Genomic DNA, 72,089 nt, shown 5'->3' with positions numbered 1-72,089 from the left:
AATCCAAGGCCTTTCGGTTCAGTGCCTTTCAAGGCTAGTAACCTGTTTTCCAAACCAAAAAATGAGGGTCCATTTCCTCTAAAAAATGGGTGGCGACTCCAACTCTTTCAAGCCGGCCATGAGCTTTCTGGAGCTCACAGCTGGCGACTCCACTGGGGACATTTTCAATGAACTTTTATGTGAGACATTTTGGCTCAAGTTCGCGCTTAGTTGTTGTGCATTGTAAAGCCTAATTTGTTTTTTATTGGTTGGCGATTGAAAATTGCACCTCAAGAAGGTTGGGCATGATAGACTTTCCCAGCACAATTCAAGACCACATTTTAACATTCTTTGGCGCAAGTGACCTCCTCCTTGCATGCCCAAAACCATCACTAGACTAAATTGCACCTGGAACATAACCCAGAAGCCCAAAATTGCCACTAAATCTGACTTCACTGCAACTCAGATCACCATCATCGCAACCTAGAAGCCCAAAATTGCAACTCAGCTTGACTTCATCACAATTCAGATCACTCTCATCGCAACCCAGAAGCCCAAAATTACAACTCAATTTGACTTCATCGCAACTCAGATCACCCTCATCACAACCCAGAAGCCCAAAATTGCAACTTAGCCTAACTTCATCGCAACTCAGATCACCCTCATCACAACCCAGAAGCCCAAAATCATAACTTAGCTTGATTTCATCGCAACTTAGATCACTCTCATTGCAAGCTAGAAGCCCAAAATCGCAATTCAATTTGACTTCATCGCAACTCAGATCACCCTCATCGCAACTTAGAAGCCCAAAATTGCAACTCAGCATGATTTTATCGCAACTCAGAGCACCCTCATTGCAACCCAAAAGCCCAAAATCACAACTCAGCCTAACTTCATCACAACTCAAATCACCCTCATCGCAACCTAGAAGCCCAAAATCGCAACTCAGCCTAACTTCATCACAATTTAGATCACCCTCATCGCAACCTAGAAGCCCAAAATTGCAACTCAGCCTGACTTCATCATAACTCAGATCAACCTCATCACAACTTAATTCAACCTCATCGCACCTCCTTCCCGCTCATCGCACCTAAATTGCACCCCTCTACCCTTCTCGTGCCCATTTATCGCATTGCACCCTCTGTCGTAGTGTGCTAAGTGTCTACCACGACTAGCCTTCAGCATAGCAAAAAAATCATATAGTTCCCGTCTACCAGGCCCCTTTTTTTCTTTTTTTTCCTTTTTTGTTTTTTTTTTTGTTTTTGTTTTTTTCTTTGTTTTCTTTTGGGGTTTTTTCCCTCCCCTTCTTTTCCTTTGGCAATCTCTCAAAAATTGTAATTTTTGCTTTCTCTCTAACTGAATGTTATTATCTTAGCTTTGGGTAGCGGTAATTGCATTTGTTCCTTGTTTCTTTCCTTCTCTTTGATTTAGTCATAAAGCATTAAGAGAACTTGGCTTCTATTAGGTCCCCAAATGTGGCCACCTGGAAACTTATAAGATTGTTTGAAAACTTAAACATGTGGTTGCATTCTCCCCTTGTTTTTTATTTTGTTGCTTTCCTATTCAGTTTTCTTGCACACTTGAATACTCACAATCACAACACTCTCATGTAAATAAAATTAGAATCTCATTTCACATGTTAGAGGAACGGTAGTAGGTGTGTGCCCTTAGATTTTGGTCCTTAAAGGCTCCAACAAAACCTTCAAACTAGCCACTAACCAAAGAAACCCATTTATCCATGGGTGGAGGTTTGAAAGCTAACAACCTTGCTGGAATGAGTTTAGAACTCCCCCAGCAACTTCATGCATTGCACCTAGAGTTCCCATACATAGGAACCTTAGATGTAAGTAGGATAGAAGGACCTTAGCATAATTAGGACTAGGATACTAAGAGTGTTACACTAAGTGGTTTTCATCCTTGGAAGTAAGATCAAAATAAACCTTAAATCCCTTAAAAGAAAAAGCTTAATCTAAAAAAACATCAAAGTACCCTTTAAGCTATCAATGTTACACCCCGGTCAAAGTTTAAAAACTCAATCAAATCAGAAATCAAGATCAAAATCCATTAAGTTATCCAAATCGAAAGATCCCATTTTTCCACTCAAGGTTGTTGTTCTCAAGGCTAAGTAGATGCATTCCCTTATGCCCATTTCAAGGCTAAGTAAATGCATAACTCTAAGAGTTTAACTCTTGAAAAGTAGCATCAAAAGACCATTTTGACATTCCTTATTTTCTAGGAGTATTTAGTAGGTATGCATATTGAATGATACTTCATCTCTCAGTTGGTGCACTTTGCCCTTGCCCTGTGGCTTTTGAATTCTAGGATGTCTAGTAGGTATGTGTATGGTAAAGGGCCTAACGTCCCTTTGACTAATACCAAAAGATATTCTGCATAACCTTTGTCTTGAGGTATCTAGTAAGTACAAATATGACTAAAGGACTAATCATCCTTTAATCAGTACTAAACGATACTTCATTGGTGTTCATGTTCCTTTATTTAAAAACTAAGGGTGTTACAATAATGGCCTACTAATCCTCTTCTTCATTTTTTGATAGAAAATGGATCAAGCTTTTTTTAAATATCCAAGATGTTGTGCACCCCTTAAAGATCGGATTCTTACAAAAGCAGATGACATTAGAGCCATTGGAGGGGCACCCCATTGGGAAAATGTTATGAACTTATCACTGGTGCAGTTGGAATGGCCAATGCTTAAGGCAGCTTTTGAATGTTGGGATCCAAAAAAAATAGTCTTCTCATTGGAGAAATTGAGATGTGTCCGACATTAGAAGAGGTATCTTATCTCTTACGAATGCCCATCGAAGATGAGATTGCCTTCCCAATTGCCATGCAGGGGTACAAAGCCGACCTGCGCCAATTCTTAGCATGCAAAAAGCCCCAACTACACATAGCAGATGAAGAATCCATTACAGTCCAGTTTCTTCTAAATCGCAACACCCAAGTCTTCAAATCAGATAAGCAAGAGAAAAATAGGGAATGACAGAAAAATGCCTTGTTCATGGCCATCGTAGGACATCTCCTTTTCCTAGTTGACCGCAAAAGGATTCATGCAAGATTAGTCATAGTGCTGCATCAAATCAAAGAAGCATCCTTAGTGACCTTGGTTCCCATGATCTTAGTAGAAATTCTAAGGAGTTTAACCATGTTGCAGACACATAGAGCATGGTTGTTCCATGGATCCCTCCAGATCTTGCAGTTGTGGTTGATACAACACCTACCACATTTGGTCATCCACATCAGAAAGTTTTTATCTCAACCCACATACAAGGTAAAAGAAATATTGAGCACTAATCCACAAGCAACAACCTTGACAGAGAAACAAAACTTGGCGTTATTACAAAGGGTCGTGGAAGGAAAGGTTAATTGGAACATTAGGATGTCTATCTAAGAAGGGTGCAATCAACCTCACTTATTCACAGAAGGAAGACAGAGCATGGTTCTAGTAGGCTTATATGAATCTGCACCATATGTCCTAGTATGAGTCCTAAGGCAACTAGGTTTCTTAAAGTTCATTCCAACCATTGATGACATCAAAGGGGACATAGTTGATTTTATCAAGTATTGTGGAAAATGGAAAGGAGGTTCAAAGAGTACTAGGCTTCCAGTAAAAGGGAATTCTTTACCCTGTTGCCAACCTTCAAGCCGATGTGTGATCATGCATACAAGGATTGGGTGTGCAGTTAAGGTTTCCCGTCACCCCTAGCGCCACCGCCCAAACTCCCCACCCCAATAAAGCCTCTATCCAAAGGTATCATATCAAAGGAAATCCTCAAGTGCCCTTTAGATGATCCATACTTGAAAATAACACTAGAACTTCATGACCACAACAGGATAAATAAGGAGTAGGAAGTAAGGATCGAGAGGCACAATGATTTTATTAGGAAGCAGATGAGATAGCACATCAAGCAAAAGCAGAAAATGGAAATAGAAGAGTCAGGTTTAAGGAAGGAAATTATGGAATTAAAAGAGAGATTGGAAAGTCAAAGGAAAAAGTTGAGTGAAGCCCAAGCAAGTCATTTTGAAACAATGGAGAAATTATCAAATAGAAGAGTTGGATTTAAGGAAAGAAATTATGAAATTAAAAGAGAAGTTGGAAAGTCAAAGGAAAAAGTTGAGTGAAGCCCAAGCAAGTCAATTTGAAACAATAGAGAAATTATCAAAGGCACTTCAAGAGAAGCAAAAGTTGTAAGTCGAAACCAAGGAAATTCGCCGCCAGCTCCATTAAGCTAGGGATGAGGGTACTAGTGCCAACATCATATACGAAGAGTTAGTCAACCGCATAGAAACATACACAATGCAAGAGGCAAATAGAATGTCGATACTCAAAAGCACTTTAACTTTCTATGGCATTGACATTCCTCCCAACTGATCAAGATTGTTGTATTTCCTTTTCTTTTGAAAGTAGATGTAGTGAAGGAACAATTGTTTTGGGCCATTATTATCTCACTTAAATATTGCATCATCGAGTCTGCAAAATCAAAATTCACCAAACGAAGCAAAATCATCAAATTCATTGAATCAACTCATCAAGTATCAAATTTGGCAAATTAACTAATCAAATAACAAAGATCAAAATCAAAGTGTCAAAGTTGTCAAGTCAACTCATCAAATAACAAAAATTAAAATCAAAGCTAAGTTGTCAAATCAATTCATCCAATATCAAAGATTAAAATCAAAGAATCAAAAATCAAAATCAAGTTCTCCAAGTCAATTCATCAAATATAAAAAATCAAGATCAAAGCATAAAAACCAAAATTAAAGTTTATAAAATTCATCAAATCAACTCATCAAATAGAACCAAAATTAACAAATTCATTAAAATAAAAAATCAAGAATAAAAAAAAATAAAAAAACAAAAAAAAATCAAATCATCTCATCAATTATTGAAAATTGACTTCTTTGTCTTCTATCATGCAATTAGTGAATAACTTTTGGCTTACTCCAGGCCAACACGAGGACCAATAGAATTGTAACCCGATTCTTCACCCGCACCATGGCAACCGAAGACACAACCTTGGAGGGCTCAGGGCATGAAGACATGACTAATGTGGAGACTGCAACATCCACTACTATTTCATACAACAAATTTCTCTGTCTTCAAGAAAAGCTTATAGAAATGTCTGCTTGGGTGGATTCACTCTCAGAAAGAAATTCTACCTACCCCCAAACCACTACCCAAGCTCAAACCTTTGCCATCCCCACTACTACTAGGAATCCTACCCCGTTCATGTTCACCATAGGTACCACATCGCTGACTCCAAGGCCACAACCTACCATCTTCACCAAACAACCCATAGCTTCAATAGTCAACCAGGTCGATTAATTTGAAGAAGAAGACCCCCGTGTCTCCCAATCTATCCTCCCAAACAAGCCAGCCTCAATTGCGAGCGATCCTATGAAGGAGGAAATGGAGAAAATGAAGGAAAAAATCCAGAAGCTAAAAGGGGTTCATAACCTGGGAACTACGGACTTTAAAGAGTTGTGCTTATACCCTGACGCAATACTCCTAGAGAAGTTTAAATTGCCTAAACTAGAAAAGTATGCCCACAAACCCACCTTAAGATCTTCTGTAGAGATATGTTCCAATATGGGTCAGATGAGAGGCTCCTTATCCAGGTGTTCCAAAAGAGGTTGACAGGAGATGCACAAACTTGGTTCGCCATGTTGGACCTTGCAAAAGAGAAGTCCTGGAAGCAAGTTTCTAAAGACTTTTTGGACATTACTCCTTTAACATGGAATTAGTTCCTGATCGATCCGACTTAGAAGCCCTGTCATAGAAGGAGGGAGAAAATTTTCTTGAGTATGCATACCGGTGAAGGGAAATGGCCTCAAAACTGAGGTATCTGATGCCTAAAGAGGAAATGGTAATGATGCTCATAAAAACATTAGGCAAGCCATATTATTCAATGTTGATTGCCCAACCTCTTAAGGATTTTAATGAGGTTGTTAGGGGGGCCACCGGGATCAAGGAAGCCATAAGGCAAGGAAGAATTAATCCCTCAATTGAGGGAGTTGGCTCATCCCAAACCTTTGTCAGAAAACCCCCATCAAGAAGAAGTTAGAAAATGAAGTGCATGCTATTTCCCCATCCCCTCACCAACAAGTTCGGCCTAATTTTGTTGCAACTACTTGTTCTAGTAGTCCCTGACCACCATTTTACTTACCTACACCATCACCGCCAGCACTTGTCACACTCTAACCATTTCATCCAGTACCAGCTCCACAACCATACCGGCCACCCACTCCCTAGCAACCACCGATGGTAGTTGACCAAAACCCTCATATCCAGAAAGAGAATAGGATAGAGTTTACCCCCTGCCATACCCTCACTCTCAGTTATTGCCCGCATCGGTGAAAGAAGGGTACTTGAGTTTGTTGACATGGAAGCCACTACCGGAACCTAAGCCAAGAGGGTACGATGAGAATGCCCACTGTGCTTACCACCAAGGCCCAAGACAAGTGACCAATAAGTGTTGGCAACTTAAGTATGCAGTTCAGAGGTTAAGCCAAGAGGGTACTTGAGTTTGTTGACATGGAAGCCACTACCGGAACCTAAGCCAAGAGGGTACGATGAGAATGCCCACTACGCTTACCACCAAGGCTCAGGACATGTGACAAATAAGTGATAGCAACTTAAGTATGCAGTTCAGAGGCTTATTGATGATGGACACATCACCTTTTAAGTGGAGCAACCGAAATAGCAACCAATGGGGATCACTAGAAATCCCATGCCATAACATGGAGTAGGACCAAGCAATAGCATTCATTACATCAAAGAATATAAGTTCATTGACCCTACTGTGTTGATTGTGTCGATAGGGACCCTACCTATGGTACTAGTGTCATGAATTCACCCACCTTTTGACACCATTTGCACTATCAGACATCCCTTTTATATCCTATTCCCTTCTACACAGTCTACCAATACCCTTTTCACGCCTTCCACTACACCTACTGACGATCTACCTCAAAAACCCATTGTCATTCCCTACCCAGAACTCTGTGGAGAAAATTCATTCAAGGTCCCACAGAAGTATTACATTGAGCCAGTAGTGGCATAGGTAGAGTGAACTGACCCAGAATGTGGAGCCTTATTAAGATTTGGAAGACTTTTTCCCTAAGACAGGTGACTGGGGTAGTGGACAGAGGGAAGGCTAAGATAGGGGAGGAGCCAAATGAAGAGAGCAAGAACAAAGAGAAGGATGATTTCCTAAAGGCCATTGAAAAGTCTCGATACAATGTAGTGGATCAGCTAGGAAAAGTACTTGCACATATTTCAATAATTGGGTTGTTATTGTCTTCAGAACATCATAGGAACTAGGTTATGGAAGTTTTCAAGAGGACTCTTGTCCTCCCAAGTATAGAACCATAAAGGATAGCATAGATGGTCGACATGATTTTGCCTCCTCAAGTCATAACTTTTTTAGATGATGAGATCCCAATAGATGGTGTTACTCATAGTCTTCCATTGTATATTACAGTGACTTGTAGAGGAATGAGGGTCCCTACTATCCTGGTGGATAATGGATCCGGTTTGAATGCTTGCACTCTCGAAACACTACATGCACTTGGAATGGGTATACATGATGTGAAGAAGAGACCTATTATGGTAAGGGCCTTTGATAATTCAGTTAGGCCAAATTTGGGAGATGGAACACTTAATGTGACTGTTGGAAATGTTACTTATTAGATACAGTTCCATGTTCTAGACATTCAAGCATCTTTTACCCTGTTGCTAGGGAGACCTTGGCTTCATTCAGACAGAGCCATGCCATCTTCCCTCCACCAAAGATTAAAGCTGGTTCATGATAATGAACTTATCACAATCCTTGGGGACAGTCAGATTGCACCAACTACAGAATCATCGGTTCAACACCTAGAGGAAGGTCTAGGTTTCTTCTCCTATCAATTTGAAGAAGTGCATTCCATTGAGAAGGTTCAAGAGGAAAGGAAAGCTCAAGGGAGAATAGCACCACCCCTCTACATGATGGATCATATGGAGTTCAACCCTAACAAAGGGTTAGGTATTAAGCAACAAGGGAGATTGAACCCTGTTAAGGCTAAGGGATCTCTCCCTCGATTTGGAGTGGGCTATAAACCCGATGAACATGACTTGTTTGGCCCATGAGGCGGGAAGAAGAAAGGTGTACCTCTTTCAACACCACTCCATTTTGTCAAGCCCAATAACCTAGCAACCATGCTTGAGCCAACACCAACCCCTCAAGTCAGCCCTCAACCCTGAAACACCCCTTGACATCCCAGACATTTCACTGCTTTTTCTTGAAGCCAAGAAGATCGGAAGGACATCGGCTCATCATCAAAGGGCCAGGAGGAAAATGATGTTGAGGTAATCTACAAGCTCTATTGTCCCATCGATTGGGGCAAGGTGGAAATCCCTATCGGACTAGAGGAAATTGATGAGCTCGAGGATCGTACCATTTGGGAATCCTTGGATGGATATGTATGTGCAATAGGAGGTAAATTCATGGAAGACTCTTCCCAATCAATTGTCCCTTTTCAAGAGCATGTTTATAACTGGATGTCTTCTCCAACTACCTTGGGCTTAGAGGCCCCTTAACTTAAGGTTTGTTAAGCTAAAATTCTCGGACTAGGGGGTCAATGCTTTCTATCCTGTGTCTCAATCCCAAAAGCAGTTTTTCTGCTCCATTGATCCAAATGGAATGAAAATCCTTTTGTTGAACAATGAATGGCCTGATCCCCCTCAAAAGGGTATGTAGGCAGCCTTGGCTCACAGCTTGGGCCCAGTCATTTTTTTGGAAAAATCTCCTTTTTGTCTAGTTCTAGTTCCCATGTTTATTCCTCCTTTTGATCTTACAGGAACCCAGACCCATCTCACAAGCCTATGGCTTCGACCTTGAGTTAGACTTTGCTCTCATGGGGATAGAGGAGGAACCACCTGAGGAGGAGATCCCTCAAAGTATCCTTGATCAGATTAAACAACAAGAGAAGAGAAGAGAAGACCAGAAGCTGGCTTTGAAGAAGTTAATCTTGGAATTGATGATGACCCAAAGTTCATAAAAATTGGGAGCCATTTAATCCCAAAGCAGAAACTTGTCAAAATAGAATTGTTGAAAGAATTTAGGGATGTGTTTGCATGGCCCTACAAAGACATGCCAGGATTGGATACAGACTTGGTGGTACATAAGATTCCCATATATTCCACCCAATGCAAAGCCAGTAAAGAAAAAGCTTAGGAAGCTCCATTCAAAGTGGTTGGTGGGTGCCGAACCCAACCAAAGATAAATAGTCTTGCTCTGGGTTAATAATTTGCAGATAAGTGATGAGCAAGGTCATTCTCCACAGGGATTGGGTGGATTTATTTCCAAGTAGATGGATTAAGGGGGGTTTGTAAAGCTAAGGAAAACAAGAAAATAGCAGAAAATAACAGAAAACAAAAGATTAAATCGATGGGAGAAAACTTCTGGTTGAAGGGACAAAGTTCAGCTTTGATTTGTAGCATTGATCCTTGATGCAAAGATAGATTCATATGTTTATGAATAAATTGGTTATAGCTATTAACAAGCTCTAACAACCAGCCTCTACTCTTATTATTCGACAACCAAAACAAACTCTTTGATTGCTTCCCTAATTAATAGGCAGTCATAAACAAGCTCTTAGGATTTAACCTATTAATAGCATTAAGAGGGGAGAGACCCAATTCTGGTCAGCGATCTCACAAGCTCGGACCGTTTAAACCAAATCATACATTTTCCTAACATAGATCAAAAACTTTTTTGCAATCACTTTATGTTAGTTGCCACCATGATCAAACCTGCCAATCATATACGAATCTGGAGGTTCAATCGGCCATAGATTATTTTCATTGAATGAGCAAGGGGCCCTTCTTGCTTAATCAACCAAAATAATCCTCACAGTTAATCGCAGAAAACATATGAATACCCATAAAGAATGAACTGAAATAAAAATCAATTAGATCTCACAATGTTTACAGAATCAAAGCTTCTCTAACCCTTCAACCAGAAATAAAAACTTATAGACACTTCATGATGAAATCGCAGCTTCCAGATGAGAAAAGGGGGGCAAACTCTTGCTTCTTCCTCCTTAGTTGCTGATTTCTCTCTCTAAAGATTGAAGCTCTCTTGGAGGAAATTGATGCCTTGGGTGCTGGTCCGCCCCCCCTTTATATAGATTTGGGGAGAGGGCTGCTCTCCAACTCCCTTAAGGAGATTATCCTCAAACTGGAAAGTCTTAGTCTAATTTGAACTTATCCTACCTAACTCTTATCTCCTATCTTTTTAGGATTACAATTTGAGAATTTAAATTTGATAAAACTCTTTTATTGAGATTACATTCAACTTCTATTCTAATGGGGCTTTTGGATCTTGAATTCGAACTAGCATTCTTTAACAATTCGGGCTTGCTTCAAGACTCTTTTGCGAAATGGGCTTCAACTTGTGAAATAGGCCTTATTACGAATTTACTCCGACTTTGGGCCCAAATTCGTCTTTGATGTGGACTGATTCTGCCAAAATACAAAACATAAAAGTTGTGAGCCTTTTTTTTATCTTTCCAGTGCTTATTGAATTGTCCAAATCGGAGTCTGGAATTGAGAGTTATGCCCAGATCACTGATCGGTGCCGAAACTGTGCAAAATCATCTGATTAGCCTTGTTTTCTTCCAATCGCCTCTTGCTTGCCCTGAATCGAAATACAAGAGTAATGAGTCCAATTAGGTACCAATTAAGTGTAAAATACTGAATATTGAGGGATAAAAATATGACAAATTTTATTCTCATCAGTGGTCTTTGAAAATTCAAGAAGAGGTTAACAAGCAATTTGAAGCAGGATTTCTAGAAGTTGCAACCTACCTTGAATGGTTTGCCAACATTGTGCTAGTGCCTAAAAAGTATGGAAAGGTTAGAATATGCGTGGATTTCTGGGATTTAAATAGAGCTAGTCCCAAGAATGATTTTCCTTTACCCAATATTGGCATTCTTGTTGATGACACGACCGGTCATGAAATGTTCTCTTTCATGGATGGATTCTCAGGATATAACTAGATCAAAATGGTAGAAGAGGACAAAGAAAAGACGAATTTTATAACACCATGGGGAACCTTTTGCTACAAGGTCATGCCATTTAGACTTAAGAATGCTAGGGAAACTTATCAAAGAGCAATGATAGAACTTTTTCATGACATGATACAAAGAGAATTGGAGGTATACGTGGATGACATGATTGCCAAGTCCAAAAAGGCAGAGAATCATTTAAAGGACCTCCAGAAGTTCTTTGAAAGACTTAGGAAATTCTACCTTGGGTTAAATCCCCAAAAATGCATATTTGGGGCATCATCAGGGAAGCTATTGGGCTTTATTGTTAGTCAAAAAGGGATTGTGATTGACCCTACTAAGGTCAAAGCCATTGTTGATATGCCTCCTCCCCAAACAGAAAAGAAAGTCAGAAGGTTTTTGGGAAGATTGTAGTATATCTGTAAATTCATAGCGCAACTCACACCAATATGCGAGCCAATTTTCAAGTTGCTAAGGAAGAATACCCTGGTGAAATGGAATGAAGGCTGTCAAGAAGTATTTGACAAAATTAAGGAGTACCTATCCAATCCTCTAGTATTAGCTCCCCTTAGGCCTGGGGAACCCTTGCTTATGTATTTGTCAGTATAGGAAGATTCCATTGGATGTATACTAGGGCAACATGATGAGACAAGTAAAAAAGAAAGAGCTATTTACTACCTAAGTCAGGAATTCTGTGACTATGAGACAAGCTACACCATGCTAGAAAAAACATGTCTAGCCCTTGTTTGGGCTTGTCAGAAGTTACATCATTACCTGTTAGCTCATTCAGTGTTGCTCATTTCTAGAATGGACCCCATCAAGTATTTGTTTGAGAGACCAGTGGTTACTAGTCGAGTCTCCCATTGGATCATGCTCATTTCTGAATATGACATCAAGTATGTGACCTAAAAGGCAATCAAAGGGAAAGCCATTGTAGACCATTTAGCTGATAACCCCTCCTCAGAGTATGATGCAATCCTAACAAGTTTCCCAAATGAAACCATTTGAGAAATACAAGTGGCAAAAAGGTGGAAGGCATACTTTGATGGAGCATCAAACCAAAGTAGATAGAGATCATGAATGATCCTTGTGGACCCCCGAGGCACTCACTTTCCTTTATCTATATGTCTAGACTTTCCCAACACTAATAATACATGTGAATGGGAAGCACGCCTAAGATCAGTCAGAATGGCACTAGATTGGGGCATCGATGAATTGAAAATTTATGGGGACTTTTTCATGGTCATTAGTCAAGCAAAGGGTGATTGGGAAGTATGGGACGAGCGACTAGAATTGTATCATAACTGTCTCAAGGAGTTGATCAAGAAGTTTAAGTGCATTTCCTTCAATTACCTGCCTAGAGAAGACAACTACTTTGTGGATTCTTTAGTCTTCCTTGGATCAGTCATGTGTTTACCTCCCGATATGGCGGTAGAACCAATTGATTTAACTTGGGATAGTGAGCCTACCTACATGAGTAGCATACTAGCAATCACAATAGAAAATTAAGAGTCAGATGGTAAACTATGGTTCTATGAGAAGAATTACAACTAGAGACTAGTAGGGAATTTTGTCATATCAGGAGGGGCATTGAATCAAAAGTTCCCAGGATTACCTTGGTTGAGATGTTTAGATGAAGAAGAGGCACAAAGAAAGATGGAAGAGGTACATAGTGGCATATGTGGTCCTCACATGAATGGACATATGTTGGCCAAAAAGTTGCTCCGAATGGGATTTTATTGAGTAACAATGGATGAGGATTGCTGTCGACAAGTGTAGAGATGTCATGCTTGTCAAGTCTTCGATCGAAAGATAAATGCAGCTCCCTCAGAGCTATATTGTTTCATTACACCTTGGCCTTTCTCAATATGGGGAATTGACATGGTCGCTCCATTGCAACCTGCAACAAATGGGCATAAGTTAATCTTGGTCACCATTGATTACTTCACTAAGTGGGTAGAAGCAATGTTCATAGCCCGCCCAACAATGACCAAGACACTTCAATTCAGCAAGAGCAAGATCATTGTCCGATGTGGAGCACCTTGTGAGATCATTTTAGATAATGGAATGATTTTTATTAGAAAGGAAGTCACTGGACTTTGCAATTATTTCAAGATTAAGCAGTTGTGTTCATCCCCTTATTGAAGGGATAGGAAATCCATCATATGGACCCCCAAGATTGCGGAATAAAGGGGGAAAATTTCAAAAATTTTTCTTTCCCTTCAACTGGGAATCGAATTCTCTATTTAGAAAATCTTATTTTCAAGGATCATTCTTGAACCACAAACTGAACCAGATCTGAACCAAAATGAGGAGAGAGAGATAATACCTGATATAGAGAAATAGTATCTCTCAATGGAGGTGTTCACGCCCAAGGTAGAAACCAAAATCTACTCCCACTGAAGATGGCGCAGTGCAAGGTGGAGCAGAATCAGTAGTGTCCTTCCTAAGAACTTGATTCTTCCCAAGAATCACCTGGACGGATTGTGAATATAACTCCTACCAATTTTTTCTCTAAAATATTGGAATCAAGATCCAATTTAGATTTCTCCCAAGCTATGGAGATCGAACTACTATAGGCGGCGGCTGCAGGAAGGAGGCGGCTAGAAAGAATTTGAAGGGTGCAGAATTCTCTCCTCTGTGATTTCAGCTCTGAAGACAAGACTCGAGTCTGTTGGATGTTCTGTCTAAAGGCTGCCGCCCCCTCTTCCTTTTATAGACTTAAAGGGATCAGCTCCTAATCCCATTAGGAATTGCTAACCCAAATCATATATGGATTAGAAGTCCCTTTAAGATAAGGGATAATCCTTATCGTATCTGTAGATTAGATAAGCCAGCTCCTAATCTAATTAGGAAGTTTCCAAATCTAAATCTCATTTAGATCTTGGACTCTCTGAGTGGATAGGGTGTGGGCCCAATCCTATCAGCTGATCTTATCTTAGAATTCGCCCCTTAAAGACTAATCAAATTAGCCTAGTTCGAAATGGGCTTAAGGTCCATTTAGGGTTATGTATTCATCAAGCTTTCCAAACTATTGCCCAGTTGGGCTTCCTTGTATGCCATGGGACCCAAACATTGATCTACACATCAGCCACATGGGTTCAGCCCAGCCTTTGTTACAAGGCCTGGCCGAATACACTGTTATGGACAGTGCACCCCTTGAAAACCCACCAGATGGGCTCTATGGGCACAACACTTACCCTAAGTGGTCCCTGGGACAAGCCATCTTGTAACACCCAGGGACTATGGGCAGATGCAAGATTAGCCCATCAGGTATTATTCTCAATGACCTTACACTAAACCTCTCAGCCCATAATGTGTTAGACAGTTTTGTATGCCCTTAGCTTCAATCAAAATTGATGTACGTTATGAGTTTATTGTAAATGAATAAAAGTACATATTTGATTCATGTTCCCTTGGTATGTTTCTGTGTATTACCCTTAAATTGGACACTTATTGAGACTCGTGTTAGTTTTGAATGTTCACAACCAATGGGTCAGTCTGGGGAGACTTATCCTGACAAGGCTAACACTGTGGTGCACCAAGTCGGTTGGGGTGGCTTGTCTCAGCTACCGGGGTGAGACCCTAGGCACATACAGTGTGGGATTAATTGAATCTTTGAACTGGACCAGATTTCCAGTATTGCCCTAGACCTTGGAGATTGATTGGCAAAACTGGAAAGTTACACCCGACCCCTAGACTCGATTATGATACTGCACTAGGTGTCGGATCGGGCTGTCTTTGATGTACCAATCAGTGAGATCCTTAGCGGGGGTCAAAACCTGGGTATGTTGGGACAATCCGAGAATTCATCTGAGTGGGTGATCATAGTGACAGGATCAGCCCCTTTGTCGGACAAAGGTAAAGATCAGGGATGCACTCTCACTATTGGAAACCAAGACTGCCGGCAGCCGATTTCAACCATTGAAATTTGTTTTGCAAAATATATTTTATATGAGATATAAAAGTATATATATTATGGTTTCTAAAATGTTTGCAAAAGGGTTTTAATTCCCGGGATCCATATAAGTGGAGAGTGCAACACTATTCCTTGCAACTGAGGGAGAGGTCCTCTCTTGTCGGGCAGTGTATGATCATTATGGGCTGAGAGGTTAAGTGTAAGACCATTGAGGATAATACCTGATGGGCTAATCTTGCATCTGCCCACAATCCCTGGGTGTTACAAGGTGGCTTGGCCCAGGGACCACTTAGGGTAAGTGTTGGGCCCATAGAGCCCATTTGATGGGTTTCAGGGGGTGCACTGTCTTTAACAGTGTATTCGACCCGGCCTTGTAATAAAGGCTGGGCCGAACCCATGTGGCTGATGTGTAGATCAATGGCTTGGGTCCCACGCCATACAAGGAAGCCCAACTGGGCAGCAGTTAGGAAGGTTAAGTGAGCACATAAGCTTAATGGGCCTAAAGCCCATTTCGAACTAGGCTATTAATTTAGTTAATTAAAGGGGCAAATTCTGAGATGGATTAGCAGTTAGGATAGGGTCTTAATCCTATCCACTCAGAGAGTCCAGATCTGAATGTGATTTAGATATAGAAACCTCCTAATAAGATTAGGATAAAGCTAATCTAATATGCAGATAAGATAAGGGTTTATCCTTATCATTAGAAGAGAAGGTTGATCCAAATATGATTTTGATAAGCACCTCCTAATGGGATTAGGAGCTGATCTTTTCAAATTAACAAAAGGAAGGAGGGGGCGGCAGCCTTGAGAGAGACCAAGAAACACATCAGATCCTGTTTAGTGCTGAAATCAAGAAGAGAGAATTCTGCACCCTGCGAATACTCTCTTGCCGCCTCCCTGCTCTTGCCGCCCTGTTTGCCAATTCGATCTCCAGCTGTGGGAGAAGTCAAGATTGGATCTTGACATCAATTCTTTGAGAAATGATTGAAAAGGGAGCTGTGCTCACGTTCCATCCTGCTGTTTCTTGCGAAGGACAGAGTTCTTGGGGAAGAACACTACTGATTCTGCTCCATCCTGCACTGCGCCATCTTCAGTGGGAGTAGTCTTTGGATCCTTCCTTGGGCGTGAACACCTTCGTTGGTAGATATTGCTTCTCTGTATCAGGTATCATTCTCTCCCATTCCTTTTGGTTCAGATCTGGTTCAGTTTAAGGTTCAAGATTTATCTTTGAAAATATGATTTTCTAAATAGGGAATGTTATTCCCAGTTGAAGGGAGAGAAAAAATTTTGAAATTCGCCCCTTATTCCGCAATCTTTGGAAGTCCATGTGATGGATCTCTCAACCCTTCAGTGGTATCAGAGCCACAGGTTCAAATCTTGAACCATTCTGTTTCAGATCTGAACCTGCACAATTAGGGAGAAGGCGTTCTCACCAATTTGTGCAGATTTGGTTTTGGGAAATTTGTTCCCAGATCAGATGGGCAAATAATCTGAAATTAAATTCAAACAAATCTGATTATTATTTAGAATTGTTATTTATAATTTTCTTGATTTATGGGCTGTTCGTACAAGAGGAGATTGAATTCTTGGTTTGCGCAGGGAATCTGCGATTTTGCAGTTCTTGACTTATTTTGGGTCTGTAAATAATTTTTTTTTTATTTTCTAGACTCAATGTATAGGTATTAGATCTGATGTAATTATTAATAGAAATAGGATTTCTATTTATTTTATTTTGGATCGAAGATGGCGGCGCAGAGAAGGAGATTTCGCAGATAAGAGAAATGCTATCTGCGATTTGCAGTTTGTGAAACTGCATTCTGTGATATAACCTCTGTTTTGCAGGAAGGATTGTGCGAACAGCCCTGTTTGACTAATTCTTGTTTTTCCTTTTATCAGTATTTAATTTCAGATTATTTTCTTGAATTAAGGATTTAATTAAAAATCAAACACTAGACCCATTCGAACCAAGATTGGTTCAAAACTGTTTGGACCAATTCTAGGGTTTAATCAAGGCTGAATGTCAGCCCTAATTTCCCACTAATGGGCCTAAGGATTGATATTTAATTAAATGGTTAATTTGGCCCAGCCTGTAAAGGCCCAGTTTTAAATAGTTAAAACTGCAAAAGCCCATATCAAAGGATAAAGCTATATGGGCCGAACTGGGTAACCCTAATTCAGCCCATATACCTAGATAATATTAGTGGTTAATATTATGGAATTTTAACGGGCTTCCAACGGGCCTTACAGATAATTAATTGATTGGATCAATTTATCCCTGCATGTGATGTATGGATGTGTGATGTGTTGCGTACATGGGCCATAAGTACTTGGCCCATGCTCATTCGACAGTGGCTCTTGCGCACATCATTGCCATGGTGTCCCTTTTGGTCATTGGATGACTTCCCTCAATGGTGGGCCCCACACCTCATCAAGAGGTTGCGTGTGGAACCCTAGCCGATTTAAGGCCCACCGAAATCTGGCTTTATGAAAGTCAGTGGGAGCCACTTTGGTTTGACCTAAATCAAACTAGGGCGTAATTTTGTTCCCTCCAGCTAATATGAGTGCGTGTGATAGGGAGATTCATATGATGAACTCTCTAAAGGCCTTCCATCATTAGCATGAGGATGGGTCCTTCAGTAATGAGGAAACACACTAGAAAATGGGCTATCCATTTGTTGTTGGGCTTGTCTGAATGTTTCATAAGATGATAGGGGCGTCATAGACCGATGTGGGAGGGGCTTCATCAGAAAATGGGAACTCTCTCACGGTACCTTGGCGTTCACGAATATGATGGGTAAGCACTCACCAGACAGAAAGGTTTACCTGAAAACGGCTCTGAACCTTGTCTGACAGAGGCCAAAGGGAAAATTCATATGATGAGTGGATGTGATCCTTCATAGAAAGGTGGTGGGGTTATGCAGCTGAAACAGTTGGCTCCATGCACCCTATGTGATTTTCCACATTTCCAGAGACAACCCGTAGTCTCCGTCACCGAGAGAGGAGGGAAATCTCAGAGATGAATAAATGGAAATGAATCATAGATTAAAATCCTTATCTATGAAATGAACATGAATCAAATTAGGTTGTGGACTGATGTTTGCTCTTTTATCAGAAAATGGCAAACGGATCTTTTGCAAAACTTTTTGATGACAACAAGTTGAAGGGCCCAAACTATGCTGATTGGTACAGAAACCTTATGCTGGTCCTAGCTTCTGAAAAGCTGGACAAAGTGGCAAAGAATCCTGCCCCAGAGCATCCGGGTGATAGGGCTTCTGAGGCCCGAAGGAGAGACTATCAAGAATGGGAGGAGAAAAACTCCCTTGCCCGGTGTTACTTCATTGCCTCCTTAGACAACCCGATACAGAGGCAGTTCGATCAGATCGAACTTGCCAAAGACATATTGGACAGTCTCAGGACAATGTATGAAGAGCAAAATCGTTCTACTTGACAAAAGGTCTTGAAACAGTTCATGACCGCACAAATGTCCAAGGGTCAACAAGTTCACGACCATTGTCTTTGGATGATGGGATACATTAACGAACTGGAGGCTCTTGGATCCGGGCTGGACCTTGCTACCCAGATAGATGCTATCCTTAACTCTTTCCCTCCTTCCTTTAATCCGTTCATCATGAACTATAACATGAACAAACTGAATGTCAGCTTACAAGAGCTCAGCAATATGTTGCAAAGAGCTGAAGAACTGATTAGAAAGGATGAGCCTGTAGCCATGCTTGTTGAAGCTGGCAAGACAGGCAAGAGAAAGAGGAAGGCAAAGAAGCCTCAGAAGAAAGACACTAAGAGCAAGAAGCAGAAGAAAGACAAAGCATCGGATGCCTGTCACTTCTGCAAGAAGACCGGCCACTGGAAAAGGAATTGTCCTGTCTACCTGGAATCCAAGAAAGGTAACTTCGAAACTTGCGTTATAGAAACCAATTTGTTGGTAGCTTCTGCTTCCTGGTGTATTGACTCCGGGGCTTCGACTCATGCTTGTAACTCACTGCAGGGGTTCAAGGTAAGCAGAAAGCTGAGTGAAGGAGAAGTCACACTCTTCTTGGGGACTACTGCAACTGTTGCAGCCGCGGCCATAGGAACCGTGGAATTAATTTTTAGAGAAGGAATAATTGTACTGAAAGACTATCTTTATGTACAAAATTTAAGGAGAATTTTGATTTCTGTCTCAAAACTGTGTGCAGATGGTTATTCTGTCTTTTTTAGTAATACGATTACTGTTAAAAGAAACAACAGATTCATCGCATATGGGGAACTGGAGAACGGTCTCTATGTTCTACATCCTTCTCTAGAAACTAACATAACCGAAACTACGTCGGCTGAAATCCCTAAGAAGAGAGCTCGTGATACAGTTAATCCCACGTGTCTGTGGCATTATCGACTTGGCCATAACGGTGTTGACCGAATCACAAGGTTGGTAAAGGATGGTCCTTTGGATTTTCTAACTATAGAAGATCTTCCCACTTGTGAGCCTTGCCTACAAGGCAAGATGACGAAACGGCCATTTAATGGTAAGCCTGAAAGATCTACGGGCACACTTGACCTAATACATACTGATGTATGTGGTCCCCTGAGTGTTAGGACACGAAATCAACACGTGTATTTCATCACCTTCACAGATGATTTTTCACGATACGGTTACGTGTACCTAATGAGACACAAGTCTGAATCCTTTGAAAAGTTCAAAGAGTTTAGACAAGAGGTCGAGAAACAGTTAGGGAGAGAAATTAAGGCCCTTCGATCAGATCGAGGTGGCGAGTATCTCTCTGACGAATTCAGGGACTACTTAAAGGACAATGGGATAGTATCACAATTAGCTCCTCCTGCTACACCACAACTTAACGGTGTTTCGGAGAGGAGGAATAGGACCTTATTGGATATGGTCTGGTCGCTTCTCATACACTCAGAGTTACCCACATCCTTTTGGGGTTACGCATTAGAGACTGCGATTTATGTGCTGAATCGGGTTCCAACCAAATCGGTTCCGAATACTCCATATGAACTTTGGACTGGAAAGAAACCAAGTGTCAGACACTTGAAGATTTGGGGTTGTCCAGCACACGTTAAGAGAATGAGTGCAAACAAGTTGGAATCCAAGACCAGTCGTTGCCTATTTGTAGGCTACCCAAAAGGCTCTATAGGTTACCTATTCTATGACCCAAGTGAGCAGAAAGTGTTCTGCAATTGTAATGCGCAATTCTTGGAAACCGACTATATCCTGGACACCCATCGTTAGGAAGCTGTTCTTGATGAGGAGAGCTCAGGAGCAGTGGGAGATGTCCCACAAGTTCCAGGTAGTGACCAACCTAGAAGATCCACTCGGGTATCCAGGCCACCAGTCCGTTATGGTTATGACCAGGATAGTTACCTAGTGGAAACCTTGACTAGTGAGGAGGATCCCGTGACTTACACGGAAGCTATGTTGGACATAGATTCCCAGAAGTGGGTGGAGGCCATGAGAGCAGAGATGGACTCAATGGAGACCAATGGAGTCTGGACTCTAGTAGATCCGCCCTCCGAGGTAAAAGCAATCGGTTGCAAATGGATTTACAAGAGGTAGAAGGGCCCCGATGGTATGGTTGAGACCTTCAAGGCTCGTCTGGTGGCGAAAGGGTACACTCAGAAAGAGGGCATCGATTATGAGGAAACCTTTTCGCCTGTGGCCATGCTTAAATCCATTAGGATCCTGCTAGCTGTAGCAGCATACCATGATTATGAGATTTGGCAAATGGATGTCAAAACTGCATTCCTGAATGGAGATCTTACTGAAGATATCTATATGCAGCAGCCGCAAGGCTTCATTGCTGCAGGTCAGGAAAACATGGTATGTAAACTTAATAGATCCATTTATGGACTTAAGCAAGCTTCTAGAAGTTGGAACATCCGTTTTGACTCAGCCGTCAAATCGTTTGACTTCGAGTAGAATCCGGATGAATCCTGTGCCTACAGGAAGTACAGTGGAGATAAGGTTACCTTCTTGGTTCTGTATGTAGATGACATTCTACTCATTGAGAATGATGTAGGTATGTTAAATACGGTGAAAGTATGGTTATCACAGCAATTATCCATGAAAGATCTTGGAGAAGCCTCCTATATACTAGGTCTTTGACTCTATAGGGATAGATCAGAGTGGATAATAGGATTATCCCAATCTGCCTACATTGACAAAATAGTCAAAAGATACAGCATGGAAAACTCCAAGAAAGGAAATGTTCCTTTCAGGCACGGAGTCACTCTCTCCAAGAAGATCTTCCAAGACTTCTGAGGAGATTGATGGCATGAAAGACGTTCCCTATGCCTCTGCCGTAGGGAGCATCATGTATGCCATGCTGTGCACTCGTCCTGACATAGCTCAGGCAGTGAGTGTAGTAAGCAGATTTCAGGCCAACCCAGGGCAGGAGCATTGGACTGTTGTGAAAAACATACTTAAGTACCTTCGAAGGATAAAAGAGTTTTGTCTAGTATTCGACAGTAGCTCATTACAGATCCAAGGGTATATAGATGTCGATTTCCAATCAAACCCAGATGATAGAAAGTCTACATCTGGATATGTTTTCCCGATAGGATCGTGTGCTGTTTGCTGGAAAAGCAACAAATGGGGGTCCACTATAGACTCCATGACCGAGGCCGAGTACATTGCCGCAAGTGAGGCTGCCAAAGAAGCCGTATGGATGAAGAAGTTCATTCATGAGTTGGGTGTAGTTCCGTCTGACACATCACCCATCCCATTGTTGTGTGACAACAATGGAGCCATTGCTCAGGCTAAGGAGCCACGAGCCCACTCGAAGTCGAAGCACATCGAGAGGAAGTACCACGTACTGCGGGAGATTGTTGGTAGAGGGGACGTCCTGATTCAGAAGGTAGCGTCAGCGGATAATGTAGCAGACCCATTGACAAAGCCACTATCACAGAAAGTGTTTGAGAAACACGTGGAAAGCATGGGACTCCGGCTAGTACCTGATTGGACCTAAGTGCAAGTGGGAGCTGTTAGACAGTTTTGTATGCCCTTAGCTTCAATCAAAATTGATGTACTTTATGAGTTTATTGTAAATGAATAAAAGTACATATTTGATTCATGTTCCCTTGGTATGTTTCTGTGTATTACCCTTAAACTGGACACTTATTGAGACTCGTGTTAGTTTTGAATGTTCACAGCCAGTGGGTCGGTCTGGGGAGACTTATCCTGACAAGGCTGACACTGTGGTGCCACCAAGTCGGTTGGGGTGGCTTGTCTCAGCTACCGTGGTGAGACCCTAGTCACATACAGTGTGGGATTAATTGAATCTTTGAACTGGACCAGATTTTCAGTATTGCCCTGGACCTTGGAGATTGATGGGCAAAACTGGAAAGTTACACCCAACCCCTAGACTCGATTATGATACTGCTCTAGGTGTCGGATCGGGCTGTCTTTGATGTACCAATCAGTGAGATCCTTAGCGGGGGTCAAAACTTGGGTATGTTGGGACAATCCGAGAATTCATCTGAGTGGGTGATCATAGTGACAGGATCAGCCCCTTTGTCGGACAAAGGTAATGATCGGGGATGCACTCTCACTGTTGGAAACCAAGACTACCGGCAGCCGATTTCAACCGTTGAAATTTGTTTTGCAAAATATATTTTATATAAGATATAAAAGTATATATATTATGGTTTCTAAAATGTTTGCAAAAGGGTTTTAATTCCCGGGATCCATATAAGTGGAGAGTGCAACACTGTTCCTTGTAGCCGAGGGAGAGGTCCTCTCTTGTCGGGCAGTGTATGATCATTATGGGCTGAGAGGTTAAGTGTAAGACCACTGAGGATAATACCTGATGGGCTAATCTTGCATCTGCCCACAGTCCCTGGGTGTTACAAGGTGGCTTGGCCCAGGGACCACTTAGGGTAAGTGTTGGGCCCATAGAGCCCATTTGGTGGGTTTCAGGGTGTGCACTGTCTTTAACAGTGTATTCGACCATGCCTTGTAACAAAGGCTGGGCCGAACCCATGTGGCTGATGTGTAGATCAATGCTTGGGTCCCACGCCATACAAGGAAGCCCAACTGGGTAGCAGTTAGGAAGGTTAAGTGAGCACATAAGCTTAATGGGCCTAAAGCCCATTTTGAACTAGGCTATTAATTTAGTTAATTAAAGGGGCGAATTCTGAGATGGATTAGCAGTTAGGATAGGGTATTAATCCTATCCACTCAGAGAGTCCAGATCTGAATGTGATTCAGATCTAGAAATCTCCTAATAAGATTAGGATAAAGCTAATCTAATCTGTAGATAAGATAAGGGTTTATCCTTATCATTAGAAGAGAAGGTTGATCCAAATATGATTTGGATAAGCACCTCCTAATGGGATTAGGAGCTGATCTTTTCAAATTAACAAAAGGAAGGAGGGGGCGGCAGCCTTGAGAGAGACCAAGAAACACATCGGATCCTCTTTAGTGCTGAAATCAAAAAGAGAGAATTCTGCACCCTGCGAATACTCTCTTGCCGCCTCCCTGCTCTTGCCGCCCTGTTTGCCAGTTCGATCTCCAGCTGTGGGAGAAGTCAAGATTGGATCTTGACATCAATTCTTTGAGAAATGATTGAAAAGGGAGCTGTGCTCACGTTCCATCCTACTGTTTCTTGCGAAGGACAGAGTTCTTGGGGAAGAACACTGTTGATTCTGCTCCATCCTGCACTGCGCCATCTTCAGTGGGAGTAGTCTTTGGATCCTTCCTTGGGCGTGAACACCTTCGTTGGTAGATATTGCTTCTCCATATCAGGTATCATTCTCTCCCATTCCTTTTGGTTCAGATCTGGTTCAGTTTAGGGTTCAAGATTTATCCTTGAAAATATGATTTTCTAAATAGGGAATGTGATTCCCAGTTGAAGGGAGAGAAAAAATTTTGAAATTCACCCCTTATTTCGCAATCTTTGGGCGTCCATGTGATGGATCTCTCAACCCTTATCGACCTCAAATGAATGGAGCAGTAGAGGCTGCAAACAAGAACATCGAAAAAATTTTGAAGAAGATGTCTCTTACCTACAAGTCTTGGCAAGACATGTTACCATACACTCTCTTGGCTTACCGCATGTCAGTTAGAACATCAACTAGGGCAACACCATATTCTTTAGTGTATGGCATGGAGGCAGTCCTACCAGAAGAAGTGGAAGTGCCATCTTTGCGTGTGATACTAGAGTTAGAGATCCTAGAGACAGATTGGGTACAAGTACGTTATGAGCAGTTGCCATTCTTTGATGAAGCACGACTAAGAGCTATGGTCCATACTCAAGCCTATCAAAGGTGAATGACATGTGCATTGAACAAGAGGGTACAGATCCGAGACGTACAGCCAAGTGAATTAGTGCTCAGAAGAACTATTCCAAATCAACCGAAGACAAGGGGCAAGTTCACTCCCACCTATGAAGGCCCCTACATTGTTAAAAAGAGATTATTTGGAGGAGCACTAATACTCAGTAGAATGGATTCTAAGGACCTTCTAGAGACAATCAACATAGATCAAGTGAAAAAGTATTATGCTTAAATTGTAATCCATTCCATGTATCAATTTTTATCAATGAAATGAAGGGATGCCATCTTTGGTGGTTTTTTGTTACCTTTCCTTTTGTCAAGTACATTTATAATGATTCACTTGTTAGATAGTTGGGCTTAGTGACATTTTCCTTGAATTTCCCAATATGTGGATACTAGCATTCCTTGAAGGTAACACCAAATAAGTGAAAAGGGAAGGAGGAACTAAAGGAAGAAAAAGAGAAGAAGAAAAGAGAAAGAAAAAAAAAGGATGATGAAGGAAAATAAAAAGAGGGAGAAAGTAAAAAATGAAGAAAATGGACAATCTAAGAAGGTTTTGAGAATGTCAACTTCCGATTAACCCATGAACCAAGTTGTGCTAGTAGCCCACATACCCTTGAGCCTTAGCCACATTTCGTCCTAGTACTAAGACCTCCTTAATCATAGATAAAAATAGGAACATGGAATTTGATGACAAAGAAAGCATCCCCCCATCCCCTTGTGGCAATAATGGGAGAAGAGTGAGTGGAGAGAAATAACAAGTAATCACACAATCTAAAAGGGTAGAGTGAAAACCCAAAAGGGTGCTTTGAGTAAAAGCGTCAGATTGTGGCAAAATCAAATTTTGTCGACCCAGATGAAAATTAGTAATGGCTTTGGAGCACAACAATTAGACGACACCCAGGCTTGGTGAAAACCCAGATTAGTGCACTGAGGGCAAAAAGGGTAAAAAAAGAAAAAAGAAACAAAAGAGGACTCCAACTTATCAGTAGGTCGGGGAATCCTATTGTTAGTAGATTCTCTCCTCTATTCATATGAGCGCAAAGTCTTTTCCTTCCTTAATTCTCTAAAAGGCCTTATCCCAGTGTTCAATACATCTTGTAATTCCAAGAATTACATCCAGACTGAAGTTAGATCAAGGTCATGTAAGGTTTCAAGACTGGACAAAGTTAACCTTGACCTCACCCCTCTTCTAAGGTTATGCACCCACAACATTCTTCAAAAAAAAAAAGAAAGAGTGATAATAATAATAAATAAAATCCAAAAAAAAAAAAATCAAATACCATCATCAAAAATAAAAAAATGTAAAACAATCAAATCACCAAATCATCAAATATCAAATATCAAAACCAATTCATCAAATATCAAATCAAAATCAATTCATCAAATATAATATATCAAATCAAAATCAAATCATCAAATATCAAATATCAAATCGAAATCAAATTATCAAATTCATCAAATATCAAATCATCAAATATCAAAATATCAAAAATCAAATTATCAAAATCATCAAATATCAAATAATCAAATAATCAAATAATCAAATATCAAAATCAAATCATCAAATGTCAAATATCGAATATCAAAATCAAATCATCAAGTTCATCGAATAACAAACTCATTAAATATCAAAATCAATTCATCAAATATCAAAGTCATCAAATTTATCAATATCAAATCAAAATCAAATCATCAAATATCAAAAATCAAATCATCAAATTCGTCGAATATTAAATTCATTAAATATCAAAATCAATTTATCAAATATCAAATATCAAAATAAAATCATCAAATAATCAAATATCAAATTCATTAAATATCAAAATCAATTCATCAAATATTAAAGTCATCAAATTCATCAAATATCAAATATCAAATCATCAAGTTATTCAAATATCAAAATCAATTCATCAAAGTCATCAAATAGCAAATCAAAATCAAATCATCAAATGTCAAATTTCAAATATCAAATATCAAAGTCAAATCATCTTCATTAAATATCAAAATCAATTCATCAAATATCAAAGTCATCAAATAGAAAATCAAAATCAAATCATCAAATATCAAAATCAAATCATCAAATTCATCAGGTATCAAAATTTTTAAATTCAACAAATATCAAATCAAATCATCAAATATCAAATATCGACTCATCAAATTCACCAAATACCAAAATCAATTCATCAAATATCAAATATTAAATCATCAAATAATCAAATTTGTCAAATCATCACATATCAAAGTCAACAAATTCATCAAATATCAAAATCAAATCGTCAAAATTATTAAATCATCAAATAATCAAACATCAAATTCATTCAATAAAAATCAAATCATCAAGTATCAAAAATTTCAATATCAAAATCAAATTATCGAATTCATCAAATATCAAAATTATCAAATCATCAAAAATCAAATATCTATAAAATCATAAAATATCAAAAGTATCATATATCAAATGTCAAATTCTTTAAATAACAATTTCAAAAGTGAAAATGAAGTAAAACTTATCAAATCATCAAATATCAAATATCAAATATCAAAACCAAATGATCAAATATCAAACTTATAAGATTCATTAAATATTGAGAATAAGACTCATCAAATACAAAAATTCATTAGATAACAAAATTGAAAATCTAGTTTCCTAAAGTCATAGGGTTCAAATCACCAAATTCAAAATTATCAAATCCAATCAAAGAAGATAAAAATTATCAACAACTTTTTATTGGATGACACCACTTTAGTGTTTGTATGGTGGTTGCATTGACCTACTAAGGCCTGGGATGGTATTACACCTTCCAGGCGAGCATATTACACTAAATCAACTTCAACCTTAACCAAAATTCAGTAGCAAAATCTCCTCCCTTAAACTTTTGTCCCTCACAAAAACCTCTAGGTGCTTCTTTTTTCTATATTGTTCAATAGCTCGCTACTTCCAACAAAGAGGGGTAGTTGTTAGCAAACAATTTTTGCTCGGTCCCTTCTTTGACCCATCTCCCACATTCCAGATGCCCCATCGGACCCCCACTAATCACTTTAAAACATGACAAAACCCTAAGAAAGCAAAGTTTAGTCCAAATGCCCATAAATCCACCATTAAATCTACATGATTCCCTTTCGATGGTTTTGATTATGCCACATCACCATACTTGATCCCTGATCAAAATCCATCACGTGAAACAAAATCCTAAAACAACTAATCACACATAATTTCAATCCTAAATTTTTGGATTTTAGCCAATCTTCCATTAGAGATCCCATTTTGACGCATATAACACTATGGCGCTCCTTGAACCTAAAACTTGTGATCTATACAAACCTAACATGATCAAACTCTTCCAACAGGCTCATAATCCCAATCCATACCTACCTACCAAATCTTATCCCAAAATTCTCTTATTTGACCTAACATAAAGCCTGGATTTTGTTTTGGCGAATCTTATTGATCAAAAGCTAACCTAAGCCCTATTTGACCAATCATACCCCACCAACAGATTCAGTGACCCAAAGAATCCTTTCACATCAAACTTCACAACTAAACACCTCTATTTGACCGCTGAAAAAGCAAGATTCCATTTTGGGCCCTCTCGTTAATTGAAAAACCATAAGCTATGACCATGATTTGAATTAAATCAGTCAATCCAAACATCCGATCAAAGATCCATCACTTCCATCAGATTTGGGTTGTTTGGAAAAGACTACTCACCCAATTTCATTCCAAAATTCCCCCATTTGACCTTTCATCAAACAAAGATTCTATTTCAGCAAATCTTATTGATCCAAATTTGTCAGACACAGATCTCAATATTCCCAACCCTGTTTGTCTGATCAGATCTCACCACTATATTCAGAAACCCAAAAAACCCAAACACACCAAATTTCATTACCATATTCATCCGTTTGACAATTAAACTAGAGAGATACCTTTTTGGTGCACCCGATTAAACCACCACATTAGCTATCCAACCTAAGATCTTAAGTGGGTGGGGACTGACGTCAGATCCTTACTTAGCCCCATTAAAACATCTGGACTAGGGATTTTGAGCCTAATAAGCTTTAAAAAAACAAAATACCAAATAGGCCCCCACTTAAAACCAAGGAAAGGCAAAACCACTTTTAAAATCTCATCAAATTTATGTTTTTTGCTATTGTCAGCCCCAAATACGGGGCTGCAACGTCTGGCACACCCCAATCCCTTATTGGACACACGAAAACCATAAGAAAACACCCAAAATTGAGAAAATTTGTTGCACAAACAATGAAGGGTCAACTACAATTCCTTCTCTCTCTTAATCCTTGCCTATTTCGGTGAAAAAAATCTGTTGAATCACAAGTACTGTAGCTGGGTGAGTTTCAGACCCATCTCCCTCCATTTCATTATAAATAGAGGCCCAGCTTGAGCTTGAGGAAGAGAAGAAAAAGTTGACCAACTCCTATAGCACACTTAGTTTGCTTGAAGCCCCAAAATCCTTGAAGCCAAGTTCAAGCTTCATCCCCTGTTTTCTAGACTCAACACCAGAAACGCATAACCTAGCTCCTATTCTATTCAAGTTTCATTTAAGGTCCTTTTAGCTGCTAGAAAGCTTGTTTCAAGGTCATACACGAGAGGTAAGCCTCTCATTCCACCATCTCTTTGTTTTGAGTTTAGTTTCAGGTTTCTTAAAGCCCCTAAAATCCTGGGAAACTTGCATTCCCAACTTCCTCCAGATTGAGAAAAAGAGTTAGAGAGGCAAGGGTCTTAGGGAAAATAGTACCTAAGACCTGATAACATCACCTTAAATCATTTTTGGGTAAGATGGGAACATTTTTGCCAGATTTCAGGAGCATTGGACAATCTTATCAGTGTGTGTTTCTGCCAGAATTTGAGCCTAAATTACTCCTGTAGTGGGCTGCTATAGCAGCTTATGAAAGAAGGGTAGGATCCATCTAATGGACGCCATAAAGGTTGCGGAATGGGTGGGCGAATTTCAAAAATTTTCTACCTTCTCTCAACTGGGAATCATATTCCCTAAATTTAGAATACAATATTCAAGGATCCTACTTGAACCATAATCAAACCAGATCTGTACCAAAAGATAAATGGGAGGAATATACCTGATCCGGAGAAGCAGTATCTCCCAAAGTTGGTGTTCACGCCCAAAGAATGCTCCAAGATCCGTTCCTGCTGAAGATGACACAGCTGTGAATGGAACAGAACCAGCAGGGTGCGTCCTACACACTGGATCCTTCACAAGAATCCTCTGGAAGTACTAAACACTGAATCCTTTTCAGTCTTTCTTGCAAGACTGATGTCAAGAACAGATTTCTTGACTTTCTTTTCTGCAAAGATCTAATCTTGCAATGGCAGATGGCGGCGGCAGGAGGAGATCTCCAAATTGAAAAAGGCTGAACTGTTTTTCTGTTTTCTCTGGAGAGTATGAATCAGATCAGATCTAAATTCGCAGGAGGTATCCTATACCTCTTCAAAGTGGTTCGAAATTTCCTCCTTTCTTCTTGATTAAGAAACCTCCTTTTTAGGAGTTATCCCAATCCAAATCAGTATTTGGATAGGGATAATCTAAATCCTTTCTGCAGATAGAGTTAGCTTACTCCTGATCTTATCAGGAGGTTTACCAGATTCAAATCTAATTTGAATTTGGTCTCTAAGAGTGGATAAGGCTAAAGGCCCAATCCTTTTACTAACTTTAATCTCAAATTCGCCCCAAGGATGGGTGATCATATCAGCCCACCTCGAAATGGGCTTTTGGCCCATTAAGTGTTCAGTGTCTAATTACTTTCCAATCTGCTGCCCAGTTGGGCTTCTTTGTATGGCGTGGGACCCAAGCATTTATCTACACACCAGCCACATGGGTTCGGCCCAGCCTCTAAAACAAGGCCCAGCCGAATTCACTGAAAAACTCAATGAACCCCTTGAGTCCATCATATGGACCCTATGGGCCCAACACTTACATTAAGTGGTCCCTGGGCCAAGCCATCTTATAAAAACCCAGGGACTGTGGGCAGGTGCAAGATTAGCCCATCAGGTATTATCCTCAATGGTCTTACACTTAACCTCTCAGCCCTTAATGATCAAGCACTGCCCGACAAGAGAGGACCTCTCCCTCGTCTGCAAGGAACAGTGCCGCACTCTCCTCTCACATGGATCCCGGGAATTAAAACCATTTGCAAACAATTCGAAACCAAACATATATATATAAATATATTAATTTTGCAAAACAAAATTCCAACGATTGAAATCAATTGCCGGCAGTTTGGTTTCCATCAGAGAGAGTGCATTCCCGATCATTACTCTTTGTCCGACAAAGTGGCTGATTCTGTCACTATGATCACCCACTCAGATGAATTCTCAAACTGCCCCAACATACCCAGGTTTTGATCCCCGCTAAGGATCTCACTGATTGGCATATCAAAGGCAGCCTGATCCAACACCTAGTGAAATGTCATAATCGAGTCTAGGGGTCAGGTGTAACTTTCCAGTTTTGCCCATCTATCTCCAAGGTCCAGGGCAATACTGAAAATCTGGTCCGGTTCAAGGATTCAAGTAATCCCATACTGCATGTGCCTTGGGTCTTACCCTGATGGCTGAGACAGGCCATCCCAACACTTGGTGGCACACCAGTATCAGCCTTGGCAGGATAAATCTCCCCAGACTTATACAACGGCTGCGAACATTTAAAACTAACATGAGTCTCTATAAATGTCCAGTTTTAGGGTTTTACACAGAATTAAACCAAACAACATGAATCAAATATGCACTTTATTTATTTCCACTAAATAACAAAAGTACATCAAATCAGATTGAAGCTAAGTGCATACAAAACTGTCTAACAGCTTAAATAGAGGGGTTCCTAACACCTTCCCTCTCCCAATCCTTTGATCCTAAAGCCTTTTGATTCAGTGCCTTTCCTTAGTGGAGAACGGAGTCACTATCAAGGCTAATAACCTGTTTTCTAAACCCGAAAATGAGGGCCCATTTCCTCTAAAAAATGGGTGGCGACTCCAACTCTTTTGAGCCAGCCATGAACTTTCCGAAGCTTACAATGGATTGACGTCCAAGCTGCCCTCCATCTAAGAGCATCTAGATCATGCATATAAGATGCTCTTATCTAAATCTATATCAAAAGAATTGGCATATATCTTATACCAACAAAACACGTTCCTGCCCTTTACCAACTTTATCTAATACTACACATCTCAAAATGAGATTGGGACCCAACATAAAAATGAGTCCCTCCATGTATCAGATTTGTGGTGTGAGATCATGCTGGTAGAGAGTTGAAACATGTTTTGTTGGTCGGGGATCCAAACTCATATAAGAAAGAGGAAACAGGGGAGGTAAAGGTTCCTCTTAGGTACCATAAAACTCACACGGACCTCCTTTTCCCATCATTTCTCCCACATGGTTATTTATTGCTAAATTAAATCTATACTATATATAAAAGTGTAAATGTAGTGCGAAACTTTTTTATACTTAAATTACCCTTTATTTCTTTGTTTGAGAATGAGTATAAAAGTCATTTTATTATAGATTTAATGTGAGCTTTAATGGTTATTATAATTACCATATTTATGTACTTAATCCATCTCTAATTGTAAGGGTTGAAAATGTAACTTCAATTATTACTTTCTAGCCCATTTAATCCCCTCTCATTAAGTCTTATATTAAGTTATTATTAAGCCCTTTATATTAAGTTATTTTTCACCAATAAATGCTACTAATTAGATTTATGCCAATATTTTAAAATTGACTCAAAAACAAAATCATTCTTTATTGAAGTGGTGGCTAAGCAATTCAACCATCTGAATCAAATTGGTCAACCTATGAAGTCATAGTTAGGTAATAAAGTTTTTAAAATAGAAATAAATATAGAAAATTACAAAAAATGTAGAAAAAATACACATTAATGATATTTTATTAATAAAATTAAAAAAATAAGCATAATAAACAAGACTGATTTTTATTGATAATGAAAATGAAGTACATAATTTAGAACTGACCAAAAATGAAATATAAAAATTAATAATATATAATTCGACTTTTGGGTTAAATGTGTTAACCTTTAATGCCATAAATAAATAATAAAAGTTAATAAAATAAAAAATACATAAATTTTACAAAAGAAAACAACCAAGCACATGTATAATATCATGTATTTATCATATTAAACAAAAAGTAAGTGTGACATTAGAATTATTTTTACACAAAAATACAAAAAAAATATAGAAACTTTTTAACACATCTATAATTCTATATTTACATTACTATTAAAAATATAAATAAGATTGTAGAACTTTCTTTTGGCTAAAATCAAGGTTTTAAAAACTGACCTAGAAATAGAATTGCTTTGGCTTCTGGTTTCTAAGTCAATGGTTCACCGGTCTAGTTTGAGCGGGTCAAATTGGTAAGATGTAAAATATTATGTAACCTTTTATTTTGACCATTAGGTTAGGATTAAGTTAACTTCCACCATATATATAAGTTATTAAGAGAAGGGAGTGTGGGACTTTGAGAAGGAGTAGGGGTGATCATGGGTCGGGACTAGTCGGGTTGGGTTTGCACTTATGATAAGTGTTATAGCCTAGGCTATGGCGTGAGGTTCTAGGCCTGAAACATAAGCCCTAGACCAGGTTTATACAGGCCTTGGTTGGATCAGGCCTATGTCTTTCGTATATAAAATGATGAGGGGTGATTTGGACCTCTGCTGTCCTAGTGATGCGTGACATCCATTTTTGCCGCTTGACACCTCAGCACCATGCGAATAGTCCAAGGCACCTCAACAGGGTGGCTAGCAGCACTTCGTCCAAGGCCGCCCTATGGCACCTCGTTGTTATTGGTCCAAGGGACCTCAACGTAAGGAGCAACTCCCTCGAGAACTTTCCGGTCTGATTGAGGTCTAGATGGCAACCTGCGAGACGTGCTCACTGACTTTCTCAGCAGGCGTCCCATAATTATCGGGTCCTTCGGAAGTTAGCTCCCATACTAAATGTTCCAGAAGAAGGCACAAAACCTAGTCTGCATGCAAATTACCTCCAAAGACTTTAGACCAGACAGTCACGTCTTCCCAGCCTATATAAAGGTCTCACTTCCAACCTTAGGAGGTATGTGTGATTTAGCTCACAACTCTCTAGCTCTCAATTCACTCATCGTTGACCTAAGCATCAAAGTGCCCACATTGGAAAGCATCCCGGACATTTTGATCTCTCTCTTCTTGCAGCTCGACCAGGTAACCTACTCAGTTCGACATCCAACTTGTCTGTCAATAGGGAGCCCCAGATCGCACATCATCAATTGAAGTCGTCTTTGAGAACACTACACAAAGCCAAGTTCTCACATTTCTCTAATCCTAAGCTCAATGGTATCCTTAAGCAACAATGACTTCAATAACGCTAATAAAAATGCACGTATTGATGATGCTATCACAAGGAGGCAAAATCTGAATGACCAACCCATGCAAGATTTAGAGATCTGGCCTAAATAGTCCCCCAGCCCTAATGGCAAGGTCGGGCTGCAAATCGATCCCTCCATGGCTCCGGTGAGAGTTGGCGGCCAGCTGATTGTGGAGCTGTCCTCGTAGGTCAAACCTCTCATCGTTCCCATGAGAGCTGGTGACCCGCAAATAGTAGTTCTAGGTGCACATGTAGCACATGTGCGGAATTGACCTATGAACACATAACAAAGAGGGTCTTCCCGCGATGGCATAGATGCAATTACGGTTGATGCCTGACTCCTAGATGCTTTAGATGCACCCACAGCTTTAGTATGACTTATCAGCTCGTAGGGTGAGCGTAGTTATGACCTAGTCAAGTCGAACTCTACTTCTAGCACTCCAACTAAGGCATACTCGAATGGATCTCAAAGGACGTCAACATTTCATGGCCGACCTGATAATTAAAAAAAGGGAAAGGCAAGGAAAGGAAGATTTCAGAAGTTTCATTTATCGGAGAAAGCGCTCAACAACAACAACTTCGGTTAAATGAATATCGCTAAAGTGTTTGGCCTACTATTCCTGGAGCTTGTCGTTCAAACTAGCAATCATCTCCCTAACTTCTTTTAGCTCGTGATTCATACTTGCTCTAAGGTAATAGGACCGCTTCCGGTCCTCCTTGGTGCTAAGACGGGCTGCTTTTAGCTGAGATTGGAGGGTTTCTATGTTGGCCCTCATCTTGTGGGACTCAAACCTCAAGGCAGTGACCTGATCCAAGATGTATACCTGAATGGCATTCCGAATGATCCATGCACCGACTTCAAAGGGATCAAGCTCATGATACATGTGGACATCTTCAAGAAGGAGAATGCCCCTTCCCATATGGGTCATGAATCCGATCAGTGATCAAGAAATTGACCCGAGGTATGAACAGAAAGATCTCCGGGCTGTAAGGAGTCATTGCCTCATCGAAGTGGGATGTGCTCACCAGTTGTACTGGAGTAACATGAGTAGGATTGACCTGAACCGAGTCGCTGCCCTCCTCCAGGTCAACCGCAACATAGCAACTTCCACCAACCTCTCTTCGACCTCGTAGCTAAACTCACCAACCACCCTCCTCTTCTTCTTAGATGGATTTTGTGATGTGTTTATGACTGAAGAAAAGTCAGTCATCTTTGCAAAAAAAAAAAATAACTCAATTGAGGGAGAAAGGGCAAGAAACAAAATTTAAGGTAATGAAAGTGGTGTGACCTACCTCATTGGGAACCTTCTTTATACTGCATAGCCCCATGAAGAAATCTATATCTAAGGGGAAACTAAGATGATAGATAAGAGAAATGGTACCTAAAATGGTCCTGATTGAGTTTGGGTGTAGTTGACCCAATGCCAAACCGTAGTGTCGGAGGATTTCACAGATAAACAGATGATGAGGAAAGCAGAGCCCAGCAATGAGGACTTCCTTGGATACACAGATCTTGGTCCGTCAATGGCTCACAGATATTGCCCATCCTCAGGCTGGATATAGTCAAATTATTAGGGATCTTATAGGTGATAATTAGATCCACAATCTCCTCGTTGGATAGCTCGGAGGGCCCGAAACCTGTTCTAGATGAGGCTTGCTGAGAGATCAAGGCCCCTCTAAGGGATCCTCTTCGCTCTTGAGATGAGGACCCCCCTTGGCTTGAGCATACGGGTAGCATTCCCTCTCCAACACACTAGATATGACTAAGAGGAAATAGAGACTCACCAACGAGAAGAGGAAAAAGATGGGGTATCAGAAACTGTCATCGTCGAGCCAAAGATCATCAAAGCTCCACCAATCTTCACCCCAACATAAGTCCAGAATTGAATAGCGAAATGGAGCCCTTAAGGGTCCCCCCAATTTACAGATAGAAGCACAAACTATTGACAGACCAGATTTGCCCAACCCAATGGTCCAAGAAGAATCCTGCGTTAGAAATTTTGAAGGGCGCACGCTTCATAATTTAAATTTTGAAGTTTCAAATTTTAAAAAGCCCCACGTTGCCATAGATCAAATTTTGAGAACGCGCCCTGTTTCGAATTGTGAAAAGTGGTGCCCTATTTCAAGTGCATTAGATTGGAAATGTTGTCTTCGCGCCAATAATAGTTTGATAGGTCAGCCAACCCAAGCGGACTGACTTGTCTGACGTCCAGAGTAGGTCACCTTGGGCCTCATCTTCAAACATGCTACACCCTTTCACGAACTAGCCTTGGCTCGAGTGTAGGGGGCAATTTATGAGGGGTGATTTGGCCCTCCGCTGACCTAGCAACACGTGACATCCATCTTCTCCGTTTGACACCTCAGTGCCATGCAGATAGTCACATATCTTGCTAAGTCAATGAGATGCACCCTAGAATCAGTCCAGGGCACTTCACACATATCTCGGACACCTAGACAGGGTAGATAACATCACCTCGTCCAGGGCCAATTAGTGGTACCTCGTTATTATTGGTCCAAGGGACCTCGGTGTGAGGAGCGACCTCCCTCGATGACTTGCCAACCTATGGTACCTCGTTAGTACTGGTCCATGGGATTTCAGCATGAGTAGCGACCTCCCTCAAGGACTTGCCGACCTAATTGAGGTCTAGGTGGCAGACTACGAGACGTGCTTGCTGACTTCCTTAGCAGGCGTCCCATCATTCCCGAGTATGGGGTGTAAACGGATCGAATTCGAATTGTATTAGAAAATCCAATATCCGAATTCGATTCGATATTCGATAGATATCAAAAATCAATATTTGAATTCGTATCCGATTAAATATTCGAATATCCAATTCAATTCAAATTTGATTAATAAATTGTTTTAGACAATTAATAAATATATAAAATAAATATTTTATTGATATAAAGTATATAAAGATATAAATTATTTATATAACTTAATTATTATATAAATTATATGAAATATTTTATATATTATATATAAGAATAAATAATCAGTCGAATTTGGATATTTATCTAATCAAATCAGGTCATATCCAAATTCGAATCCAATCAACTAGTTGCTATGAATAGGATATCTGAATTCGACTGATTAGATATTCAAATTATTCGAATTCGATTCAATTATATCGAATATCAAATTCAAAATTGGATTTTCGAATACCATTGACACCCCTATTCTCGAGTCCTCTAGAAGTCAGCTCCCATACTGAATGTTTTGGAGGAAGGCACAAAAGCCTAGTCTACATGTGAAACTACCTCGAAAGGACTTCAGACCGGTCAATCATGTTTTCTTGGATATCTCTGACGTGACGCGTAGATCTCTCGCCAAACAATGCCTATATAAAGGTCTCACTTCCAACCTTAGGAGGTATGTGAGATTTAGCTCTCTCGCTTTCCAGCTCTCAATACACTCATCTCTGACTTAAGCATTGAAGTGTCCACACCAGGAAAGCATCCCAGACACTTTGGTCTCTCTCTTCTTACAGCTCGATTAGTCAACCTACTGAGTTCAACATCCAAGCAATCTACCAGTAGGGTGTAGATCCCGCATCATAATTAAACATTACATATATATAATATTTTATATTAAATGACATATAACATGCATATAGGCTTACTTTATACATTATATAATATAAAATATTATATATAATATAAATTATACATGTTATATTATAATATTTATATATAAAATATATAAAATAATGTAAAATAATGTGTACATATATATACACACACATTATATACAAAATATGTATGTTTAAATATATGCTGGTCGGGTTAGGCCTAAACAAAACCCTTGTCCAAGCCTGAAATTTCTGAACCGGGATGAGCTGAAATGATCACCCTTCAGAAGGTGAATTGTTTGCCCTAATATTGTAGAACTGTTTGCCCTAAGAAGAAGAAGAAGGAATAGTCAACGACGGCTATCTCCTTGTTCATTATCACTACGACTTAAATACCGCTTGCCCTCTTCTTAATCTCTCTAAACCTCTCTCAAATCCTAGATTGTTTGCTTCATTGGAGTATCTCAGATTTTAATATAAGATTGATATTTAATCTCCCATCTCTTGCATCGATTTTTCAATTTTATTCATTGGAGTTGCAATTTTTTTGTTGTTATAATTTAAAAAGAATCACAGAAATGGGAAAACTCAAAATCAAAATGGAATAACTAAAAGCCCTAACTAATTTTGGCTATTAGGAATAATTGAACAAGATTTTGAGATATGAACGTTTATTTTATCATTTTTTAATCTCTAATTTCTTTTTTTCAAATAAATAAAAAATTTGAAATTAGTTTGAAAGCAACCTAAGAACCATTAACCATGTCGAATCAACAGTTCCCTAACCATTTCAATGGTTTTTTTATAAAATAGAAGTTTAGGGCCAATACAGAACCGATGACTTGACCATTTCTTGGGCCAAACAGTTTGACTGTCCAATCTAATCTGATTTTTAAAACAATGACTAAAATACTCATTTTTTGAATTTAGTCCCTATTTAATTGTAAGGTTTAAATTGTCAATTGAACTACTACTTTTCACTTCATTCAATTCCCTCTATTTAAATCTTACATCTTTTTTATAAATGAACAAAATAAAAAAGATCTATATCTATACTATTTATAAAAGTGTGGATGCAGAGTGGAATTTTTTAGACTAAATTTACCCTCTATTTCTTTGTTTGATAAAAGATATGAAAGTCACTTTATTACAACTTTAATGTCAACTTTTGATGGCTACTAAAATGCCCATATTTGTCTATTTATTACATCTTTAATTGTAAGGGTTGAAAATGTAACTTCAATTATTACTTTCCACCTCATTTAATCCCTTTCATTAAGTCTTATACTTAAAGGTATTAACTCTCATTTTCTCTTATTAAATCTTATATTTAAGTTATTTTTCACTAATAAGTTATTTAAGTTATATCAATATTTTTAACAATATGAACCCATATATTTTAAAACTGACTCAAAAACAAAACCATTCTTTATCCAAGTGGTGGCTAAGTAATTCAACCATCCGAATCAAATTGATAAACCTATGAAGTCATAGGTAGGTAATAAAATTTTTAAAATATAAATAAATATAGAAAATTAAAAAATATAGATAAAAAAATATACATTAATGATATTTTATTAATCAAATTAAAAAAATAAGTGTAATAAATAAGAATTATTTTTATTGATAATGGAAATGATATATATACTTTACAACTGACCAACAATGAAATTATTTTACTATTTGACAAAGATCAATAGTCCAACTTTTGGGTCAAATGTGTTAACATTTAATGCCATAAATAAATAACAAAAATAAATAAAATACATAAATGTTGCAAAAAAAGTTTAGGTACATGTATAATATTAATTAATTATCATATCAAACTAAAGTAAGTGTGACATATCGGAAATATTTTTACACAGAAATATAAAAAATATAAAAAAATTGAATACATTTCTAATTCTATATTTACATTACTATTAAAAATATAAATAAGATTTAGTTCTTATTTAATTATGATGTTTAAATTGTAAATTGAATTACTACTTTTCACCTCATTCAATTCTCTCTACTTAAATCTTACATTTCTTTGATAAATGAATAGAAAAAAAACACCAAAAAATATAATATCATAAAAAAATAATCTAACCAAGTAGGTAGACTATCAATGATACTTGAAATTTTACAAATCGGCCTAATTATCAAATATTTAGATGATGTGCTTTTGTAATCATATTTGGATTTTGCAATATGCACCCAATTAATAATAAAAATAAAAATACATATTTATAGAAATTTTTGGAATTACCACATGAAAAACACGTACATGCTTACTAGTTATTAAAAATACAATAAATCAATGAATCAGAACCCTAATCCGAATCCAATGTAGCTGATTTTTTTTTTCCTTTTTTCTTTTTAAATTGGGAAACCCTGACTTGCAGGCCAAATATGACTACAACTCGGGCTGCAAGTTTAACACATTTTGGAGATCTTCAAATTTTTAGTTATTCATTTTGTAATTAGTTTGCTATATAGGCTCCAGACTCAAAGCTTATTGCTTCCACTAGTTCCAGTCAACTTTTGACCAATCAGTGGCACTAATATATAAAAACTCTACATGCAATGAGAGATTGGGCCAAACTGATCAGTCTTAACATGCCTGGCCTGGCCGGACTTGTCCCAGATGACCAAGGGGTTGGCATAAAATTAAGTTAGCCCAGAACGATCTCATAAACCCTATCTAGCCAAAAATTGCCAGTGCCCACTCGAAGTTAATTAGCTGACTTTTTATGCTGCCAAATTTACTCAAACCAAGGCCATAAGGCCAAAAGCCTCTATATACCAAGAGAAAATCCTTTAAACAACCTATTAAAATCTTGCTTATCTCATATTTAATTTATTTTCATTTTGTTTTAGGCTACTTCAAATAGCAGTTAATCCTACAAAAACTCTTCTTCTGTAGAACTGAAAATCATTTATTCCTGAATCAACCAACCTAGAGCTAGCCCCATATAAATACTTATGGGTTTATTCATTTTACACTTATCACCAAGAGCTGCTTAACAAACATCATTTAAAGAGTACCAATACATATCAACCCCCCTCTCCCAATAGGCAGAGAAGATTAATTAAGCGTATATAAGGCCATGGTGATCGTTTTTGTACGTAGTCCACATACAGTCGAACATCGTCATATATAATTGGCAAACTATGATCTGTAATCAGAGGAAGGTGAGAAGATGAGGAGCTCCTTAGACTGTAACCATGGTTTCACCGCTACAATAGCATCAAACCTCTGGCGAACGCCATCTCGGAAAGCCTCGATATACAAGTAGTACTTGATCCCAGAGATCACTTGTTGCTTGGCAGTTAAAACCTCGGAGAACATCAGATCTCCTCCATCACTGATGCTGCCATGGCCACGCGCTTCAGCTTCTTGGTGCTGCTTTCTGTTGAACTCATCCACCGAAAACCTCCCCAGTTCTTGAACATCGTCGTTGCACCCCACGTCTTGGACTTCAGTCCATCCTCCTACCATTATTCTTCTGCCATGAACGACCCTCCAAGAACAGCACAGAAACACACAAAACAAGACCAACAAAAGCAAAGCAGAAGATCTGATGAGCGCCATGATCAACAGATGGGTAGCAGAGAGAGAGAGAGAGAAAGAAGTAGAGAAGAGATGAAACTGATTTGAGTTGAACGAGTTTCATTACTCGTGTATATAACTATATATAGTGTGGATGGTTGAGGTTTTTCTGGGTGCTTCACTGTCTGTCTTCTTTTGCCGAGATGACACGACACGAGTCGAGACGTTGGGGGAGCAAGAACGGCGTGCCGCGTCTTCTACTTACTCATACGTAACGACAATCAGCTTTAGTGGGATCAGTCAGCAGTGCAACCGTGAAGTTCTCTTTTTCCGCTTTTTGGCCCCCCTTTTCAAAGTATGAACTACGGGTCCGGCACTCCGGCCGGTTGGTTCCCCAGTCGTAAGGGTGGTATCAATGGACCGGTTTTGGATTGGACCCGTCCAAATTAAATCAACAAATAAGACATATTGAATTGGAGTTCAGACTTAAATGGTTTAACGTATTTACTGGATTCGATTGGACCAGGCCCATCTATAATAAATTTATATTGGATTGGATTGAGAGCCAATATCTGATCCATTGATATAAAAGAAGAAATATGGGTGTCCATGGACCAGGTTTGAGTTAGAATTAAATCAACTAATCTAAATTAAAACAAATTTGAATAGATTGGGTGGTCTAGACTTTGAACTGGATCGGTCCAAAGTGGTCCAAATATCCATTGGATTGGATTGGACAGGTCCATTTGTAATGATTCACACTGGACTGGATCCGATTGGACCAAATCCAGTTCAATTGACACTCAACCAGTCATAATTGAAATTGAAATTGAAATTGGAATCAAAATCCTTGGAGTTGGAATCTGAATGGTCTATTCCCATAGTCTGTTTCGTTCAGACAGGAATAAGAACAAAAATTGGAATCAGCTAGAATGGGATTTCATTCCCAAGGGAGAGAAGATTGATGAAGGGTGATTTGACCCAACCTATCCATACATGGACACATGGGCGCAACCTGCTGATTGGACATCGATTCAGCATTTTTTGCCACCTCAATAGGACAGGTCATCTCGGGTACCTCGGTCACCTCATCCAGGGTCGAGGTCCGAGCAGCTCATTGAAGGGAAGGGAGATCCATCATATGGATGGCCGAACCATGTAGTGTGGCTGGGCGAAATTTCAAAAACTCTCTCCCTTTTGGGAATCCTATTCCCTGTTTAAAAAAAAAAATTGCATTTTTCAAGGTTTGCTCTTGAAACAAACCGGATTAGATCTGTAACCAAAATAAAGGGAGGGATATACCTGATACGGAATCCACAAACGTAGCTCCCAACATAGGTTTTCACGCCCAAAGAGGTCACTAAATCCTGCCTCCACTGAAGACGACACAGTTAAAGATGAAGTAGGATCAGCAAAGCAGTTCTTCAGTAAGAACTACAATCCTTCAACAAGGATCATGCAAGGGAATGTGAACACAACTTCAGATCTAATTTTTCTAGCAAAAATCAGAATCAAGGTCAAATCTTGATCAGTCCAAGACTCTAGGGATCGAAATGGGTAGAACGGAAAGAATAGAGGAAAGAACTGGATTCAGCAAAAGTGTTTAACAGAAGGAATTCGCCCTCTATTTATAACCTTTCTAGATCAGCTTCCTAATCTTATTAGGAAAGAGTTCTTTGATCCAAATCTTTATTTGGATCTGAACTCTTAAGTGGATAAGACTTATCTTATCCTCTTGCTGATCTAGATCCAAATCTAGATTTGAACCGCCCATATTTAATTAATCAAATTAACCAAGTTCGATATGGGCTTTAGACCCATTAAGTTATCAGGCTCACTTTCCTTTTAATTTGTTGGCTGACTTGTCTCTCTTTGTATGGTGTGGGACCCTAACATTGATCTCCACAAAAGTGATATGGGTTCAGCCTAGCATTTGTTACAAGGCCTAGCCGAATTCACTACTGAACACAACTAGACCTGTTCATGGGCCGGGCTCGGGTTGGGCTTTTACTCTTCATTAATGGAAAAATGTTAGGCCCAAGCCCGAGCCCGGCCTGACCAATAGGCCTACAACTTGGGCCCGAGCCCGGCCCTAATAAAAAACCCGAAGCCCGACCTAATAAAAGAAATTAGAATTTGTAGTGGAATTCCCATAGAGGAAAATTACTGCCATTAATTTCTAGTTTAGTGGGTCAGAAGTGAGAATAGCCATTTAAAAAACTGGAAAAGGTACACCTCTTGTTTTTAAACTTGACCTTTTTGTAGTGGAATTTTGCGATACAAACTAACTTTGGTTGTTTTGCCATTTGAATCTCTTTGCGGTTTAGGTCTTTGAGCAGGTCTGTATTTTGACATGTAGGAGTGGATTTGAAAACCCTAGAACGAAACCTTGCTATGCGGCAACTTTCAATTCAAGAGTAATTTGTAGTATGCGGGCATTCGAATTCTGTACTTCTCTTTAATGCAACTAACAGACATTGAACAATAGCAGCACTAGACAAGAACATGAATTGGGGTATTGGGGTTTGACTGATTTTAGCAATGTGAAAGTTAGCCTTTGGATTTGTTGTAAGTTATGTGCTAAAGTCCGAAATCGTGGTAGTTTAGAAAAGTTACCAAGAAAGAAAAAACTGCATTCAAGACAAACAATAGCATTCAAGCAAGATGATCAAGGTGATTTTGTAACACCAATAGAACAAGCTTAATTTGTTTACTCTTTTCTATAGCTTCCTCAATTTTCTACACATAGAAGCAAAACAGTAGACATGAAAATTAACTACATCAAATAGAAAGGCCCAAATAATAGAATAAAATGGTAAAGAGGACTCACCACCGCCGCCAGTGATTGTATTCGCCATAGAGTTCGCGGTGAGTCGGCGATTGTGGTCTGTGAGCTGCAAGCCTAACCTACAATTTTGACAATGATCAGTCGCGTGTGAGAGCTCATCGTTGCCGATGGAGTTGTTGCACCGGTGAACGTTCGCCATCTCGCCGATTGTGGCTACCTGAGAGTGTGACGATGAGAACTGTGGAGTGTGGAGAATGTGGAGATTGGAGAAGAAGGGTTCGACTGGATAAAAGAAGGGAAAGAGGCAAAGAGGTGAAAAAAAGAGGGGTACTCGACTAGGGTTTTTACTTAGGTTTAATTATAGGTTGGGTCGGGCCGGGCTATTTTGGCAAATCCCGAGCCCGACTCAAATTTATTGCGGGCTGAGCTTTTTGGCCCAAGGTTAAGCCCGTGGGCCCATATATCTGTTCAAGCCAGTCCGGGGGCCGGGCCGGGCCGGAACAGGTCCAAACACAATGAACCCCTGAGCCCATCACTAAATGGTCCTTGGGTCTAGTCACCTTATAAAGGCCCAATGACTATGGTCTTAAGTGAGATTAGCCCATTAGGTCTATAAGCCCTAAATAGTCTTACACTTAACCTCTCAGCCCATAATGATCAAACACTACCCAACAAAAGAGGACATCTCCCTCGGTTGCAAGGTACAATGTCACACTCTTTACTCATGATGGATCCCGAGAATTAAAACCTTTGCAAACATTTTTCATATTACATAATATATATCTCTATATAAATATATTTTGCAAAACAGATCACAAACAAGTTTGAAATTCACAACCGATAATTTAGGTTTCCATCAGAGAAAGTGTTGCCCCCGATTATTCACTTTGTCCGACAAAGGGGATGATTCTGTCACTATGATCACCCACTCAGGTGAATTCTCATACTGCCCCAACATACCCAGGTTTTGACTCCCGTTAAGGATCTCATTGGTTGGCATATCAAAGACAGCCCAATCCAACACTTAGTACAGTACCATAATCGAGTCTAGGGGTTAGGTGTAACTTTCTAGTTTTTCCCATTTGTCTCCAAGGTACAAAGCATAACTGGAAAATGGTCCAGTTCAGAGTTTCAAGCAAACCCACACTACATGTGCTTTAGGTCTAACCTTGGCAGTTGAGACAAGCTGCCCCAACCGACTGGGCCGCACATTAGTGTTAGCCCTGGCAGGATAAACCTCCCCAAGTCTATCCAACGACTATGAACTATCTAAACTAACACAAGTCCCATAAGTGTCTAGTTTAATGGTAATTACACAGAAACATATCAAATATAACATGAATCAATTATGTACTATTATATTTACAATAAATGTCAAAAGTACATCAATCTGATTGGAGCTAAGGGCATACACTGTCTAACAATTCCCACTTGCACTTAGGTCCAATTAGGTATAAGCCAGAGTCCCATACTGTCCATGTGTTTTTCAAACACTTTCTATGCCAATGGCTTTGTCAATGAGTTTGCCAAATTCTTCGTTGATGCTATCTTCTGAATTTGGACTTCCCCTCTTCCAACAATCTCCCACAGTACATGGTACTTCTTCTCAATGTGCTTCGACTTCGAGTAGGCTCAAGGCTCTATAGGGATAGGAAATCCATCATATGGACGCCCAAGATTGCGGAATAAAGGGGGCGAATTTCAAAAATTTTTCTCTCCCTTCAACTGGGAATCAAATTCCCTATTTAGAAAATCATATTTTCAATGATCATTCTTGAACTATAAACTGAACCAGATCTGAACCAAAAGGAGGAGAGAGAGATAATGCCTGATATAGAGAAACAGTATCTCTCAATGGAGGTGTTCATGCCCAAGGTAGAAACCAAAATCTGCTCCCACTGAAGATGGCGCAGTGCAAGGTGGAGCAGAATCAGCAATGTCCTTCCTAAGAACTTGATTCTTCCTAAGAATCACCTGGAGGCTTGTGAATACAACTCCTATCTTTTCTCTAAAAGATTGGAATCAAGATCCAATCTTGATTTCTCCCAAGGAGGCGGCTAGAAAGAATTTGTAGGGTGCAGAATTCTCTCCTCTGTGATCTCAGCTCTGAAGACAAGACTTGAGTTTATTGGACGTTGTCTTGGATGTCTAAAGGCTGCCGCCCCCTCTTCCTTTTATAGACTTAAAGGGATCAGCTCCTAATCCCATTAAAAGTTGCTAACCCAAATCAAATCTAGATAAGAAGTCCCTTTAAGATAAGGGATAGTCTTTATCTTATTTGTAGATTAGATCAGCCAGTTCCTAATCTAATTAGGAAGTTTCCAAATCTAAATCTCATTTAGATCTTGGACTCTCTGAGTGGATAGGGTGTGGGCCCAATCCTATCAGCTGATCTTATCTCAGAATTTGCCCTTTAAAGACTAGTCAAATTAGCCCAATTCGAAATGAGCTCTTAAGGCTCATTTAGGGCTATGTATTCATTAAGCCTTCCAAACTGCTGCCCAGTTGGGCTTCCTTGTATGGCATGGGACCCAAACATTGATCTACACATCAGCCACATGGGTTCAGCCCAACCTTTGTTACAAGGCCTGGCCGAATACACTGTTATGGATAGTGCACCCCTTGAAACCCATTAGATGGGCTCTATGGGCCCAACACTTACCCTAAGTGGTCCCTGGGCCAAATCACCTTGTAACACCTAGGGACTGTGGGCAGATGCAAGATTAGCCCATCAGGTATTATCCTCAATGGCCTTACACTTAACCTCTCAGCCCATAATAATCATACACTGCCCGACAAGAAAGGACCTCTCCCTCGACTACAAGGAACAGTGTTGCACTCTCTCAAATATGGATCCTGAGAATTAAAACCTATTTGCAAACATTTCGAAACCATAATATATATACTTTTATATCTCATATAAAATATATTTTGCAAAACAAATCTCAACGATTGAAATCGGCTACCGGCAGTCTTGGTTTCCATCAGTGAGAGTGCATCCATGATCATTACCTTTGTCCGACAAAGGGGCTGATCCTGTCACTATGATCATCCACTCAGATGAATTCTCAGACTGTCCCAACATACCCAGGTTTTGACCCCCGCTAAGGATCTCACTGATTGGTACATCAAAGACAGCCCAATCTGACATGTAGTACAGTATCATAATCGAGTCTAGGGGCCGGGTGTAACTTTTTAGTTTTGCCCATCAATCTCCAAGGTCTAGGGAAATACTGAAAATCTGGTCCAGTTCAAAGATTCAATTAATCCCACACTGTATGTGCTTAGGGTCTCACCCTGGCAGTTGAGACAAGCCACCCCAACCGACTTGGTGGCACTACAGTGTCAGCCTTGTTATAAGTCTCCCCAGACCGACCCACTGGCTGTGAACATTCTAAACTAACACCAGTCTCATTAAGTGTTCAGTTTAAGGGTATTATACAGAAACATACCAAGGGAACATTAATCAAATATGCACTTTTATTCATTTACAATAAATTCATAAAGTACATAATTTTGATTGAAGCTAAGGGCATACAAAACTATCTAACAGGCTCCTCATCCTGAGTAATGGCTCCAATGTTGTCACATAATAGTGGAATGAGTGATGTGCTAGATGGAACTACTCCTTTTTCTTGAATGAACTTTTTCATCCAAACGGCTTCTTTTGTAACTTCACTTGCGGCAATGTACTCGACCTCGGTCATGGAATCTACTGCAGACCATTGTTTGCTGCTTTTCCAGCTAATTGCACAACACCCCATCATAAATATGTAATCAGATGTAAACCTTTTATCATCTAGGTTTGACTGGAAGCTGGCATTAGTATACCCTAGGATTACAGTGAACTACCACTGAATACCAGACAAAACTCTTTTGTCCTTCAAAAGTATTGACGTATGTTCTTTACAGCTCTTCAGTGCTCCTGTCTTGGGTTTCACTGACATCTACTTACCACACTAACAACCTGAGCAATGTCTAGCCGAGTGTACAACTTGGCATACATAATGCTCCCTACAGATAAGGCATAGGGATCCTCTCATGTCCTCAATCTCCTCAGGAGTCTTGGGAGACATACCTTTGGAGAGAGTGACTCTGTGTCTGAAAAGGACAAATCTCTTCTTGGAGTTCTCCATGTTGTCTCTTTTGACAATCTTATTAATGTAAGTAAACTGGGATAATCTTATTATCCTTTTCGATCTATCTCTATAGAGTTGAAGTCCCAAGATATAGGAGGCTTTTCCAAGATCTTTCATGGAGAATTGCTATGAAAGGCATACCTTCACCATAGTTAATATTCCTACATCATTTCCAATGAGTAGAATGACATCTACATACAGAACCAAGAATGAGCTTTATAGGTCTCAACTACCCATCAAGGCCCTTTTTCCTCTTGTAGTTCCATTTGCAACCAATTTCTTTTACCTCAAGGGGTGGGTCTACGAGAGTCTAGACCTTGTCAGTTTCCATCGAGTCCATCTCGGCTTTCATGGCATCTACTCACTTTAAGGAATCTATATCAAACATTACTTTCCGCGTAAGTCAGGGGATCTTTCTCACTGATCGTAGCTCCATCAAGTAACTTTCTTGATCTTAGCTTTAACAAACTAGAGGCCTAGAAGCCCGAGTAGATCTTCTAAGTTGGGTATGATATGGAGCTTGTGGGACATCTCCCACTACTCCTGAGCTTTTCTCATCAAGAATAATTTCCTATCGATGATTATCTAGGATGTAGTCTTCTTCCAAAAAGTAGGCATTTCGACTACAAAACACCTTTTGCTCTTTTGGGTCATAGAATAGGTAACCTAGAAAACTTAAGGGGTAACCTACAAATAGGCAATGACTGGTCTTGGATTCCAATTTGCCAGCACTTGTTCTTTTAACATGTGCCGAACAACCCCAAATCTTTAAGTGTCTTACACTTGGTTTCTTACTGGTCAAAATCCCATATGGAGTCTTAGGAACGGATTTGGTTGGAATCCAGTTCAGCACGTATATCGTAGTTTCTAATGCGTGACCCTAAAATGATATAGGAAGTTTTGAGTGGACAAGAAGTGAACGGGCCATATCCAATAGAATCTTATTTCTCTTCTCTGATACACCGTTTAATTATGGTGTAGTAGGAGGAGCTAATTGTGATACAATCCCATTGTCCTTTAACTAGTCCCTGAATTCATTAGAGAGATATTCGTCTCCTCGATTCGACCGAAGGGCCTGGATCTATCTCCCCAACTATTTCTTGACCTCTTGTCTGAACTCCTTAAACCTTTCAAAGGATTCAGACTTGTGTCTCATTAGGTACACGTAAGCATACCAAGAGAAATCATTGGTAAATCTTATAAAATAAATGTGCTGGTTGCATGTCCTAACATTCATGGTACCACATACATCAATATGTATCAGGTCAAGTGTGCCCATAGATATTTTAGGCTATCCCGTAAATGGTTGTTTTGTCATCTTACCCTGAAGGCAAGGCTCACAAGTTGGAAGATCTTCTACAGTTAGAAAATCTAAAGGACTATCTTTTACTAACCTTGTGATAGGCACGTGGGATTTACCGTATCACGTGATCTTTTCTTGGGGATAATTTCTGACATAGTTTCAATTAAGTTTCGTTCTAGAGAATGATGGTGGATAAAGAGACCATTCTCAAGTTCTCCATAAGTGATGAATTTTTTATTCAATTTAATAGTAATCATATTACTAAATAAAATAGAATAACTATCATTGCATAATTTTGAAACAAAAATTAAATTTCTTCTCAAAGTGGGTACATAAAGACAATCTTTAAGTGTAATAATTCCTTCTCTGAAATACAAATCTACAGTTCCTATAGTTGTAGCTGCAACTGTTGCAGAAGTCCCTAGCCTTCTACTTATCTTGAACCCATATAATGTGTTACATGCATGAGTAGAAGCCTTGGAGTCAATACACCAAGATGCAAAAGTGACAAACATATTGGTCTTTATAACAAAAGATTCAAAATTACCTTCTTTCTTCTTGGTCTTCAGATATTGAGGACAGCTCTTCTTTTAGTGTCCAGTCTACTTACAGAAATGACAAGCATCTAATGTCTTGTCCTTATTTTACTTTTTAGGCTTGCTAGCTTTCTTCTGAGGCTTCTTCTTAGCCTTCCTCTTTTTCTTGCATGACTTGCCACCTTCAATAAGCATGACTATCGGCTTATCATTCTTTATCAGTTCTTTAGACCTCTACAACATATTGCTGAGTTCCCGAAGGTTAACCATTAGGTTATTCATGTTGTAGTTCATAATAAGCTAATTGAATGAGGGAAGTAGAGTGTTTAAGATGGCATCAATTTTGGTGTCATCATCTAACCCAGAACCAAGCCTTCATTTCATTGATGTGGCCAATCATCTTAAGACAATGGTCATGAACTTGTTGGTTCTCAAACATCTACGCGTCATGAACAACTTTAGGACCTTCTGTCGAGTAGAACGATTATGCTCTTCATACATTGTCCTCAGACTATTCATGATATCCTTGGACACTTCGATCTTATCGAACCGTCTCTGTATCAGATTGTCTAAGGAAGCTATAATGTAACACTAGGCAAGAGAGTTCTTCTCTTCCCATTCTTGATACTCTTTTTTACAGGCCTTGGAAGCCTTATCACATGGATGTTCCGATACAGGGTTTTTGGCTACCTTGTCCAATTTCTTAGATGTTAGAACCAACATAAGGTTACGGAACCAGTCAACGTAATTTGGTCCTTTAAGCTTGTTAACATCCAACAGTTTGGCGAATTGTCCATTTGCCATTTCTAATAAAAGGCAAAATATTAGTCCACGACCTAAGAACTGATTCAAGTTATTTACATAGAAAGGGCTTTTATTTATGTTTCATTTCCATTTCTTAATCTCTGAGATTCCCCTCCCATTTCAGTGATAAGGACGTGGTTATATCTCTAGAAATGTAGGAAATCACATAGGTGCATGGAGCCCACTATTTTAGTTGCAAAACACCATTTTCTTTGAAGGATCATATCCATTCTTCTTATGAACTTTCCTTTTAGCCTCTGTTAGACAAGGTTCATTGCTATTTTAGGTTAAACCTTTATGTCTAGTAAGTGTTGATCCGTCATATTTGTGGACACAAAGGTACCATGAGAGAGTCTTCCATTTTAGGATAGGCCCCTCCCACATTGGTCTATGATGCCCCTATCATCTTATGAAGCAATCTAACAAACTAGACCAGCAAATGGAAAACCAATTTTATGGTGCATCTCCTCATTGCTAATACTGCCCATCTTGATGCTAATGATAGAAGGCCTTTAGAGAATTCATCATATGAAATTCCCTATCACTTGCACTTATATTACTGGAGGGAACAAGTTTAAACGTCCATAGATCTGATTTAGGTCAAACCAAAGTGGCTCCCACTAACTTTCTTAAAGTGAGATTCAAATGGGCTGAAAATGGGCTAGGGTTTCGCACGGTTCCTTTTGGGGAGAAAGCTGAACTGGGGCCCATTAAGAAGGAGGATCATCCAATGATCTTATGGGCATTATGGCAATGATGTGCGTTCAACCATGATGTACGTAGAGAGCCACTAACAATTAAACATGGGCCAAGTACTTATGGCCCATGTACGAATCACATTCAACACATTACATACATCCACATGCATAAATTGATCAAATCAATTAAATAAAATATAAAACCTCAATTAATTAAAATTAACATATTATCAGCCCATTAAAACCCATGTATTATCTAATAATACCATCTAGGTATATGCACCAAACTGCAAAAAGGTAGTTCGATCCATATAGCTGTTATGTTAAAAATGGGTTGATTCTACTTTAACTTAGGGTTTTACAGGAGTGGGCCGAATTGTATCATGTGATGGGCCATCAAACCTTGGCCCATAACGAAATTTGGGTCACCTAAAACGTGACCCATGGGGCTGAGAATAGACCCCATCGAACCATGGGTTCGGTCCAACCAATTTGGACCAAAATAGGTCAATCTACAAACCTACAAGAAAAAGATTAATCGTAGATAGCAGAATTATTTTCTACAAATCGCATATTGTAGATCTCGTATTTGCAAAATTTCTTCTTCTCCTCCGCACGCTCCAGCAATTCTTCCAATCTGAAAAAAGAAAAACCATAATTTTTTATTAATTACACCAAACCAAATCCTATACATTTTGTCTAAAAATAAAAAAATAATAATTATTTACAAACCAAATAGAATAGAATAAAATGCAGGGTGTGCAAATCTTGGTGCCAGAAAAAGAACTCGATCTCCATTCCACATACAGCCCAAATATCCAAGAAATAATCACAGAACCATTCATAATTATAAAAAAATATTAAAGAGTTAATTTTCAGATCATACTCCCAAATCTAAGATCCAAATTCTCAAAAAAACTGCCAGTTTGCACAAATTGGGTTGAACAGTTTCTACCCATTTGCACAGCTTCAAATCTGGTCTGAATTTGGTTCAAGACTTGAACCTAGCTTTGTTACCACTGAAGGGAAGAGAGATTCATCATATGGATGGTTGAACCATGCAGGGTAGCTGGGCGAAATTTCAAAAATTTTCTTTCTCCCTTTTGGGAATCGTATTTCCAATTTTAAAAAAACTACATTTTTCTAGTATCGTTCTTTAAACAAACCAGACCAGATTTGAAACCAAAATAAGAGAAAATAATACCTGATACGGAATCCACATACCTCTCTAGTAATCCTATGCTCCACTCCATGCATGGCCAAGCATATTGAGATTGATGTCCATTTTGTTCGAGACCTGTTACCAAGAAGAACCTTAGAGTCCTCTACATCTCTTGTAAAGATCAAGTTGTTGATGTCTTCACGAAGCTACCAATTAGTACATGCTTTGGTGCTCTTAGGGACAAGCTTTACATCCAGAACCCCCGTTCAGCTTGAGGAGGAGTTAGCCAGTAACATGACGTGCCCATGCATGTTACTTCTCTCCCTTATCTCTATATTTCCAGACTATTGTAGAGTTCAGATAGGCTACACATCTACATGTTACAGTGCAGGCTGCACTTCCATCCATTTACATACAAGGGCCAAAAAATCCATTTTGAAAAGGGATTCGCTTTTTAGGGCTCACTTTCAAATTTATGAACCATGGGTTACTTGGTAACAATAGTGTGTAAAGATGATTTAGTTTTAAGTGGAATCAATCCATTGAAGTAGAAAGCCATTGTAATCAATAATTTTTAATCAAACTAACAAATTGTTTTACTAATGTTTTCTTTAGGGCTGCAAGTGGATTGGATTTGGATCGGATTTATTAAAATTCAAGTCCGATTTGATTTTTAAAAACTTGCATCCAAATCTGATTCAAACTCTGATTGGATTTGAATTTGAATCCTCAAAGACTTCAATTGATTGGAAATTTATCTAACTCCACATTGCTTTTATAAAATACAGAAAAATTAATTAGTTAATTGTTTTTCGATTTTTATATATAACAAATTAATTTAACTATAACATACTCAATATATATATATAACATACATATATAGTCATTTATAATATAATATATAAAAATACATTTTACAATTTTAAATAAAAATATAATATAATCAGATTTCGTGTTTACTCAGATGAGATGCAGCCAAATCCAAATTTGATCAAATTATTAATTATATGCAGATTACAGAATTTGAACCCAATCAGATTACATAAACATCACCCCAATCCAATACAATAAGATTGCATGTTAGATCGGACCGTAGATTTTCAAGTATGGTTGTCATGCTTGATATTCTTAAATCATCAATAAAAAGGGGAAAAACATAGAAAGATAGAACAAAAGAAGGGAAAACTCAGTAAGAATATAATAAGAAAAATTCATTCCACTTGCTTCGTTTTTTGCTATCAATGAATAACAAAGAAAAATGTAAGTTCCAAATTAAAGGGAAGGCCATACTATTTTTTTTTCTCTCTATTCGTATTTTGAGTGAGACTTTGAATGGGTCAAGAGTTTTAGGAATATTTTCTTTTTTAAAAAAATATAAATACTAATAACAGTTGAACACAATAAAACATTTGGAATGAAAAGTGGAAAACATCTATACTACTTTAAAAAGCACAAATGGCCTTAAGAATATTTCTATAATATTCTTAGGATAAAATTTACCCCTCTATATTTAAATTTTTTGATAAAAAATTGGGGCAAATAGGGTAATCGGTTCTTGATATTAAATGAGTTGAAAAAAATGTAATTTAAAGATATTCAATGCATTCAATTCTCTCTCATTAAATCCAACATTTAAGTTATTAACTTGCATTCATGTTCGTTGAATCATGTACTTAAATCATTTTTGTTTCTTCTCATCATTAAATTCTATTAATTAAATCCATACTTAATAAATTAATAATTCCAATAACATAAAAGCTTATACTTTTAAAACTACCTACCAAAAAGTGTTTTCATCTACGTTGTGGTAAGAAATTAAAACATTTCGGGTCAAATGGGTTAATCCATGTTAACACAATTAAATAATAAAATTAAAAAAATTGGAAACATTTTTAGCATACACATTAAACAATAATAAGTATGATAAATAAGAAAGATTTTTATTAATGATAAAAATGGAATGTAAAATTTAAAATCAATTGGAAATAAAAATATCTTTCTATTCTCTCTCATTAAATCCGATATTTAAGATATATTTTTCTCATCATTAAATTCTTATAATTAAATCCACAATATTAATTTTAATAGTATAGAAATAAATATTTTGAAAAATAATTTGAAAACAAAACCATTTTCTTCCCTCAAGGTGGTGGGTAAGCAATTGAACCATTTCGGAGTCAAATGGATTAATAAATAATGCCATAATAATATAATAAAAAATTAAAATAAATAACTATGAAATGTAAGAAGTATTTTTATTAATGATGAAAATGGAATGCCAAATTCAAAATCTACCTAGAAATGAAATGATGTCATAGTCAAATAATAAATTTTTTAATAATAGAAAATACAAAGAGTCACAAAAATAAAAAAAAAAGATAGAGAAAATTTTGGGTACATATCTATTGTTATATATTTATACAAAATAAAATATTGGGTACATATCTAATATTGTGCATTCATTGAATTGAACAAAAATAAGTTTTATACATAAGAAATAATTCTATCAATGATGAAAATGTAATACAAAATTTAATGCCAACCTAAAAATCAAACATTTTTCATTTTTAAATAGTGGGTTAGTGGTTTGAGCTAAATGATACCATAGACAAATAAAAATTAAGTCTAATAAGTAAGAAATATTTTATATAATGTAAATGAAATATATAATTTAAAGTGAAAATTATAATCAGAGTTGGTTGTACATTTAAAATTAGGATCCAGGTTGGTCCAGAAACCGGCAAAACTTTGACAACCAACTCTACATTTCATATTATAAAAACCCCTACCATGTCATCGGAGGCTTATGTGGTTGTTGCCAACATAGGACTCTTAGTCCATGTCGGACACAACGAAAAACCTATACCAAAAATAGGTTTTCAATTTCTCTCCCACTCCATCTATCTCTCGATCTCCCTTCCTTCTCTCTCACTCTCACAGTCATCTCTCAATCTCCTACTCTCTCTGTCTTTTCCACCCTTTCAGCTTCAATATGTAACCAAATCAAAAACATTTCTCTCTCTTCTCTCCTCTCTCTCTCTCTATTGTTCTCCCTCAATCTTTCTCATTCTTCTCCCTCACTCTTCCTCTCGGTCAATATCTCCTCCCTTAATCTCTATCGTTCTCTAGTTGGTGTAAAGATCTCATTATTACTTGAAAAAAGTGAAGAAAAATAAAGAAAAATGTATTATATATGTTTTTCTATTATATAAAATATATTTTTATTATATAATACATTATCAAGCCAGGATCGGGCTCAGGCCAGGCTCTTTTGAGAAAGCCCGAGTTTGGTTGGAAAAAAAGTCGGGCCCAATATTTTAGGCTTGAGCTCATGGGCCTAAAATCTTGTCCAAACCCGACTTAGATTGGGCTGGGCCGAGCTGGCCCATCGGGCTACCCGAGCCATGAGCAAGTCTAATTAAGAGTCCCATGATGGCAACAACCACATAAGACTCCGATGACATGGTGAGGATTTTTATAATTTGAAATGTAGAGCGAGTTGTGAGAGTTATGTTGGTTTATGAACCAACTTGTAGCCTAATTTTGAATGTACATCTTGCTCCGACTATAATTTTCCTTAATTTAAAACTAATCCAAAAGCAAAGATATTTTATTATCTAGATTGTGGGTCAATGATCCGACTTTTAAAAGAAATTAAATCCATAATGTCATATTTGAATAATAAATATTTAATTTTATTTTTGATCATATTGTTACTTTTTTAATTTTTAATTTCTATCTTAACTATGATATATCTAAAATTCAAATAATTAATATGAAGAAAAATTTCTCATGTGCAACACATATGCTTAATTACTAGTAATATTAATGGATTGAATCAGGCCTAGAACAAAAATCTTATTGTCATTGCAACTAGTATAACAATTTCTCAAAATTTGGTTTCCCTTGTTCGTCATTTCTTCAAAAACTTTGAGTTATTAGGCATGATATTTTAGAATGTGGAAACAACTATGAAAAAGGGTGATAATCTGGTGTTCAATCCATTAAAGTCGTTGTAGATGCAAACTACTGTAATAGATTTTATGTACATCACTTAAACCAATAGACTATAAGTTTTTGGACTGAATAGATTTTTAGTTGTTCAATATTTCACCTTGTTCATTGTGTCTTCTAAAAATGCAGAGATTGTTTCCTCTTTGCGTTTTTAGAACAGATCCTCATCAGCGATAAAAACATTAGTGGATAAGTTAAAAGTAATTTCCTTTCATTTTTTGGGTTGAAAATATATAGAGGAAATAAGTAACGGGAGTTAACACTCCTTTTCGTTACTTTTTGTACCTTAAACCATCTACGTTACAACATGGACGGAAGTGCAGCTCGCATTGTTACATGTAGATGTGTAACCCATCCGATTGCACTATTGTATAATACCCTTATCTTATCATTACCCGTATTTATCTTATCAATACACGTATGCAGTTGTACATATCGGCTGGTATATATAAATACATGAAACAATCACTTTTGGGAAATGGGGTCACTGTAACTTTGGAGGAGAAGCTCGAAGGCGTGTCTGAAGACACTGTCTTTAGAACATTATTTGCCCCTACTCAGTGCCATTGAGTTTGCTGTTGGGTTACAGGCAAATATGTTCCCAAAATACAACAAAGCCTTGGACAAGAATTTGCATCCAACAAAATTGAAGAATCTCCAAAGAAACCTTCCGTGAGATAGTAGCAAACCGGACTGAGAGAGAGAGAGAAAGTGGATTTCAAAAATGTGTGTTTTTGAAGTTTGATTTATGCTCCTTAAATAGTTTATGAAGAGGTATGAAGAAAAAGTAGGTGTTGGTTCAGAGAAGGCACCTTAAACAGTCACAATTTCAAAAGATAGTTAACAATTAATGACTGTTAACTTTGAATTGTGCCTCTTGATCACACATGATCAAATCATGACCGTTGGTCTCAACAACGGTGATCAATGGTCAAAATCGCACCAAAACCAAAGTTGCCCTGCACGCGCGTTGCACGATATCAAACCCCCATACTCTCCTCTACTATTTCTAATGAGTGTAATCAGCTCCTTTTAAAATATTGAAAACAAAGTTTATAATTTTCCAATGTGGGACAAGTTCAAATCTGGATTTTGTAAGAGATAAGCTAATTTTCCAAACAAGTGTGTAGGTGCAATTTCTCATGTAATTGACCTATCAAACCCATTGGATTTAATCTCTTATGAGATTAAAATCCAACAATCCCCCACATTGATTGATCAATTACATAGTTCTCTCTCAATCCAAATTACTATGACACAGTTATGCATACAAAAGATGTTTATCAACTTAAACCTTTTGTTAGTATAGATATCTCAGAACCTTGTCAAAGTTATTTGTGGTAAGACATTAAACCAATTACTCTCAAGACAGACTGGAGACACCCATACACACAAAAATGTTCAGTCTCTATAAAAGTTTCAAGTTTTACTCGGCACTGTTATGGCCATGTGCTTCTTTTTTGGTTTCATGAACAATTCTAAGGCAAACCCAAACTCTCATGAGAAGCAGCACCACTTCTATGTTCACATAGGTGAAGTTCCACTATGTGTTCTGTTATTTGACACATTTTAGAACTTCATTAAGAGTTTAACTCAACCTTTAATCATAACGGACAACACTATTTATGTTGTGATGGGAAATTTCTCAATGTCAGTGCTAACAGTCACATTGTTATAACTTGTTGTTACCCATTAAACCCAATACTGATGGTTTTTCAGTTCAAGTTGGGTTACCAGTACAGGTGACTAAGTAAAGGTTTTTAATCCCATTTCTTTGGTTGTCACTCTTACCAATTCTCTGGCCAAGCCCTTGGTAAGAGGATCAACCAAGTTTTTACTTGACCTCACATAGGTTATAGTGATGACTCCATCTTGAATCAGTTGCCTAACAAATTCATGTCTCAAACTTGTATGTCTAGGCTTACCATTGTAGGTACCACTGTAGGCTCTTGACAGAATTGCCTCATTATCACAGTAAATGAAAATTGGTGGAGGCATAGGACTAGGACAAAGTTTTATATCCAATAATAAATTCATAATCCTCAGCACAGAAGTGAATCATCTTCTCGTTTTGCTCTTTTCTTTTTTAGTTTTTCTGAGTCTTTGTCAGTGGGTTCAAAAAGTGATTGCAGATTTGGTTCTATCAGATAGTATAATTTTAGTGTGGTTAGAAAGAAGATCATCTTGTCTTTCCATCGGCGAAGTGCGAGCATAGTGCGCCTCTAAAGCACTTCATTGCACTGCATACATGCGTGCACACGCATTGCGCGGTATCAAACCCCCATACTCTCCTCTACTATTTCTAAGGAGTGTAAATCAGCTCCTATTGAAATTGGATGGGTCCATCCACACTGCTGGGTCCCTTTGAATCTTCCAAATGTTTGTTATTAGGCGTGTGCCACTCAGTACATAGAAGCCAGCTATAGTGCAATCCTCGGTAGAGATGCGTGGTGCTGATAGTGGAGCAGCTGGGTATAGGCGAAATGTTTCCTTGATGATGGCTTGAAGGTATTTCAGGTTCTCAATATCTGATTCCTCCACAATTCTTTCTCTTCCAACTTGGATGTCCAGCTCCTCTTGGGCCTTTTTCATGGCATGACGGTTGTTGAGTAGCAAGGAGATACACCAGGTTAGAGTCACTGCTGTAGTATCATTACCACCCAAGATGAGATTCTGCAAAATAATAACCCAACGCACACACATGAGAGAGAGAGAGAGGTATTAATTAATATCAAATATGCATACCAGGCATGTTGATTTGATGATGGTACCAAGATTGTGATCAGGGAGCTTTGAATCCTCCAGGATGGACAACATGATGTCCATGAAGTCTTTCTCATCTCTGGCATCGCTGGAGAGAATCCTATGTTTGTGCTCCTGCAACCATACATCAAGAAAACAGTCTAGTTCTTTGGCTGTTCTCTTCATTGCTCTCTTGTAACCCTGCAGATCCAACCAGCCAAGAAAAGGGATTGCATCAGGCAGTATGAATAACCCCATCTCCTTCCCATTGGCTGGTTTTATCTTATCGCCATAGTTAATTTGTGGACACATAGATGCAAAGCTATAAAAGGGATTGCATCAGGCAGTATAAATAGATGCAATGCTGATTGGAGTACAAAATTTGTATCCGGATAAAAATTCCATCAATTTTGTTGGCTGATTGATGGGACTCATGAGTGTCTCAGATAAGCAAAGGGCTGCTGTATTCAGAAAAGCCGTCCCTTTCTTGAGGTTGCGTCTCATTCCTACCAACTTTAATATTGACAATTTACGCTAGCTTTCAATCTTTACGTTTGTTTTTTTCTTTTTGTTTTTCAGTAGCTTTCAATCTTTACATTAGATTCCTATAATTACTGAACACAAGGGCACGTAAATCTTTGGTTGTAAAATAGAGGATGAGAAATCAAATTATTATTTTTTGGGATTGTGGGTTACTGATTTGGTTCAAATAGATCAACCGAATAGTTAAATAATAAATTTAAAAAAAAATAAAAAGTACAAGTAATCAAAATAATATATAAAAAATTATATATTAATTATGTCAAGAAAAAATTAAGTATAATTAATAAAAATTATTTATATAATGTAGATGATATATAATTTAAAAAAAATTCAAAAGTAAAACGGTTTTCTTATTTAGATGGTGGGTCAATGATCAAACTTTTCAAAGAAACTCATGATATCATAATTGGATAATAAATATTTAAAAAAGATAGTACACAAACAATGAAAAAGTAAAAAATTCTATCACATTTGGGAACATTTATAATGTTATATATTCATCATAATAAATAAAAACAATTATTAAAATAAAATTTATTTTTATTCATGGCAAAACTTAATGGAATACAAAATTTAATAATGATAATAATAATAATAATAATAATAATAATAATAATAATAATAATTGTTATTGTAATTTAAAATTTTCACATGTGATACACATGCACATTTATAACAAAAATTTGAATTTATTTTTAATCATATTATTATTTTTGTTAATTTTGAATTTTTATCTTAATTATGGTATATTTAAAATTCAAGTAATTAATATAAAAAAAATCATGTGCATTGCATGTGCTTAATTACTAGTGTATAAAATAAATACAATAAAAAAATAAAAACTAAACACCAATCAAATAGTTGTATTTGTTAGGGATTAAATGAGTTCCATTGCCATAGATTTCTGTCAATCACCACTCTTACTTGTTCGGCTTTCTTTAGAATTCCACGTGGAGCCTGATTAGGTGAACCTAGCTAAAACACAATCTTCCACTGATGAATTGACAAGTTACAATGAATCTAACTAATTAATAAGATGACTACTTACAATCCAAGCTAAATAATTAATAATGACTGATGGTGTGCGATCCGGTCACTCATAGTGGGCAGTGGTTGCGCTCCTACTTGGCAACAGACGAGATACCTGTGAGGAAGAAGAAGGATCCCGGAGGAGCTCTTCCGGCGGGAATACTCCGATGCTTAAGTTAGTAGCAGGAAGAGAGAGTTGCAGAGCAAAAATGAAAAGGCTAGCGTGCAGATCACGCAAGTTACCTTTGCTCATGGGGGTCGGAGCTCTTATATATTGATGACCTGACAAATCAGATATAACCGCCTCTGGTTCTCTACCGTAGCCGTTACTTGCCAGGGCTGAACTGGTGGGTGCAGGTAACCGTTGCAGAGTACAGCCCTACCAGACAAGGGACACCTCTTAGGGTTGGCAGGCACGACACTGCCTGGCGAGAGACATGGGTGCAGTCTCCAGATTTGGTAGGTACGGTTGTCAGGCAGGAGATCTTCCTATGATATGTCGAGCTGCTCTGCCCCGAGCTACCTTGTACCGAGCTACCCTATGCCGAGCTACCCTGTGCCGAGGTGCCGAGCTCATATACCTAGAAGAATCTTAATCCAAAGTGCCTTCAGCTCGGGAGATTCCCGTCTTGGGAGAATCTTAGCTCGGAGCGCTTCCTACCTAGAAGAATCTTAGCTCGGGGTTATTGGAGTGTCATCTTGTAGCGAGCTGCCACGCTGGATCTTGGCGGACTAGTTGTGCTGAGTTGTCACTTATGTTGAGTCATGTCCACGTGCCCTCTTATGATGAGGTCGGGCCAAATCACCCTCCATCAATTGCCCCCCACTCCCAGAGCCAAGGGTCTTGACCTGGTGTGGGGACTTCACGACGTTATGGGTGGATTTGGCTCAAAGTCTAGGCCGCCCCATCAAATAGTTCATCGGTTGGACCAGTTCGTTGCTTGACTCAATCAAGGATAACCTGGGTTGAGTATAGTTCACACGCGGACGTCAAAAAATGTGCTAAACTGATTTCACCTCAGGGATCGCACAACCGGATTTCTTGAGAGCCATTAGATCGCTTTGATCTTAACCGTTGAATCTCGGACATAGCAACTATAAATAGGGCGGGGGGACCCCAGTCATTTTCTCTGTCATAAGTTCACCATCATTCGTCTTGAGGTCGCGGCTAAGTTCCTCAGCTCGGGTTTTCTAGTTCGTCAGTCTTCCCTTGGTGAGTCTCCTTAGTCTCTCCTTTTTAGTTCGTAGTTTGCTTCTCCTTTTTTAGCTCATTTTCAGCTCTTAGCTATGACAAAGGGGTTGTGTGTGCCGAGGAGGTCTCTGAATGGGCCAAGCTATCGCTTGCTCAGCTCGGAGCTCGAGTAGCTACCCACTCTATGGTTGTAAGTCTCATTGTACTTCAACTTCTGCTATTGTTGCCTTACTAGTGCTAACTGGCATTCTCTTGGTAGGTGAACTTTGCTGTGCATGCCCTGACTCTCCAATCCGAGAGGCACTTGAAACGAGCTCTGGCTGCTAAAGACTCAGCCCGCGCGGCTCACACCACGGTCTTCACCGTGGTTTGATAAGCCCATAGTACACTGGGTAGCTCATCTACACACAGTCACTTAGCTCGGTCTAGGCGTGCCTTCAGTTTGCAGAGAATGGCTCTGTTTGTGACCTCCGCTTGGCCATTCGCTTGAGGGTGCACCACCGAGGTAAAATTTTGTTGTATTCCCATATCTTTGCACCAGTTCTGGAATTTAATGTCCTCGAACTGCTTGCCGTTGTCAAAGATGAGTATTCGGGGTAGTCCAAAACGACAAACTATATTCTTCTAGAAGAAGTTCTACGCATTCCGTGCTGTGATCGTTGTGAAGGGCCATGGGCTGGTGAGGTACTTTAGGTCAGCAGCGGCCTGGTGGTGGATGTTGGCGTGCTTCTGACATTTGTTACACTTTCTACCGAACTCAATCGCATCTGCCTTCATCGTTGGCCAATAATATCCCTGTCGTAGCGCTTTCTGGGCGAGGGCCTTGCCCCCTAAGTATCTGCCACACAAGCTCGGCTTTGAAAAGTCGCAAGTAGTGCAGATAAGGGAGCGTGTAGGATTTTCGGTACAGCCGTTCATCTATTATGACGTATTTGGCTACCTGACGCTCTACCCTTCTGGCAGCATTACGATCTATAGGGAGGGTCCCGTGTAGCAGATAGCTAGCGAGCAGATCAATCCAGCTCGGCTCTGCTTGTATGACAGGAGCGACCTCCTCTGCCCCCCTGAGAATGCTAGGCCGAGGCAGGTTCTCTATGTACACGGTTCTCATGGTGTTGTCGCTTGCGGTAGCCAATCGGGATAGGGGATCGACCTCAACGTTCTCAGATCTCGGGATCTGTTTAATGAAGTATGACTGGAAGTTGAGTAGAGCCTCTCTGACTTTGGCTAACTAGGTGACCATGGTTGGCTCGCGAGCTTCGTATTCACTAGTGACCTGGTTGACCACGAGCTGGGAGTCACTGTAGATAACGATGTGTTTACATTTTACTTCATTTGCTAGGGTCAGCCCGGCTATCAACGCCTCGTACTCCATTTCATTCTTGGACGCAACAAACTCGAAGTGTAGCGCATACTCCAATTTCACACCGCTTAGTCTGTACAGAACGATTCCAGCTCCGCTGCCCTGCTGATTTGACGAACCATCCACATGGAGGATCCAGGGCTCCTCATCCCAGGTCGGGTCCTGTCTAACCAAAAGAGAGGATGCGCTAGTTGGAGCCTCACTGTGCTCGGGTTCGGCCAACTCAGGGACCTCGGTGATGAAAGTGCATTATGCGATGAAGTCGGCTAAGGCTTGGGCCTTGATTGCAGTTTGTGGCTTATACTGGATGTCGTACTCGCTGAGTTCGATGGCCCACTTTTTCAATCTCCCAGAGACTAGGGCTTGAGCAAGACTTGCCTCAGAGGCTTATTGGTGAGGACGGCGATCATATGAACTTGGAAATATGGTCAAAGTTTCTGAGCTGCAACAACTAGCGCGTACACCAACTTTTCGATCTCTGGATACCTCGTCTCTACTTCTTGCAACACTTTGCTAACATAGTAGATGGGTCATTGGACCCGATCTACCTCTTTTATTAGTACCGAGCTAACTATCTCGTCACTCGCGGAGAGGTACAACTCCAAAATGTCTCCCTCCTCGGGTCGGGTCAACACCAAGACGCTACTGAGGTACCTTTTTAGATCGTTAAAGGCGAGCTGACACTCTTCGGTCCATTTAAAGCCCTTGCTTCTTTTAATTGCCTTAAAGAAAGGCAGGCAGTGATCTGCTGATTTGGACATGAAGCAGCTCAAAGTGGCAATGCGGCCATTCAACCTCTAAACTTCCTTCATTTTCGGGGTGGTCTCATATCTAAGATGGCCTTAATTTTGTCAGGGTTGGCCACAATGCCATGCCGGTTACCGATGTAACCTAAGAATTTACCTGAGATGACACCGAAAACGCACTTGTTCGGGTTTAATTTCATATTAAACTTGCACAAAATTTTAAAAATAGAATGAAAATCTTTTATTAAAGCATTTGAAAGTTGGGTTTTGATGACCATGTCGTCTACATAACAATCTACTTTTTTGTTGATCAACGGCTCAAACAGTTGGTTTACAAGTCTCTGAAATGTTGCCCCGACATTTTTTAGTCCAAAGGGCATGACCTTGTAGCAGTACTGTTAGACAGTTTTGTATGCCCTTAGCTTCAATCAAAATGATGTACTTTATGAGTTCATTGTAAATGAATAAAAGTGCATATTTGATGCATGTTCCCTTGGTATATTTCTGTGTAATACCCTTAAACTGGACACTTAATGAGACTCGTGTTAGTTTAGAATGTTCATAGCCAGTGGGTCTGTCTGGGGAGACCTATCTTGACAAGGCTGACACTATGGTGCCACCAAGTCGGTTGGGGTGGCTTGTCTCAGCTACTGGGGTGAGACCCTAGGCACATAAAGTGTAGGATTAATTGAATCTTTGAACTGAACCAGATTTCCAGTATTGCCCTGGACCTTGGAGATTGATGGGCAAAATTGGAAAGTTACACCCGACCCCTAGACTCGATTATGATACTGCACTAGGTGTCGGATTGGGCTATTTTTGATGTACCAATCAGTGAGATCCTTAGCGGGGGTCAAAACCTGGGTATGTTGGGACAGTCTAAGAATTCATCTAAGTGGGTGATCATAGTGACAGGATCAGCCCCTTTGTCGGACACTCTCACTAATGGAAACCAAGACTGCCGGCAACCGATTTCAATTGTTGAGATTTGTTTTGCAAAATATATTTTATATGAAATATAAAACTATATAAATTATGGTTTTGAAATAATTTGCAAAAGGTTTTAATTCCTGGGATCCATACTTGAGAGAGTGCAACACTGTTCCTTGCAGCCGAGGGAGAGGTCCTCTCTTGTCGGGGAGTGTATGATCATTATGGGCTGAGAGGTTAAGTGTAAGACCATTGAGGATAATACATGATGGGCTAATCTTGCATCTGCCCACAGTCCCTGGGTGTTACAAGGTGGCTTGGGCCAAGGACCACTTACGGTATGTGTTGGGCCTATAGAGACCATGAGATGTTTTCAGGGGGTGCATAATAGTGTATTCGGCCAGACCTTGTAACAAAGGTTGGGCTAAACCCATGTGGCTGATGTGTAGATCAATGTTTGGGTGCCATGCCATACAAGGAAGTCCAACTGGGCTGTAGTTTGGAAGGCCAAATGAATACATAACCTTAAATGGGCCTTAAGCCCATTTCGAGCTGGGCTAATCTAATTAGTCACTTAAGGGGCGAATTCTGAGATAAGATCAGCTAATAGGATTGGGCCCACACCCTATCCACTCAGAGAGTCCAAGATCTAAATGAGATTTAGATCTGGAAACTTCCTAATTAGATTAGGAGATGGCTGATCTAAACTACAGATAAGATAAGGATTATCCCTTATCTTAAAGGGACTTCTAATCCAGATATGATTTGGGTTAGCAACTCCTAATGTGATTAGGAGCTGATCCCTTTAAACCTATAAAAGGAAGAGCGGGCGGCAGCCTTTAGACACAACAGACAACCACTGGCAATAGTCTTGTCTTTAGAGCTGAAATCACAGAAGAGAGAATTCTGCCTGCAAATACTCTCTTGCTGCCTCCTTCCTGCAGCCGCCGCCTACAGCAGTTCGATCTCCAGTTCTTGGGAGAAATCAAGATTGGATCTTGATTCCAATCTTTTGGAGAAAAGATTGGTGGGAGTTGTATTCACAAGTCGTCCAGGTGATTCTTGAGAAGGATCAAGTTCTTTTGGAAGAACACTACTGATTCTGCTCCACCCTGCACTATGCCATCTTCAGTGGGAGCAGATTTTGGATCCTACCTTGGGTGTGAACACCTCCATTGAGAGATATTATTTCTCTGTATCAGGTATTATCTCTCCCTACTCCTTTTGGTTCAGATTTGGTTTAGTTTATGGTTCAAGAATGATCCTTGTATGATTTTCTAAATAAGGAATTCGATTCCCAGTTGAAGGGAGAGAAAAATTTTTGAAATTCGCCCCCTTATTCCGCAATATTTGGGCATCCATGTGATGGATTTCCTATCCCTTCAAGTACAGGCCGAGCTCGGTTATGAAGACCATTTTTTCTTCATCAGCAAGGTCCATTCTGATATGGTTATAGCCTGAATAGGCATCTAAGAAGCTCAACAACTCATGCCCTGAGGTCACATCCACCAAACGGTTAATCTTTGGGAGTAGGAAGTAGTCCTTCGGGCAAGCTCGGTTCAGGTCGGTATAATCGACGCACATGCACCATTTACCATTAGCCTTTTTTACCAGAATGGGGTTGGCTACCCAGCTTGTGTAATGGCCTTCCCTAATAAAATTGGCTACGAGAAGCTGCCCGACCTCCTCGTCAACTGCTCTCCAACGCTCTGGGGCTACATTGTGTTTCTTCTGTCTAACGGGCCTAACTAAAGGATCAGTGTTCAGTTTGTGAGTGATGATTTTAGAGTCTATGCCGGGCATCTCGGCCACAGACCATGGAAAAATATCTAAATTTTGAAGTAAGAAACTTACCAGCTGAGATTGCAGAGGCTCCTCAACCGAAGTGCCGATCTAGAGAGTCCGAGTTGAATCCTCTATCAAAGTGGGCACAGAGACCGTCTCTTCTATGGGTGTAGCTCGCTCTTAATGATACTCAGCGGGTCGCTCTAGCTCGAGGTCATCTATTGCTTTGGCTTTCACTTTGAGGGCGGTGACGTAGCATTTGCGTGACTCGAGCTGATCACCTCGCGCTACCCCGACTCCAAAGTCCGTGGGGAACTTCATGGCCAAATAATAGGTTGAAACCACTGCGTGCATTGCATGGGTGATGGGCCGACTTATTATGGCATTGTACGGGGAGGGAGTCGCAACCACCAAAAAGCTGTGCTCGAGCCTCACTATGCTAGGCTAGGTGTCGACCTCCTCTGATGTGAGGACTCTCCCCAGGGGCCTGAATTCCTCTTCGCTGAAGCCCACCAAGGGGGTATTCGCGGGGTTGATCTTGAGCCTCACTATGCTAGGCCAGTCATTTTCTCCGCCATAAGTTCACCATCGTTCATCTTGAGGTCGCAGCTAAGTTCCTCAGCTCGGGTTTTCCAGTTCGTCAGTCTTCCCTTGGTGAGTCTCCTTAGTCTCTCCTTTTCAGTTCGTAGTTCGCTTCTCCTTTTTTAGCTCATTTTCAGCTCGTAGCTATGTGAAAGGAGTTGTGTGTGTCGAGGAGGTCTCTGAATGGGCCGAGCTATCGCCTGCTCAGCTCGGAGCTTGAGCAGCTATCCACTCTATGGTGGTAAATCTTGTTGTACTTCAACTTCTGCTATTGTTGCCTTACTGGTGCTAACTGGCATTCTCTTGGCAGGTGAACTCCGTTGTGCATGCCCTGACTCTCCAATCCGAGAGGCACTTGAAGCAAGCTCTGGTTGCCGAAGACTCTGCCCGCACGGCTCACACTGATCTAAAGTTAGCTCGTGGTCAAATCCACCAGTTGGAGAGAGATGCCATAGCTCATAAAAACTACATCCAGGCGTTGACATCGGAGAAGGAGGAGTGACTGCGCGAGAAGGAGGACCTGCTACACAAGGTGGAAAACCTTGTGGCAAATAAGGGGACTCTAGAGCGTCAGGTAGTGAACCTCGAAGTCGATGTCAAGGAGCGAACTGATATCCTCCTCCAGGCCATGGACGAGACCAAATTCAAGGCTGTCCAAGACTACGTCAAATCGGAGGAGTTCAATGGGGTGTTGGTGGAGGCCTACCATAAAGGCTTCAAGCTGAGTAGGTGGTTGATAAAGAGCGAGTTCCCGTAGCTTGATGTAAGTGCCATCACCACCTCATGAATCACAAGAGAGGTAGCCCGCCAAGCTGCCGAAGACCTAGACTCTAAGGAAGAGGGTGATGACATTGAAGAGGCTAATACCATCGACTAGGTTGGCACTTTTGCGGAGGCGCCGAGCAAGAATGATGAGTCCCTCAGGTAGTTCGGGCGATCTTTGTACTTTGAGCCTACGAGCTCAGTTTTTCCTTTCTTCTCTTCCCTCTTTTGTAACAAACTTCTTGTAATGAAACATGTCTTTGTAATGAAAATACACTTTTTGCCAAGTGTTGTGCAATTTACTTTATTTGCCGAAGTGATTATTTTACCCCGAATTATTAAGCTATCAAGCTAAGTACCCAAAATGGAGGTTTCTTTACTATCGTCACCCCAAACTATCTCCCAACACTTAGGGGTAATTTTATGTACACCGAGGTGAGCAACATAGTAGGGTATATGCCCGACCTGTCTGCACCCGGGTTACTTAAGTTGACATCGATTGTCCCTAATGGGTTCAACCTATTGTATGCCAGGGCGGGCTATGCATCATAAGGTTCATACCCGAGCTGCCTGCGCCTTAGGCATTACAAGTACTTAGCCTTTGTCGATGAGGCGACTAGGTCTTATACGGTGTCGAGGTCTTTCGTTAGCTCGGTGTTTTAACCCTTAGGTTGGGGGAGCAACTTATAATCCACTCTCCAAGAGTTCACCCATGCCGAAGAGGCAACTGGGTCTTATACTACCGAGGTCCTTTGTTAGCTCGGCGTTTTGGCCCTTAGGTTGGGGGAGTGACTTATAGTCCACTCTCCGGGAGTTATCCCATGCCAAAGAGGCAACTGGGTCTTATAGTGCCAAGGTCCTTTGTTAGCTCGGCGTTTTTGCCCTTAGGCTAGGGGAGCGACTTATAGTCCACTCAGCTCGGTAATTACAAGTAATATTGCCTTAGGTTGACAATATTCCATGACCAAGGTATTTGCTTCCCTTCTAGGGTTTCGAGCTCATGCTTTCCTTCCCCAAGAACCCGCTTTACTCGGTAGGGTCCTTCCCAATTTGGCTCGGCTCTGCTTGTACGATGGGAGAGACCTCCTCTGCCCCCTGATAATGCTAGGGTGAGGCAGGTTCTCTATGTACATGGTTCTCATGGTGTTGTCGCTTGCGCTGGCCAATCGGGACAGGGCATCGGCCTCACCATTCTCGGATCTCGAGATCAATTTGATGAAGTATGACTGGAAGTTGAGTAGAGCCTCTCTGACTTTGGCTAAGTATGCGACCATGGTTGGCTCGCGAACTTCGTATTCGCTGGTGACCTCGCTGACCACGAGATGGGATTTGCTGTAGATAACAATGTGTTTAGTTTTTACTTCATTTTCTAGGGCCAGCCCGGACATCAACGCCTCATACACCATTTCATTATTGGATGCAACGAACTTGAAGCGTAGCGCATACTCCAATTTCACACCGCTTCGTCCGTATAGAATGATTCCAGCTCCACTGCCCTACTGATTTGATGTGCCATCCACATGGAGGATCCAGGGATCCTCATCACATGTCGGGTCCTGTCTAACAAGGAGAGAGGCTATGCTAGTTGGCGCCTCATTGTGCTCGGGCTTGGCCAACTCAGGGACCTTGGTGCTGAAAGTGCATTCTATGATGAATTTGGCAAAGGCTTGGGCCTTGATAGCAGTTCACGGCTTATATTGGATGTCATACTCGCTGAGTTCGATGGCCCACTTTGTCAATCTACCGGAGACCTCGGGCTTGAGCAAGACTTGCCTGAGAGGCTTATTAGTGAGGACGACGATCGTATGAACTTGGAAATACGGCCAAAGTTTCTGAACTGCAACATCTAGTGCATATGCCAACTTTTTGATCTCTGGATACCTCATCTCTGCTTCCTCCAACACTTTGCTAACAAAGTAGATGGTTTGTTGGACCCGATCTACCTCTTTTATTAGTACCGAGCTGACTACCTCGTCACTTGCAGAGAGGTACAACTCCAAAATGTCTCCCTCCTCGGGTCGGGTCAACACTCTAGTGAGGTACCTTTTGAGCTCGTCAAAGGCGAGCTAGCACTCTTCGGTCCATTCGAAGCCCTTGCTGCTTTTAATTGCCTTAAAGAAAGGTAGGCAGCGATCTACGGCCGTTCAACCTCTAAACCTCCTTCAATTTCCAGGGTGGTTTCATATCTAAGATGGCCTTAATTTTGTCAGGGTTGGCCTCAATGCCACACCGGTTAACGGTATAACCTAAGAATTTACCCGAGATGACACCAAAAATGCACTTGTTCGAGTTTAATTTCATATTAAACTTGCACAAAATTTCAAAAACAAAATGCAAATCTTTTATTAAATCATTTGAAAATTGGGTTTTGACGGCCATGTCGTCTACATAACACTCTACTTTTTTGCCGACCAATGGCTCAAACGGTCGGTTTACAAGTCTCTGAAATGTTGCCCTAGCATTTTTCAATCCGAAGGGCATGACCTTGTAGCAGTACAGGCTGAGCTCAGTTATGAAGGTCATTTTTTCTTCATCAGTAGGGTCCATTCTGATATAGTTATAGCCCGAATAGGCATCCAAGAAGCTTAGCAACTCATGCCCTGAGGTCGCGTCCACCAAATAGTCAATCTTGGGGAGTAGGAAACAGTCCTTTGGGAAAGTTCAATTCAGGTCGGTATAATCGATGCACATGTGCCATTTATCGTTTGCCTTTTTTACCAGAACAGGGTTGGCTACCCAGCTCGGGTAATGGACTTCCCTAAAAAAATTGGCTGTGAGAAGCTTCCCGACCTCCTCATCAACTGCTAACCAATGCTCTGGGGCTAGGTTGCGTTTCTTCTGTCTAACGAGCCTAAGTACAGGATCAGTGTTTAGTTTGTGAGTAATGATTTTAGGATCTATGTCGGGCATTTCGGTTGTAGACCATGCAAAAATATCTAAATTTTGAAGTAAGAAACTTACCAGCTAAGATCGCAGAGGCTCCTCAACCGAGGCACTGATCTGGAGAGTCTGAGTTGAATCCTCTGTCGAAGTGGGCATAGAGACCGTCTCTTCTATGGGTGTAGCTCGCTCTTCATGATACTCTACAGGTCGCTCCAGCTCGAGCTCATATGCTGCTTTGGCTTTCCTTTTGAGGGCGGCAACGTAGCATTTGCGTGACTCGAGCTAATCAACTTGCGCTACCCCGTCTCCGAAGTCCGTGGGGAACTTCATGGACAGATAATAGGTGGAAACCACCGCGCACAAAGTATTGGTGATGGGCTGATTTATTATGGCATTGTATAGGGAGGAAGTCGTGACCACCAAAAAGATGTGCTCGAGCCTCACTAAGTTAGGCCAGGTGCCGACCTCCACTGATACGATGACTCTCCCCAGGGGCCTGACTTCCTCTTCGCTAAAGCCCACCAAGGGAGTGTTCGCGGGTTTCAGATCGCTCTCCTGAAGCTGAAGCTTGTCGAAAGCGGGCTTGAAGAGTATGTCTGTCGAACTACTAGTGTCAACAAGGACATGCTTCACCTCGAAATCATTGATTCTTATCTTTACAACGAGAATGTCATCATGGGGGTACTAGACTCCGTGCACGTCATCCTTAGTGAAGAAGATTGGTTCCTCTATCTTTGGCCGCTTCGGGAGACTCCGCTCTTCTCTTTCGATCTCACGAGCCGAGGTCCGTGCCACGGTCGAGGTGCAACCTGCGATGATTGATCCGCCAGTGATCATTTGGGTCATTCCCCGAACTGGCCTTTCTTCAGGTGGCTGCCTCTGTAGTTGGTCACCTTGCCTGTTGCTAGACTTGGGAGCATCTCTACCTTGCTTCCCCTACTGCCCTGTTTTATTATCATTTTGTACAAAATTTCTTAAATATCCACGACTGATGAGTTCTTCTATCTCATCGTAGAGGTTTTTACAGTTTTTAGTACTATGACCATGATCTTTAGGAAAATGACAATACAAATTTTTATTTCTAACATTCGAATCTCCTCTCAGCTGGGGTGGCCACTTCACGTACGGCGCATGGTACTTCCTCTCGATGTGCTTCGACTTCGAGTGGGCTCATGGCTCCTTAGCCTGGGCAATAGCTCCATTGTTGTCACACAACAATGGGATGGGTGATGTGCTGGACGGAACTACTCCCAACTCGTAAACGAACTTCTTCATCCACACAGCTTCTTTGGCAGCCTCATTTGCGGCAATGTACTCGGCCTCAGTCGTGGAGTC

At 39.8% G+C, this 72,089-nt stretch overlaps 2 pseudogenes across 1 annotated transcript; both read right to left on the bottom strand.

Moving 5' to 3' along the window:
• Positions 1-40,372: 40,372 nt before the first annotated feature.
• On the bottom strand, positions 40,373-40,795 carry LOC148874508 (cysteine proteinase inhibitor B pseudogene; annotated as a pseudogene).
• A 17,535-nt stretch (positions 40,796-58,330) lies between these two features.
• Positions 58,331-69,757, bottom strand: LOC148874507 (strychnine-10-hydroxylase pseudogene; annotated as a pseudogene). Its single transcript, XR_016104396.1, has 3 exons — positions 69,645-69,757; positions 58,943-59,261; positions 58,331-58,870 (listed from the first exon to the last, which is right to left on the bottom strand). The product of XR_016104396.1 is annotated as a strychnine-10-hydroxylase pseudogene (transcript).
• Between the last annotated feature and the right edge of the window lie 2,332 nt (positions 69,758-72,089).

The sequence above is a fragment of the Nelumbo lutea genome, chromosome 1, assembly GCF_056320005.1.
Source record: "Nelumbo lutea isolate HS-2025 chromosome 1, American lotus-T2T, whole genome shotgun sequence".
In the NCBI taxonomy this organism is placed as follows: Eukaryota; Viridiplantae; Streptophyta; class Magnoliopsida; order Proteales; family Nelumbonaceae; genus Nelumbo; species Nelumbo lutea.
The sequence above is the reverse complement of the archived record's forward strand: the minus strand, read 5'-3'. Positions and strand labels throughout refer to the sequence as shown.